Source organism: Pyrus communis, chromosome 5 (genome assembly GCF_963583255.1).
Source record: "Pyrus communis chromosome 5, drPyrComm1.1, whole genome shotgun sequence".
NCBI classification, from domain to species: domain Eukaryota; kingdom Viridiplantae; phylum Streptophyta; class Magnoliopsida; order Rosales; family Rosaceae; genus Pyrus; species Pyrus communis.
Genome location: NC_084807.1, coordinates 21,109,478 through 21,181,063, shown reverse-complemented (window position 1 = coordinate 21,181,063; position 71,586 = coordinate 21,109,478). Strand labels below are relative to the sequence as shown.

The following is a 71,586-nucleotide window of genomic DNA, read 5'->3' as shown; positions in this document are numbered from 1 at the left end:
ATTTTTTTGCCTTTATCATTTTTTTAATTTTGTTTACAAATATTGAAAACCAAAATATATTATCTTAATATTATTAAATTTCTTACTTTATTTTATTATTTTTCATATTCGTAAGTCAATTTTGATCTTGAGGACATATCCCCTAAGGCCATGGCCTACTTAGAATAGACCTTAGCAACTCGGTACAAACATTAGAAGAACAATCTTCACATGCATTTTAAGCTATGGGATGATCCGGAGTTTGCTCGCCTACATGGTTGCCTAACCGAGTTGCAGGATCGACCGGAGGATTGGGAGTGGCTCTACAAACATTTTACGGACCCAAAATTTGTGGTATGTACATAATATTTTAATAATAATTTATTATTTTTTTAGTTATTTTTTTAAGCTTCCTTTATTAATTTATTTCAAATAGTCACACTAAGATGTATATTGTGTGTTTAACAGAAGAAATCTATTGCTGGCCAAAAAGCTCGGGAGTCAAAGACACTTCTCCACCATTCCTGTTCGAAGCCCTTTTCGTACAGGCTTAAGGCACGATGTCAGGTAAAAGTATATTAATTTTTACAATTTGAAAATGTATACAATTTATTTATTATTATTGATTAATAAAATTTTCTTCCTTTTCGTACAGGCTTAAGGCACGATGTCAGGTAAAAGTATATTAATTTTTACAATTTGAAAATGTATACAATTTATTTATTATTATTGATTAATAAAATTTTCTTAATGTTTTTTTCTTCAGGAGGGTTCTAAGTTCCCAGAGATCGACATGTTCATGGATGTTTACGTTCGACCTAGTGATGAGACCGCTAAGCAGCTTCATGTAAGTATATGTAATTGTTATTATTCATATATGTATGAATCGTTCAAATATTATTTATATTATGTTATTAAACATTATATGTTTTTTTTTTCTTTATTATTACAGGCTGTTATGGTGGAATAGCGCACTACTGTTCTCCAAGAAGCAACATCGCAGCTTCCCCCGGAGACCCGATCGAGGATGTCACAGTACCTAAGGATGCAGGTTTTCAGCTCTTGACTAATGTCATGGGTAAGAACTTCGATCGTCGTCATGGCAAGGTTGTTTGGTGTATGGGGAAAGCACGAGTTCGTGAGATGGGTGCCTCTTCTTCCAAATCGAACACAGCAGAGGTCAGTGCATTGAAAAGTGACAACCCGAAAGGGTCAGCTTATGGTCCAGAGCGAGTAGATGAGGGCCTAGGATGAGCAGATGAGGGCCTAGGACGAGCAGATTAGGGCCAAGGGCGAGCAGATTAGAACCCAGGGCGAGGAGATGAAGGCCTATGTCGGGCACGTAAGAGACCTTGTACGAGCCATACAGATGTCCGACCTCCAAATCTTGCTACTAGTACCTGATCTTGCTACACCTTCAACCTCCGAGCCACATCGCCATGCCGATACCCAATAGGTTGATGTATCAAACCTAGAATACTACTTGTAGTTTTTTCTTTTTTTGTTCGGGCATCTTGTATGTACATTTTCATATATTTTATAATTAAATATTTTACCTTGGTTAATTAATTATTGTTTAGAATTTAATTACAATATTTATTAAAAATTTAAAAAATAATATTTTTGACCAAAACAAAAAAAAAAAGGGTTCGCATGACGAAGATTCTACCTACGTCGCGCAAAGGCACATAAGCCATTTTGCGAGACGCATGTCCCTACGTCGCGTAAAGAGGCTTTGTGCGATGCAGTCTGTGTCTCGCAAAAAGGCTTTGCGCAATGCAACCTACATCGCACAAAGCCTCTTTAAGCAACCTAGCCACACGCGTCGTGCAAAGTGGTTTTGCACGACGTAGGCTACGTCGCCCAAAGCCTCTTTGCGCGACGCATTTCTTCTTCGTCGCGCAAACCCTTCTGTCATTGCCTTGCCGCGACGGTTAGCGTGTGACGAAGGTGCGTTGGTCTAAGTTTTGCGCGACGTTTTTTGACTTTGCGCGACGAAGGACATGCGTCGCGCAAAGTGTTTTTTTGTACGAATGATAGAACTGTACATGAGATTTTCCATCTTGTACAAGAGCTTATAAAAAAGAAAATAACGATGTTATCTTCTAAAATATGTCACATGAGTATAAGTCACCTGATTTAATTTGACTGAATGAAATAGAAAATCATACAGTAGCGATAAAGAGCCATTTTTAAGGACTTGTATTTCCAAAATAAAACTATCGCCCATATTCTCTATCTCTCCTCATGTGATCCAAAACCTAATTTTTTTCTTCTCCAAGCATCCGGCCCCCTTGCTACTTCTTAGGAACGGCGACAACCCTTTTTCCTTCTTCCTCTACGCCCTCTTCTTCAACCTTCACTCACTGCCTTGCACCTCCCCCTTCCTCGTCTCTTTACCCTTTTTAGTGAGCAACCCTCCATGGGTTTGGTTGGTATTATGGTTGTGGTGGGTCAAAATTGCCTTTCTGCTGCTGGTTTCCATGGTGGTTATACGCTTCTTGACTGTTCCAATGGTTGAGCTGCCTTCCATAACCAAATTCACAATCAATCCACCTTGCCTTGGGCTACGATTGATGTAAATCCAACTTGATTTACCTACCAACAGTTCGTGCGTGTGTGGTTAGATTCTAGGAACATATGCTTTTGACAACCATTTTGTAAGGTCTACTTCATAATATGTATTTCAAAAATTTAAACTGTTTATATTTTAATACATCATTCATAGAGCATCCTTATAAAAAAAACATATATAGATTTATGTAAATTCTACGCTAAGTGTATCATTGCCAATCCTATATATTTTTCACAGGTGTTATTGAATTCTTAATTGAAAAGTGAGGGTTTTTAGTTATAGTTGTAGGGCATATATTTCACCATAAGGCCTCGTTTGATAAGGAGGACTAACTTGGATCAGACTATTCATTACATTGAAAGCATTTTGAAGGAAGAGATTAATGAAATTTCATATTTTGTCGAATTTGAAAGTTACTCGGGAAGAAAATATATACTTACTAGTCTCCACAAAAATAGTAAAATTAAAACGAACAACTTTTCTTCATAAGTAATCTTCAACTTAAATAAAATAAAAAAATTATCATCCATTACTTTCTTTAAAATCCCTTCAAATATCTTCAAATATAATGAATCGTCCTAGCTAAATTAATCCTCTCGTCGAGGCCTAAACGTTTGTTGACTTAGAAAAACAAGACGACTTATTTAAGTATTGAATATTTAAGAATTTGTTTGTATGTCGTATGTCGTCTGTCGTCATAGACAAATTAAAAAATTAAAAGGGGGGCCAGTGGGGTGTGGTGGGGTTGGAAAGAAGATGAAGATCTAATCTCACCAATTTGATGGCATTGGTCAGTCTTTTACGTTCTCATTGGCCTACAAATTGCTAAAAACTTATATGGGTTGGTGACAGCGCTTCAGTACCATACACAAATGTATTAAAAAAATGACATCCATCAATGGATAAGAAGTCGTGGTCTTGTCCAACCTCCCTATAAGATCCTTCGTCCACAGTTTCGTTAGGTGTCTCTCTCTCATAAGAAATTAGTTGATAAATTGGGTTTTTTTATATTTTTTTATATTTTTAAAGTGAACGTTTCTTTAATTTTTTTTTGCTTACCACTCTTTTTTTGTAAGGAAAACAACTGGTGATGAGTCACGGTTATCCACTCATTTCAAGTCCGGAGAGGTTATAGGGAATTTTACCCTATCCATAGCTATAATCAAGCAGACCCACCAGCTTAAAGCATCGAACCTGAAACCTTTCACATTTTTTTGTTTATTGGAGAGCAGCAGTCCGCACCCTTACTACTTGGCCACTTACTTACCACTTGTTGAAATGCTTTCATTTTTTTGATGATGTTGTTTTAGTTCATCCCCAAGTGGCAACCTTGGATGTTTCATTTTACAATTAAGGAAATGTTTTGGTTAATTAGATCATCACAAAATCATAGTACTTTAGAATGAAGTCATGAATTTTGATGGTGTTAACTTCAATCAGATTGCCACAATTAGCTAATCATCGGTCTAATTTGAGTTGGATAATTTTTAGGGAAAGATTAATAAAATTGCAGTGCTTGGAATATTCGTAAAATAAATTTTTTTTTTTTTTTTTTTTGTCAAACGATAGATTGTTAGATTAGATGTTAGATTAGGGAGCTGACGTGATTTGAACCCACGTCGTGGTATAAAAGCAATACTCTTCTCCATCACTGTAATAGAGGATCACTTGTGTAAAATAATTAATTCAAAATATGACTTCGTTAACAACAGTCATTCGCGCAGGTTGTTTGCCTAAAACCGGATACATGTATTTAGATGCAAATGTAAGACTCAAATTGGAGAAATTGCAGCCGCTATTATCAATATAATAATTTGGAGTAAATACCATGCAAAGATCCAACACCCCTATGAATTTCTCGTTTTGCTTTCACCAACCCCCCTTCTCAAAAGAAGCGGTGGTTGGTAGTGGGCGCATGACTTATCCATAAATTCCCCTAAATTTTGTTTTTAATTTTTCTTGTTGCAAAGTTAATGATGCATTATCTTCACTAGACTTATGTTTAGTTTTTTCTATACTGTTGTAAGTAGGTCAAGAACCAAAAGTTTTCGGCATCGTCAGCGTCAGCTTTGCCTGGTCAATGAGAAATTTTTCAGTGTATCAAAAACACGGTCTAATGTATCATAATATAATTAGTTGTACATTTAAAAAAAAAAATCTCAACCATTTATATTATGACACTTGATGTCGAACAGTATTTCTAGTACATTGAAAATTTTCTTCTTGTCAAGGATTCAGTCTCAAAGTTCTGTTTTAAATTCTTTTGTCGAATTTGTTTAAAATCATCGAAACCTAATCATGTTATATGCCTCAATGAGAACATGCGTGTCCAATAAATAATAAATAATAAGCATTTTTGGGTATAGCAAATTACATGGATGTTCATTTTTCGACATGCATCGATATATTATCATCGATCGGATCCAAAGATCTGTTGTATGAATGATAACAAGCAATACATAAAAAAAAAAATTAAATAAATAAATAAAACATCTTTTTGGGTATATTCAATGATTCTCGACAAGAATCACGTGGATGTATAAATATGTGTGTGTGATAAGGTACGCACAGAAACTGCATGGCTAGATATTGTAATACCTTAAGGATGGGAATGCATACCTTAAGGAAGGGAAGTGGGATGAAGAGAACAATATGTACCTTTCATGGCTTCTTACTTGCATGGCATGTTCTGATTCAAAAACTAAAAAGAAAGGAAAACGAGGGGAATGAACAGAATTATATATCAATTTTTATGCTAAATCGTGCCATACTTTCAACAACTTAACATTTTATTTGGATAGTGATCTTAGAGATACCAATTCATATCTTGATATTGTGGTATTTAATTTGCTTATGTTTTCGTTCATCTTGAACATCAATTGGTATTAAAAGGTTTGTGCCTTTTGCATTTTACTACCAATAAACATGTTATGTATTACATCAGTTGGTATTAAAAACCCTATCGCATTTTGCTACCAATAAACATGTCATGACTAACATCATAAGCATAACTTCTTTTATTTAAATGTTACTGTCTGGAATTCATCTGGATATACCTTCGATCGTCTAATTTCTTTGTCAGTAACACGTTTCTTAGCTCAACACAAGATTGCTTCTTTTAGGATATATAAAAACTCTACAGCATTGGTTTTACATTTTAAAAAGATACCGATGCTAAATGCAGACGCTCAAAATCAGCCGTGATACAACTCTCAAATGCGGTTAATGACTACTTTATTTTGGTGGTTGTTTGTGCAACTCATTTGGCCAAATCCTGTCCGACTGTCCATATATAAAGGCGAAGCTGCCTCCCTAAATTCTGCCACAAGGAGGACCTTATAAATACTGTGACGCTAATACGAGGGCCATCTTGAATTTGGGTAGAAATAAAACTAGTTAAAATTTTCCCAATCCAATTATTAATGTAAGGAAATAACTAATAAGATATGGATTTGGGGGAAAGAAAAAAGACATGAGAGATCCATTGCGAATATCCTACCAATAACATCCAATCATAAAATGGGGTTGGTGAGCTTTCCACTAAAATTTGGTGCATAAAAGAAATAGGCCGGTGCACACCACCTATTTTTACCTCTCACTCGTTTTTCTTAATTTTCGATCATCAGATTAAATGAATTGAAGAAAATCAATGAACAAAAATTAACAAGAGTATATAAGACGTAAAAAGAAGTGTGTGAATAGCACTACCCAACAAATAATAGGAACGTACTAGTGCTGCAAAAATCAAACAGAAAAATAGATATGATTGTGTTGCCCACACACTCATCTTTACCTCCCACACATCCTTGTTAATTTTTTGTCATTGATCTTCTTCAATTCATTCAATACGACGATCAAAAATTGAGAGTGATATGTGAGAAGTTAAAATGAGTGTGTGGATAGCACTCAGTGGCGGATGCATTGAGGGGCAGGGGGTCAGTTGACTCTCGAACTTCGGTGAACGTCCATGGATACCTTGGGTGTTGACCCTCCGAGCTTCGGTGAATATCTATGGATACCTTGGGTGCTGCCCTTTTGAAGATTAGAGTAGGCTTCATATATGTCCTCCAACTATTTGATAAAATGTCTGAAAGAAGAGTGAATGAAATGGTGATCTCAATGAATAACAAAGCATCATCATTCTTGGACAAACATATTAATGGGATGCAATGATATCAAACATTGTTAGTGTGTTCATGATAAGTTTGTTTCTTTGTTACGCATTCATATGAGAGCAGCCTTAGAACATGTCAGTTACCCTCACAAATGAAGCATTAATAGGTGTGCAATATGCCTTTCTAAATGACTTTAGGCCTACAAAGACTCGATAAAATGACAATATGCATGCTATTTTTGGTAAAAAAAATTTGATCGATGTGCTCGCTATTCTTACTGACCCCTCTTAATATTATTTCCTGGATCCGCCACTAATAGCACTAGCCAATAAATATATCAAATGATTATTCAATAAAGGCAGCTGAAGCAAAATACCCCACAAGTAATTTGCGTGCACAAGTAACTAAAGGCACATAGTCATATAGATTTGGTTGAGATTTAGGGGCACGAAATTGTGTCAATTTCCAAAGTGATTGCGTCAAGCACCTTTGTAATAAAAAAAATACAAAAGCAAAAGAAAATATAAGTGAAGAAATCAAAACTAGCTTTAAAAATTTTATTTTATTTTTTTGAATTTTTGAATTTTAGTTTAAGATTTATTTTATTTTTCTATATAATTAACGATATATTTACACAAAAGGGTGCGAGAATGAATTAATATTGAATTTAGCATTCGCAAGATTCGAAGCTAAAACTCCTCACCTAATTCAATAAATCTTATATTTCAACAAAAAATGTAAACTAAAATAATAATTATACATCTAAAATATGAAAATTATATTAAATTAATTTATATATTTCTTTCTTTCTTCTACTTTTTTATTCAACATGCATTGCTTGTATGGAATTGCGAGTTACTTTATTAATGCAATCAATTTAAGAGAGGGATAATCGGATATAACTTTGAACGGAATTTGCAAAACCATTCCAATATTCCTAAATAGTCAAGGAATTGAATGTTCTAATTCTAACATTTCAGTCAAACAAACGAGGTCTGAGTGAAGAGTTAACTATTCGTAATTAATGAGTATAAGTCCCTCTACGATATTTTTTTTTAGGGGGTCAGAGATTAGACTAAAACACACAATAAGTCATCCATAATATAATTAGGTATCGATTTTGTATGAGTCGAATTTAAAATCTTTCACTTACAAATGCAAACAAATATGAGTATATCATAATTAATATACTAGTAGCGAATTCAATAAATTATAATAGAGGAGGAAAACAATAATTATTGAGTTAAAAATGATAGAATAATCACCTTAAAAGATGACAGAATTACCTTGTTTCAACCAATTCTATTCAACCAATTGTATTCAACCATTAGATAAGTTCATAAAAAGTTTGCAGAAAAAAATCCATCTGTTAGATAGATACCCAAATCTTATTATTTTAATGCTACTAAACCGTAAAACTTGAAAACTTGATAATTTACATTTACCTCATCATAAACTACATATGTTGTTCTAAAACACACTTGTACGGCACGTGTCATCGCATGAATGGTGTAGTTTACATAATCAAACACAAATTTACATCATCAACAATTTACATTTACATTTAAAGTTTTGCAACATTAACCTGTTACATTCGAATTTAATTTAAGACGCTCTCTTTACAGTTTGCACATTCCCTTAAACGTTCTATAAAACCGCTATCGTTTACATCGATCACAAGACAATACCACGCCACCTTTTACAAGGAATTTTACTTGTCATACGAACAATTGTTTTGGCAGAGAAATAGGGTGACGTGCTGCTTTCGTGCCCTTCCTTTCAGGGAGCCTGCTTACTCACCAACCCCCTCTCCCCTCTCTTCCCTTATCATTGACAAGTAAAAGCCTGCGTTTTGGAACCCCACCTAAACTCCACACGTTGTTCTGAAGCAGACTTATACGCCACGTGTCATCACGTGAACGGTCGTAGATCATGAAGATCCAAGGGCTACCTGGAGTTTTCAACTAACCCGTCGGCCTACCAAACCCAGCACTCGATGTGGGACGTCCTCTATATAAACAAGGCAATTACGGGTGAACCAACTCAGGAAAATAACTATAAATTTTCCTTCCACCCGAAATTTAGAGCGCCACCTCTTTCCATTCCTTTTCGCAATTCTCATTTCCTTATTCATTCTCTTCGGCCAGGCTTTTATCCCACTGAGTTTTTCCCGGCAAGGTTTTCCTTGGCTCCATTTCATTCCCATTCTTTCGTATCCCTACTTTGGTATTGCTTGTGATCGGGGAAGCAAATGGAACCGGGAAATAACCAAAACGTCAACGAAAACAGCTCCCTGGAGTCGTTTTGCGTAGGGCATGAGAAGGTACTTGCGACACATGACCCATTGAACTGGGGGATGGCAGCTGAAGCACTGAAAGGGAGCCATCTGGACGAGTTCAAACGGATGGTCAACGATTACAGGAAGCCAGTGGTGAAGCTTGGTGGGGAGAGCCTGACGGTGGCTCAGGTGGCTGCGATTGCCTACCATGACGGTGCCAAGGTGGAGCTGTCGGAGGAGAAAAGGGCTGGGGTAAAGGCCAGCAGTGATTGGGTTATGGATAGCATGGGCAAAGGCACAGACAGCTATGGTGTGACCACTGGCTTTGGTGCAACCTCTCATAGGAGAACCAAGCAAGGTGGAGCTCTTCAGAGGGAGCTAATTAGGTAATTAATTAACCTACGATTCTCTAATTAGTTAATGCTTCCATTGAAATAGAATTATATCCATCATCTTTGCTTGGGGATCCTAATACTATTAAGTTTCTTAATTTTACCTATTCAAGGCAAGTAGTTAATTAACTTTGATAGTTTTTTTTTTTTTAAACAAAATTAACTTTGATAGTTGACTCTGTCGGTTGTTCAAGAGATTTTTCAATGTGCTAAAAATATGATCATGTACACCAGGTATAGGAATACAATTGGTTGAAAACTATTCTTTTAAGTTTCTAACCAGTTATATTATAACACTTGGTATACAATGCCGTATTTTCGACACACTAAAAAATTTCTCTAGTTGTTTCTTAAATGAATTTCTTCTGTGTTAGGACTAACTCATAAACGGCACAAAATGAAAAATTTGCACACTTATGAGACCTTAAGTGGCACTAAACTCCACTTGTTTAAAGAGTCGCAACCCGACATATATGCATAAATAGCTCATAAAACGTACAAAATGAAAAGTTCTGACCTTGAGGGGTAGGTAAGAAGATATGGCTCGGATAAAGAACGAGGTGTCTACTTTGCTATATTTGGTGGAATTTACGATTAAATTGCATAATTATATGGTATGGCCGCAAAATTGGTTACCAGCATTATCTCACCTTATGTATTTGTTGATGTCGGTATAGGTGTTTGGTGATTGTATTATTTGAAATAACCTTACCAAATAAAAATGAAAAAAATGAAAAGAAAAAAAAAAAATGATGTAATCAAATTAAAATATATTCCCATTAGTAGAATTTGCGTGCCTAGCACGTGGTTGCAAGAGAGTCAACATCCAATATAATTGTGGTGCATTTATTCCATTTTGGTCCCCAAATAATCTGGTCCATATAACATAATGACAACAACACGCCTCTGTTTTTTTGGTTTTCTCCAAGTCCACCAAAATGTGCTGCCCACGTAGCTCTGTTCAGGTCATTACTAAACATAACCAAAACGCATCCTACCGCACGTAGCTCAAGCGATTAACAACACTTGTTTTGTATTAAAAAATAAAAATTCATTTTACTAATGTTTATTGTCATTTAATAGTTAATAATAATTGTGTAAAGTTCTCGTGTCGTATTCCCTTCCTTCTTCTAAAATAGTTGTGTTTTGTCTGTAGGACAAAATTTCACTTTAGTTTAAATTACGAAGAGACACATTTGACTCGGGTGCATAGGGAGCACATATGCTTTAATAATAGTTTGTATTAGTTGCTACTCAAGCTGACTTGTATCCCATTTTTGTTGAACAGATTCTTGAATGCTGGAATCTTTGGCAGCAACACAGAATCAACCCACATTCTGCCTCACACAGCAACAAGAGCAGCAATGCTGGTGAGGATCAACACCCTCCTCCAAGGCTACTCCGGAATTAGATTCGAAATCTTGGAAGCCATCACCAAGTTCCTCAACAACAATGTCACCCCTTGCCTTCCCCTTAGGGGCACAATCACTGCCTCAGGGGACTTGGTTCCGCTCTCGTACATTGCCGGGCTTTTGATAGGCAGGCCAAATTCCAAGTCCACCGGGCCTAATGGCGAAACCCTAACCGCTTCTGATACCTTCAAGCTAGCTGGAATTGATGGCGGGTTCTTTGAGTTGCAGCCAAAGGAAGGGCTTGCATTGGTCAATGGAACTGCAGTTGGGTCTGGTTTGGCTTCTATGGTTCTGTTTGAGGCCAACACACAAGCACTTTTATCAGAAGTGTTGTCGGCAATTTTCGCCGAAGTTATGCAAGGAAAGCCTGAGTTTACAGATCACTTGACTCACAAGTTAAAGCACCACCCTGGCCAAATTGAAGCTGCAGCAATAATGGAACACATTTTAGCTGGAAGTGATTATGTAAAAGCAGCTGAAAAGGTGCATGAGATGGACCCTCTTCAGAAGCCAAAGCAGGACCGGTATGCTCTTAGAACATCTCCCCAATGGTTGGGCCCACAAATTGAGGTGATCAGAGCAGCAACGAAGATGATTGAGAGGGAGATCAACTCAGTGAATGACAACCCTTTGATCGATGTCTCAAGAAACAAGGCATTACATGGAGGAAACTTTCAGGGCACCCCGATTGGTGTTGCCATGGACAACACCAGATTAGCCATTGCTGCAATTGGAAAGCTTATGTTTGCTCAGTTCTCTGAGCTTGTCAATGACTTTTACAACAATGGGTTGCCTTCAAATCTCACGGCAAGCAACAATCCCAGCTTGGATTACGGGTTCAAAGGGGCTGAAATCGCCATGGCGTCTTACTGCTCAGAGCTCCAGTTCCTTGGCAACCCTGTCACAAACCATGTCCAGAGTGCAGAGCAACACAACCAAGATGTCAACTCCTTGGGATTGATTTCTTCCCGAAAAACTGCTGAGGCTGTTGACATATTGAAGCTCATGTCATCCACTTTCCTAGTTGCATTATGCCAAGCTATTGATTTAAGGCATTTAGAGGAGAATTTGAAAAGCACAGTGAAGACCACTGTCAGTCAGGTTGCCAAGAGAGTCCTCACCGTGGGCTTGAACGGCGAGCTTCACCCCTCTCGGTTCTGCGAAAAGGACCTCCTCAAGGTCGTCGATCGTGAGTATGTTTTCGCCTACATCGATGATCCCTGCAGTGCTACATATCCTCTAATGCAAAAACTAAGGCATGTACTAGTTGAGCATGCATTGAGCAATGGTGAGAAGGAGATAAGTACAAGCACTTCCATTTTCCAAAAAATTACAGCTTTTGAGGAGGAATTGAAAACCCTTTTGCCGAAAGAGGTCGACAATGCTTGGGCTGAGTACGAGAACGGGAAAACGGCAATCCCAAACAGGATCAAGGAATGCAGGTCTTACCCATTGTACAAGTTTGTGAGGGAGGAGTTGGGGACTGATTTGTTGACTGGTGATAAAGTGAGATCACCAGGGGAGGAATGTGACAAGGTTTTCAGTGCTATGTGTGCTGGGAAGTTGATTGATCCTCTGCTGGATTGCTTAAAGGAGTGGAATGGTGCTCCTCTTCCTATTTCTTAAAAGTGTTTTTGGGGGATTTTTTTTTTTACTTGTTAAAAGTTTATGTTCTCTTTTACAAGGCTATAGGACCTTGAAACTGAAAATTCTATGTTTTTCTTTAAATAATTTTTTTCACCTTTACATTTTATTGCATGTATGTTATCTGCATTGTACTGGATCTTCTACAAATGAACAAAATGTATCATAAACAAGTCACAAAAGGTGTCTTTATTTGTTCAACAACCTCTCTCTCTCTCTCTCTCTCTCACACACACACATAAATCTTGCAAATCTTGCAAAAAGTAGTGAGAGATTGTAGTTACAGTGGTTAAGAACCAGTTCTTCAAGGGTTCATGTTTGAATCTTTCTTCTGCTGACATCGTTTGATATTGCAAAAAGAGCTTGATTTCAACTTTATTCCCAAACCAGCTAAGTTGAAACTTGAGAATCCAAACATTAATTTTCTTTGAGCAAACTAGTCGAATTCAAAGAAAATTGACATCTACAATTCACTACTTGATGCCTTTAAACGCCGCTCAATATGGTACAACATTGATTTAATCTGCGTAACTAGCTAGATCCATTATACAATGAAAATGTTGTTTGCAACTTTGTATTGATGAATTCCCGCAGGGCTTTGAAGTTGCGAATAAAGGGTGTCGCGATACTGTACAGTAACAAAACTCTGTAGCCTGCAGCAAGTGCTGCGGGCATGACTCAAGTTTTTGGGGATGAATTCCAAAAGCAATAACTCCTTTGAAATTCAAAATCATTGTTATTTTCAGCAGCTAGTGAAATTCTTGTGTGAGTGCTCCTTGGCTACTGCTGCTGTATGAAGGAGAAATTTTTTTTTTTGAAAAGTTGCAGAAAGCATATCCATCTACGAACCGTACTTCTTCATATGAGTTTTGTTCTTTAAGGCTGACTGTTGATATAAATCATTAGCTATGTTATATATCTTCTGATATTCATAAGATCCCACAAACTATCACGGAAAAATGAAATTAGGTGACTTGGTAGGTTCTTTTTAGATGCCTTGGATACATAGTAGTTTTCTGCTAAGATCAGATCGGTATATTTTATCAATATTTTAAAAGGCAAAGGCGTCGGTGAGGCATTTGATGGATAGCCTCGCCTGGGCGAAAGCCTTAAGCCGTAAGCCTCACGAGACCTAATTTTTTAATACATATTTTATATATATATATATATATATATATATATATATATAATAGTCACAAACAAGTTTAACTCACATAACCAAGTTTAATCAAGCAATCTAATTAATCAATTTAAAACATCTACTTAAGCAAGTGCCTATTTATATGAGAGTTTTGAATAATATTTAGATGGGATAGGTAGTCTTATGAAAAGAGAAATAAGAAAAAAAAATATAACGAATTTAAAAAAAAACAGAATAATATAACATTAAGAAAATAATAATCCAAATAAAAAGATGTTTTCTTTTCTACGGTCAATCATGAAAATATTCAGGAAAATAAAAAAAACAAAAACAAAACAATTCTTATCTTATATATATATATATATATATATATGTATATGTATATGTATATGAGTAAATAAATATTAGAAATTAAAAGTGAAGAGAAAAGAGATAGTGGGATAATAAATTTCTTTAAAGTGGGATTAGTTTTAAGAAAAGCAAAGATAATGAGGTAATAAATGTGGCAAAGTGGGGTCAGTTTAAGCATTAAAAAAAGAAAAAAAAATTAAAAACACCAACTCAGCCTAAAAAACCTAGCGGTCTCATTCATCTTCTTCATCTCCTTCACTGGTGTTCATGGCGTGCAACTCAAAACAGCTCTGCAACTCTAAAAAATTTCCAGAGTTTTGAAACTTTAAAAAGAAAAAGGGGCGCGCAATTGATGCCTCATGCACGCCTCAGGCGCCTAGGTGCACCCCAAGAAGCCTAGGTGTGTATTATGCCGACTCCCTTAAAACAGAGGCGAAAATGGTGCAGCCCCGCCTCCAAGGCTGCCTAGGCGCGTCCCGAGGCAAGTCTTTTAAAACATTGATTTTATCATAAAACTCACCTACATTGCATGCGTAATAGCATATGTGCACGTATAAGCAAGTAAACCAAACGATCTCAGAGTCACACTCACACATGAAGACATTATAGGCGAAAGAATGACCAGTGCGAAATTATACGTGTAGGCTTGAACTTAAGCACAATTAACCTATTGTTACTTACTATGGAAAAAGCCACAGAAAAATTATCTGCAAAAAAGGTTAAGACACACTGATATGTTTATCTATACAGATTAGTCTATCGGAGAGTCGAATTGGAAGAGCAATGATACAAAGAGTAGCATCAAAAGAAACTATTCATGCGCGCAGTTTTGGATAATCTCATAAGCGATGATTGTGAGAGCTCTTTCCGTGGGATGAATTGAGCCCGAATATAAATATTTAGATGCTTTTGTTCGTTCGAACGGACTCAGCTGGTTACATAATATCAAAGTTATTTTTATGTTGTTTTTAACTTTGTATTGATGAATTCCTGCAGGCTTCGAAGTTGCCAATGAAGAGTGCTGCGTTACCGGATCATCTGAAGTTACAAAACTTTGCAACCAGGCACACGCCCGGTCTGCTATATATAGATATGTGAAACAAGGAAATCAAACACATTTGGAATAGCAACAAGAGGTTCTAGTTAGCTTCTTTAAATTATGGACAAATATAGGTATTCAGGAATTTACATATCTAAACATATATGCAGAATTATCAATACAAAAACATGTTTAAATGCATCAATCTGTTGAGAAAATAAAACTCTAACTAGACCAAAGTTTAAGAACAATGCTACAATTTTCTCTTATAAAGTATTAAAATCCATGCATGCAGCATGCTGAAGAAATAATGGCACGTTTACGTACCCGTAATCGAAATCAATTTACGAAATTGGATTCCAATTACGGCATACACATTTGTTTACGTAATCTTGGGGAATTAAAATACATGTGGGGTCCACACACATTAAGGAATCCAACTCCTAATTTTGGAGGAATTGGACTCCCTACATAAGGGAGGTATTTCAATTCCTTGTGACTTGAGCAATCCGGCATGGATTTTATTTACCAATTATGCCCTCACTTGTTTCTAATTATCCCAACATTGCCCTTCATTTGACACTCATTGTGCCATATTTTAATAAATAAATAAAACATATTTATATATTTTTATATAGATGAATTTTATTATATAAATTTAATTCAATTAATTAGAATGAAAATAATTTATTTATGTAAGGGCAATTCAGTAATCAACTTAGTTTTCATTCTGATTGAAGTGAATTAGTAAACAATTTATATGGATTCAACATCATTCATGTCATCTTTTAATAAATAAATAAAACCTATTTATATATTTTATATAGATGAATTTTATTATATAAATTTAATTAAGAATTTAATTTAATTAGTTAGTGTGAAAATAATTTATTTATATAAGGGCAATATAGTAATCAACTGAGTTTTCATTATGATTGAAATGAATTAGTAAACAACTCATATAGACTCAACATCATTCCTACTCTGATTCCAGACAATTTTAGTAAACAACTTCAACAGAAATTCAATTTTGATTCCACCTCATTTCAATTCCTCCTCAATCTAATTCCTCCTCAATTCAATTTCTCTCAATTTGATTACGGATTAGTAAACGCGTCATAAAACTTTTAATTTTATGAGTCTGGACTAATTCTACACCTACGTACTTTTTTACTGTTCAAGTCCGATTGGAGAGTTTGTCCAGTATGATGGGTCTAAAGCACGGACTGATATTTTGTGACCGGTCCATTCTAAATTTTCGCTTATTGAAATTTTTCTATGATAAGTCAGATTAACATTTTTGAAAAGAAAATAGGTGACAATTGGAACCTTGTTCAAATAAAGTCAAATTAAATAAAGTTGGAAAATTGAAGTTTGTTTGGAAATGTCAATAGCGTTTAAAATCAAGTGGTAAATCTTCAAAACCATATGGTCATGGTTGGTGAGGTAGGTGAAGGCAATGGTTAAGCATACTGTCTCAATCAGGAATGGCTATGTATTATCAATAGTTTTTTGTTTTGAATTTTTCCTACAATTCGAAACGATTATAATAATTTAAAAAAGAAGGAGTTCGAATTCGAGATGCATAGGTAGAAGTTCAATAACCTATCCATTAAGATATTAGATGAAATGCTGTAAAAGTAGGTGACATTTGACAAAACGATTTGTTTCTTTTTGCTATATGTTCATATCATGTTTTGCTTGTAACATGCAGGAGAAATGTAAAGGGCTCTTTTTTTTATTTTATTTTTTTTTTTTGTGTAAGAGACAGTAAAATACTATTATACCCTTCGATGTCAACCAAAAACTTTATACCTAAACTACATATTAATAGCAAGTGGTCATTTAACATAGTAGTAGAAATTTGATGAGTCCTTGCATGATGACGTGAGTTCCAACCTTATTAGTAACTAATCTAACAAAATCTATTGTTTGATAAAAAAAAAATCTTTATTAATTAGTGAAATCCTCTTTATCAACCAAAAGAGGGTGAAAAGATAACTTAGTATAACTTAGTATTCTATCACAAAAAAAAAATGATGGGCAATAATGTAATCTCACAGGTTCAAATTTTACTGTTTTTTATTGAAACCTCACCTAGAGGTGATGTTAAAAATATCTCTAATATTTAAAAAAAAAAAAAAAAAAAAACAAACAAAAACCTCCCACTCCCCCTATGTTCTCTCTATCTCTCTCTCTCTCTTCTCTCTCCCTTCATTTTCTAAAAAAATATGTACATACACACAAAGTGTGTAGGTAAATGCTAGTACATATTAATAAAACTCTACTTGTCAACAAAAAACCAATGAAAATACTATTATAACTTTTAATACATAATTGGAAAAAAAAATATTAGAAACTGAAAAAATGTGAGCATCAAAATAATTTCACACAAACAAGTTTTTGCTTTTTTTTTAGGGAGTTTTAACGAAAAGTCTACGGTATTGTTCAATTTAACGAAAAACCACATTTTTACACTAAAAAGTCAATCCTGGTACTATTCACTTTACCCTTTATTTTGTCCTTATCATTAAAACTCAAAGTTTTCAAACCATTTTCATTAGTTTTCTTTTTTTTTTAACCTCACAGCCATGTCATCGTATGACTACTCTCTTTCTCCGTCTATTGAAAACAATATTTGTGAAAAATAATATTATATTTCTCACACATAAAATATGTGGCCTTTGCTAGTCTCTATTATACTCTTCATGCATAATTGAAAGAAATTATCATAAAAGAAAAATCATGAACATTAAAACAATTTCGCATAAAACTTTTTTTTCTTTCTTCCCTCACCTATATGTCATCAAAGCACGTCCCTCAAAATAATAGATAAAAACCTCCTATTCACATGTTTTCTCTCTCTATCCGCTCTCTTTCACATTTTTCTCCAACTTTTCCCGTCTTCCGTATATTTTTTTCCTTTTAAATCTTTTATATTTACACACACATACAGTGTGCGGTATTCATCTAATTCTAAAATAAATTAGTCATCAGTCATTTGAAAGAGTAGTATATCATCAAGAATTGAAATTTTAAATACTCGGTTCCCAACGGATGTGATAATGTTTTGTTAGTTGAAACTAGATAAAAGTGTAGGAGTAAAATTATGATTACATGTGGGATGAGGGAAAGAAAAACTGTCACATCTCGGCCCGGGGCGGATCACAGGGAAAGAGACAGAGGGTTAGGGAGAGTGAGAGTGTGAGTGTGTGGCCCAACACATGCCAACACCACACAAAACAACCAATAAACGTAAAAGAAGCGAACTAGGGGCAAAGTAGTCTTTTCACACGTACGTTTTTGATATTTTCGGGACGGGTTGTCACAACCTACCCACCTTATTAGAATTTCGTCCCGAAATTCAAAACAACCAAATAACCCCTAGTGGTCAAAGAACAACCGAGGGTACAAATCCCTCATCCGATCTTCTGTTTCCCACGTAGCTTCCTCGACTGAATGATTCCTCCACAAAACTTTCACTAAGTTCACCGTCTTGTACTTTGCCCCTAGTTCGCTTCTTTTACGTTTATTGGTTGTTTTGTGTGGTGTTGGCATGTGCTGGGCCACACACTCACACTCTCACTCTCCCTAACCCTTTGTCTCTTTCCCTGTGATCCGCCCCGGGCCGGGATGTGACAAACACAAGCAAAAACTTGTTTATGCGAAATTACTTCAATGCCTAAATATTTTTTTCTAATATTTTATTTCAGTGACTTATAAAAAGGGATAATAGGAACTTTAGTAATTTTTTGTTGACACATTTTCTGATCACAATATTAACTATGAGGAGAGGTTTCAAGTTTGAATCTTCCAATCTTCATTGTTACAAGTATATAAACAGATATTAGATCATATTTCTGGAATGGATGTCTATAAGAAAGTTATGAACATCCTTCCTATTGCTCCCTCACAATATTAACTGAGTTTTTATGTTTTTTTAAATAGTGCTTTAAATATATATATATATATATATATATATATATTTGTTTTTTTTTTTAATGAAGCAGGGTCAGTTACTGCAGGGAGTGGTGCCACTACACAAGACTCTCGATTATTTTGTACTTGCTTGTAAACATTTATATACTTATATGTGAAAACCAAAAATTAAAAAATACAAACACCTACAACCAATTGACATTTTGAGGCGATCAAGTTAAGTTTTAGCATAGAACCTCTAAAATTTCAAAATTGGTCCTCAAATGTAGTTACGATTTTTTGAAGTACTAACTTATGAAATCCCAATGTAGAACCTACAAATAAAAATAAACTAACCTCTTGCCACACGCATACGCGTGTGTGGCAATTGGCCTTTTTATATTTTTTTATTTAAATAATTAATTTACATATTTAAAAAAAAAATTATTTAAGAAAAAATGAAACGAAATAAAGATGTGAAACCACCCACTAATATGGGAGGTTTTGTTTTTCTATAATTTTAAATATTAAATTCATTCAAAATAAAAATATGGTTAAATACTTTAGCTTTTTTTGGTTCAATTGTAATTTATGAAATTCTTAAAGGGCAATTTATGGTATTTTGAATGTTATATCATTTTAGGGTGCTCACTTTATATATACTAGTATTTGCCTACACAATTTGTGTGTATGCACACATTTTTCTAGGAAATGAGAAGGAGAGAAGGGGAGAGAGAGAGAACGAGAGGGAGTAGGAGTTTTATTTATTTATTTATTTTAAATATTAGAGATATTTTAACATCATCTGTAGGTGAGGTTTCAATAAAAAAAAGTAAAATTTGGATATGTAAAATTACATTATTGCCTTTTTTTTTTTTTGTGATAAAATACTAAATTGTTTTTTCACTATCTTTTAGTAGATAAAGATGATTTTATTAATTAGTAGAGATATAAATATAGATAATCAATTTGTGAGTGGGTTGGTGAGTGGTAAAAAATTATTAAAATGAAATATTAATAAAATAGAAAATTGGAAAAGGGTTGGTGACAAGTGACATCTCACCTCCATAATTCCCACGTCTGGTATTAAGCGAACTCCTCTGCTATAAATACTTTCGTCCGCAATCTCACGCACTTTGTACTTAGCCGACCTCCCTCCCTCCCTCTGAAAACAACTCTCAGAACTCCTAGGAAATTTCATCAATGGCGCACGAGCAGATCCTCCTGGGGATGGGCAATCCACTTCTCGACATCTCTGCCGTCGTCGACGAAGAATTCTTGACAAAGTAAGCCCCCATATCAGCTTCTTTCATTACATTTTCCCATCTTCTCACTGTTTGGATGCTCAGAAATTGCAGGAAAACTGATGAATACGATCTGTTGTTTTTAGTTTTCGATTTCCTTTCTGCTTAGATCTGAAAGACTTAAACTTTGTGATTTATTTAAGAAACAGGGGAAAGTGATTAAGTAAATAGATCTGCAGGTTTTATTGGTTTCTGGTTTGTTTTCTGGGATTAACCCAATCCCATGGTTCATTAGTCGAATTATATTAGAAACCCAGATGAGCATTGGTTGAGTTTTTGTTGGTGAAATCATATGTGACTATTTTAGTTGGATCTGCTTTGATTTAGAAAAGGAAAATACGGTTACTTGCTTAATTTATTGAATTATCTAATTTCTTTTCCTATGATTAGGCATTTGAAAGTTTATTTACTTTTCTTTTTCTGTTGTAAGATTCATTTCCTGTTCATGTTTGGTTTCATTGTGTGATTTTAATATTGTATTTTAAGTGTTTCTGCATTTTGGTAGATTTTTTTTTCCTTCTCTTTTTCGATCTATGCATTATATCGTATGGAGAACTAAATTGAGTGGTTTTTTTACAGATATGACATCAAGCCGAACAATGCCATTCTTGCCGAGGATAAGCACCTGCCCATGTAATCCATTTTTGTTCTTATCCTTGCTTCCTTGATTTTCAATTAGTAATTACTTCACCTGGATTAGAAAAGGTGTAACTTTAAGAGTTTAAGAGGGTTTTGAGTTTTCCGATCTCTTAGTTACTTGTTTGTAAATTTTTGTGAGAATATAGTTCAAACATAAGGTCATGATTAGTTTCTGGCGTTTGCGACTCCCTGAAATATTGCATTTTCTGATTCAATCTTTTTTGGATGGTTTTTAACAGGTACGACGAAATGTCTTCCAAGTACAATGTAGAGTATATTGCTGGAGGTAATTTTGATAAGTAGTTCACTTCGTTATTTGGTGATCCCATGCTTTATGATCTTGTCTAGAAAATTTACTGATAACGATGCCTAATTTTTCTGTCCTTTGCAAACCAGTGACTAGTGTTCTATATGTTCATTGTGTTATTTTCAGGTGCTACTCAAAATTCAATCAAAGTTGCGCAGGTTTGTTTATGTTTTTAACAGAACTTTTTATCATTATTTATCTTATGAAGATCTGATTCAATTGTATTATGCTGACAAAAATTTCTCAATCTGTGTGTTGTTTTACAATAGTGGATGCTCCAAGCTCCTGGCGCAACTAGTTACATTGGATCCATTGGCAAGGACAAGTATGGTGAGGAGATGAAGAAAAATTGTAAACATGCTGGTGTTAATGTGAGTTTCTTTACATCTTTACCTACCCTGCTTATTATCCCTCAGCTATTCTGATTTTTTTGGATCAAAAAATATTCATTTACATTTGGGTTCAGGTGCAATATTATGAAGATGACAAAGCTCCAACAGGAACATGTGCTGTTTGTGTAGTTGGTGGTGAGAGGTCAGTTTTACATCTCCTTTGGAAGATGAATTTGAAATTGTCGTCTGCCGATTTATAGTTTTATAAAGCAAATTTTCCTAGGCATTTCTTCTTTTACTTCTGTCAATACCCTGCATCATGCATTTTGATTTCATTCATTGCTCCCATAGGGATCCTTGTATCTGTCATAAATTGTTGGAACAAAAGGACCCCTGCATAAAGTTGTATATTTCATTTTCTTCTGAATTAGTCTTATAGTTTATTAAAACTTTGCAGGGATTAATGTCTTATAACAAATAATTGTACAGGTCTCTAGTTGCTAACTTATCAGCTGCAAATTGTTACAAAACTGAGCATTTAAAGCAACCTGAAAATTGGGCTCTGGGTATTACTTCCCTTGCTCTCTTGTTAATTCAGATTTTATCCTTTCCTTGGTTTTGGTCACATGTCCACCTTATGCAAACTCATGCTTGAACAGTTGAAAAGGCAAAATATTACTACATTGCTGGGTTTTTCCTTACTGTGTCTCCTGAGTCCATTCAACTGGTTGCTGAACATGCTGCTGCAAACAATAAGGTATCAACCATACAGTGTTTCTTAGCATCGACAGTGTGGTTGGATTCTCTCTTTATTATCCAATTCAGTAGCTTCAGCTGCCTTCTTTTTTATCTACAGGTATTCACGATGAATCTTTCCGCTCCTTTCATTTGTGAGTTCTTCAAGGATGTACAGGAGAAAGCACTTCTGTAAGTCCCTCCTCCCAGAAAAGGAAAAGAAATGAAACTAAAATCTCTTTGTATTTCATGATCAATGTGGAGTACTGAATTGCCTTTTTGTATAGGTACATGGACTATGTTTTTGGGAATGAGACCGAAGCAAGAACCTTTTCAAGGGTTCATGGCTGGAAGGTAACATTGCTTAGTCTTTCCTCTTTCAAATTTGACTGAAGAACTTCTAACCTCTACAAGTCACTAACTATAATGCCTTTTTCAATCAGACTGAAAATGTTGAGGAGATCGCCATAAAGATTTCCCAGTTGCCCAAAGCATCGGGTACACACAAGAGGATTACTGTTATCACACAAGGTGCAGATCCTGTTGTAGTTGCTGAGGATGGGAAGGTGAAACTATTTCCTGTCATATTGTTACCGAAGGAGAAGCTGGTTGATACCAATGGAGCCGGTATGTGATATCTCACCCGTCAATGTCATTGGATTCTTTTACCTTTTTCTTCCTGCCGTTCTGGGGGAGACTTAAGTTGTTTATTTAAAAGGAAATATAAAGCATGCAATGATATAATACTTGCCAATGCCATTTAGTCAGGAGTCTAAAGTCTTGAGCATATAAACTATCGATCTAGGCTATAAACAATTATTCATGTTATATTACTGGTCAAATGCTTGAGTGAGATATCAGGATTACGAGTGAAGAATAGAAGAAATCTCGTTAGTTCTAACTTGTAACTAAAAAAAATATCATCATGTTTCTCGTGGCAGGAGATGCATTTGTTGGGGGATTTTTGTCACAGCTGGTTCAAGAGAAGCCAATTGAAAACTGCGTTAAAGCTGGTTGTTATGCAGCAAATGTTGTCATCCAAAGGTCAGGCTGCACGTTCCCAGAAAAGCCCGTTTTCCATTAGGGTCATTTCTCGGCAGTTGAGCTCCATGTACTTTCTATTCATTTCGTGGTAGAGTTGGATTTCTTGCTGATGTAACTGTGGCAGCCGGCAGTGCTTTTATCTCCTGAACCCGTTTTATCTGGTATAGGAGTTTATTTGTTCTATCTATGTTTATCTTTTGTGCGATCCTTGTCACATAAAGACGACATGGATTGCAAGTTTATTAAAAGACATTTTCATTATTAATATAAAAAAGCTTGAACTTTCATGGTCGAATTCGATTGAATTGCATTCTCTTGAAACTTGGTTGATGCCCTCAGAAATTTTCTTTTTGGGGAATATGATAGAAAATATAGGAGTGTAAAGTTAGTATCTTAACATGGATACGTCACTTTTTTCTTGTTCAAACTTTACATCTTGTAACATTGAAAAGATAAGTGTCATGCGATACTACATTACTTAAAACTGTTGCTTGATGCTGACATTACTTAAAACTGTTGCTTGATGCTGAAAATTTGAAAAGTACGGGTAGACGTAGTGTAGTATGGTAATCAACCGGATAAAGCAATGTAAAGAGTGGTGGAATTATATGTATGTCATTAACTTCAAGCAGGATTTGTGTCGTATAATTGGATTGGGAATCGCTAGCTAGGCTCCTATAAGAGCCTCTCTGCCCATGTAAAACTAGAAATTGGAGCATGCAAAAGTATATTTTCAGTTGGAATATTAGCCTAATTAATTTGCTTCACCATCACGAATATATGTAAAAGAGATCCTACAACAGCATCTAGGAGATGGTTATAATTAACAAGGCTTTTGGCGAAGAATTATAACACTAACTATGCATTACGCAGAGTAGTTTAGGCTAGCTATGGTGGAGTGGGACTTGCAATTTGAGAAAAATTGTGCTAATTCCTATTTCCCCATGAAGTTGCATCTCTGTCATGCCGATCAAATCATAGTCGGCAGCACACTGTATGACTTGGAAAACTCGAAAAGGACTTACCTGCAACTGTGACATGGAACATCTGCCTCTTTCGTCAGGTGATGAGAAAGAAACGAAAGATGTTGCATGTCACGGTTAAGGAAGTTCTCCCAGGAAAACTAAGATGTACCAAGTCTATGAATGAGGTGGATTTAACTAGCATTGTAGTCAGAAGAAAGCTTAAATTTTTTGAGAATATTGTATGGACTAGTTAGCCTGAATTGCTTGGGCAAGCGTAAGTCCCATACCAAAAAAGTTCAATAATAGTCTAAACAGTTGAAATATAGTATAGTGGACACTTGCGGAGCCTGTAAAATGACACGATTTTGATCATAAATTAGCTTTGACTTATGAGCATTGAAATTGAAAATAACACAATGTACGAGTACAACAGAAATTTAGCTGCACACTTGCTAACATATCTTATCTAAATGCTCCAAGCATATAACAAAACTTGTGAAGAAAAAGGCAACGTCATCAAATGTGATGAAGCCCTTGATCTAGTTCATAACTGATGCAATGAAGAACGTCGATGAAAATGTATTCGTTGCAAGGAATCCAGAGTTTCGTGTTGGCTGCAAACTGAAAAACTTCTTCAGCGAGATCAAGCAATTGCTGGAACAAAGGGTGGCTGAGTAATGTAACCTTGATGATAAATCTCTTGCAGTCTTCACCAACATACACCACAAGGTGGCCTCTTTGGACATTTTTGGGTACACAGTAGTCCTCTTCATGACGGCGGAACCACATCTTCGCATTGCTAATGTGACCCCGGATTGCACGCCTTAGGACTGTACCACCAAGTTTCCTGCATCTGCGAAAGAATTGTTTGATGAGGAACTTAGCGTCGAATAGCATCATATCGATGTTCGTAACTAGTAGATACTGAGAGAGAATTGAAAAATATATAAGATTATTTTTCTCCAATTTGAGAGAGAATTGAAACACTTGGTGGGGGCTAGTGAGTTAGATCGCTGTCACTTGCTATTGGTGTTATAATAGGAAGAGTAGGTTCATAACCATCATTTTCATGTTTCCTCATCAGTTAATGAAATCATAGGAAGAGGATTTCAGAAGCCAGGCAAGGCAATGTGGTTATAATCTGATGACGTATCAGTAAGTGGGTTTTGTTTTCAAACCTATGTTATATGTATAGTTTCTTTAATGGCTTAAGAATGTTTTACATCATGCCACAATCTTACTTAGAAATATTATTTGTTGATGTTGAGAGTTATGAAATTATGATGGTATGATAGTACATATTTTATCTACTCATCATGCAGGCTTAAACCGGTGTCTTTAGTACTCGTTCGGACCAGGATCAGCTTTACATGTATGTGCAACACTTTGTTCACATTAGATCCATTGTACGTGCTAACCTATACTAATTGCTTTTGTATTTAGGGGTCGTATGTGATGCCCTTGTTGCCAATTTTATGTGTTTATAGTACTCAAGCGTAGATTATTACACTCAGCCCGTTCATGTAGCTACTTTCTTTAAGATATTTGCGATTTACTCGTATCTTAAGCATAATGGCTTTTATACTATTTTGCTTTGGTTTTCATATTACAACAAGAGGTTACTATGTTACGAAAAGCAAAAGTTTTGGTAAATCCTTATTTTGGTCCATTCATAGTACCTTTTTCACCCTTCCAAGACTTAGTAGCTGGATACTATGGCAAGCGAGGAATCACTAGCGGTTTTGGCATCCGCTATAATTAATGTAGGAAATTTATTCCTGTTAATTGTATAATATCCATCCTACTTAGGATGAAGATATTCTTACCTATAATGCACTTTTATCCATAATCTAATACTGCATGCATTTGTAATAAGAGTTCACCCACACTGCACTCTCTTGCTCTTAGTTTAACTTACTTCTAGACTTTGGTTTTAATTTACTCGTACTTTTTATACATAAATTACATAATATGATTTCGTCATCTTTTAAGTGTCGGCCAATATGTCTTGATTTTGATATCTTTTTGGATATTTGATTCGGAGTGTGTCGCAATTGATCAATCATTACACCTCCTTCGGGTCGGCCGTGAAACTATCTGGTATTACCAATAGATTAATGATCAAGTGTTAAACTTCAAGAGTAACTTGTTTCTTTTATTCTATTGCATTTCACTATATAAGTTTTGTTTTGAAGTGCCACTTAATTAGTATCACGGTCTAATAGTATTTCTCTGCACTTGTAAGTAAGAGGTTTTACATTTAATTCTTGCCAAAAGTGAATTTGAATCACTTTATTGTTAGTTCATTGTAAGCTAAATATACTATATTTCCTTTAGAGTATATAATATTGTTTGTTAAAAAAAAAAGTTTTGTTTGAAGTTTTCTTGATAAATGCATGTGACCAATTGGAAGACATGTCAATTGTGAGCCATGACTCTCTTTCTCTCTCTCTCTCTCTCTCTCTATATATATATGTATATATATCTGGCACACAGATTCAACTAAGACAACTTTCCGGGTACGTAAGTTGGTATATATACGTGGAGAATGAGACCCTGAACATGACACATCATTCAACTTAACAGCCGACAGGAGATTTGCCAATTTGGCTCCACTACGCAGTATGCACCCATAGAGGGGAGAAATTTTTAGTTGTAATGAGAATACGGATGGTACATTACGTGTTTTTATACAAGTGGTGAAAAATTTTAATTTTAAAATTATTATCTTTTTAACACACATAATTCATCATTTATATAAGGATACGTGATGTACCATCTTGTGTGACGGTCACATTGAAAAATTCCGAGAGAGAGAGAGAGAGAGAGAGAGAGAGAGAGAGAGAGAGAGAGAGAGAGAGAGAGAGAGAGAGAGAGAGTTTCTGGATTCTACGTTTAGAGAAGTTGGAATGTCAAATATGACAGTTCATGGACAAAATTTGAAAATATTATAAAAGCATTATCTTTTTATCCATTGGTGGCAGCCTGTCAGCTTTTGGATATATATTTTTGCTTTGTTACAATGTCACCAATGAAAGAACATTGCCTGTTGCAGATGTTGCATCTTTTTGCCTAACCTTTTCCCTTGTTGCATGTATGTGTTTATGTTCTGAGTTTTTTTTTCATTTTTTAAGAAAAAGAGATAGTAGCGTTTTATTCAATAACTTAAGAAAGTATACAATCATGATGGAGGATGTTTCGGAGTACATCTAGTGGCTCCTCAAACCAATAGTTAAAGAACATCCAAAACTAAGGTCAACTTGGCCAGTGTATGTGTTACAGAATGGGTAGAACGGCAGACATGACAAACTCTAGATTCATTAAAGTCCCGTACACGGGTTTTAATGTCATCAATTAGCAACTCATTGGAAGTCGAACCACTGTGCAAGCAGCCCATGGCTCAAGATTGTGCAAGCTGCCTATGGCTTGAACAACCAATAAAGCATCAGACTCCCAAGATTGTGCAAGCTGCCTATGGCTTGAACAACCAATAAAGCATCAGACTCCAAGATGATACACTGCCAGTTTTTCTGGGCAGCCAGCTCGAGACCTTCAAGAGCAGCTAGGACCTCCACCGTGTGGTTAGTCACGTAAGGTATCTTGCAAATGAAACCTCCAACATAGTTACCGGCACCATTGCGAAATACCACATCGGACTCCCCCTGAGTTTGTAGACGAACAAAAGGAACCATCCACATTAATCTTCATCCAATGAACTGGAGGAGGAGACCAATGGGAAGGAGACTGTTGAAGTCGATGCAAAGGAGCAGGCTGAGCACTAAGGTAGTGAGAGAGATAGAGACCAGCTAATTGACTCACCAAGGCCGGACTTGCAGATTTGTCTTCCCAAAGAAGGGAATTTCGAGCACGCCAGATTGCATTAATAAGGACCATTCTGGAACGCGACTCTAGGGTATTCTGTGTGAACATTTGCCCGACGAAATTTTAGTTTGTCAACTTAAGGTATTTTACCCGACGATGTGTTTCGTCATGCCAAGTATGTTAAGTGTTGGGCAAACTTGGCGCGTGTTGAATTTACCGTCAATTCTCGTTATGTTACATAAGAATTAGCATTTCAGTTGGAAAACACTATATGTTGTCTTTTGTTCATGATATTGCTAATGTGAACTTTTTGACATCTCATTTGAAAATACTTTAATATTTTATATACGATTAGGCTATGGACCCCATGAGAAGATTTATTTTTGGGTTTCCAGATTTGCTTTTGAGTGAATTACATTTGTGAACTATACCAAAAGAAAAATAAAAAAATAAAAATAAAAGTACCCCTTTCAAAATTAATCACATTTTGTTGATTGAAACCCGAAAATCCAAAACCTCACATTATGTTCATAAGTTGTGAAGTATATATGACTTAATTTAGTTCTTTTTAGGGCGGCATTATAACGTTGCGTTGTCAATAAAGCCTAGCACTGTCACTTTTCGAGGCGTGACAGCATTAATTAGACCATACTCCAAATTTATTTCATTAAACTTTGTACAGTTACAAATGAATATTTAATTCATTGTTACTTATCTTTGATTTGATATCAATTTTTAATAAATGACCATTCCTGTAACTGTTCGATTTCAAATTTAAATTTTAAATTTAAGAATGAGTGATCATGCATTATTTAGTCTTCCGACTAGGATAATAAATTTGCAAATGAGTAACTAATATCTATAAGCAAACTTTTTTTGTCAAACAAAATTCTAAAAAAATAAGGATTATAACCCTTTGTATATGATTACACCCCAATAAAACAAGTTAATAAATCATGGATAAATATATATGTGAAACAACAATTAATTAAATGTTTTAAAAATACATCCTAATAAATAAGAGAATTACAAAATAAAAAATTTAAAGAAAAAAGGAGTGAACCACCAGCAGAAAGCAACCCACCCACGTCTATCTTCTATTCTCATTTTGTGATCAAACTTCCTCCTTGTTCATGATCCCACGTTCTACAAAATTTCATTCCAGCTAGAGGAAAACGGAATCACAAAACCAAAAGAAGAAGAGTAATCGAAACAAGTGGAGAAGAAAACACCATGGAAGACTAGAGGAGCACACTAGTTTTTTTGGTGGCGCTTATTTATGCTTGGGGATCTTATTTATTCTCTTTTGAATTTTAACTTCTTTTGTTGTAATTATAAAATCATAGTAAAACATAATTATTTTCCACATAGTGTGTGGCCATTTTGCTAGTTCGATTTGGAGTCAGAACCTAAACGAGGAGTGTTAATAGTATTACGCACTTGAACCTCTCGATTCTTGGCAAAAAAAAAAACTAACCATCTTTCTTTAGCCCAACCAAAAATATATGACCCTAATTTCTAACCCCAACCTCATTTTTCATCACCATGTTTTGCTCCAAACCACCTAAACCATAGGTGCATCTTTCTTTCCTAAGCATGCGCAACTTCCCACCCCTTATATAAACCAATCCCACATCCAAGTTCTTATTCGCAGACTGAATATTTCACCAAGTCGACCAATTCCCTCACAAATCATACCAAAAACCCAATAAAAACCCAGTTTTAAAAGACCAAAATGGCCAATACTAAAACCAATAAAATTCCTGCCATTGTTATCTGTTTGCTAGTTGTTATGGTGTGCAGCTACAGCATGAAGGGAAGTGAAGCGCTCTCAGACTGTGCAAAGCCATGCATGCCAGTGTGCCTGAAAGAGGAAGGCGCAAACATTCCCATCTGCGAGATTGCATGTGAGAATTACTGCAAACAGGTCTCTGGGAATGGTGGTTGGATCTGGAATAATAAGCACAACCTATGATTGATATTGTACCTTTCAACTGCAAGTACAATATACATACGTACGTACTTGCAGTTTTTAGATTCATTTACGTACTTTTAATTTTTAAGTTGGTCAATAATGTGACTACGTACATGGAATTATTTTTTGATTACCAAGAAATATAGGGTAGCTGAATATTCCGTGGTAGTTGTAATTAGCTAGAGATGCAGATCATGGATATGATCGTATTAAGTTCTAGGGTTTCTGGGATGTACATATTAACATAAATGCATCCTTTCATGTAATGAGATGTTATTAATCTTATTTCTCCGCAAATCATAGTTTTTCACTGTACAAAAATAATGTTAACGTTTTTATTGAGTTATTTTTGTATATCAGTAAAACTATGATCTGCAGGAAATAGAAAGAACTCTAAAGAAAGAAACAAACAACTTTCCTTTCTAAAAAATTGGACACATTAGCATTTAATAACATTTTTTTCTTCCACTATATTGAATTGTGATTATTTTAAATGTGAGAGATTTCATTAGTCGGAATTTTAATTGGAGAGATTTAATCTGTCACTATATATTGAATTGTGATTATTTTACATAATTATTATTGGCAATATAAAAATCTCATTCTGCACTTCTGATAATTGTATTTTCCTTTTTAAGTATAAAAAATTTTGGATTGCAAAATAAAAAATTTAGAGTGACAAGCATACAAGAATAGCATATATAAAAATTAATAAATTAAAATATAAAGTTATATTATGTGGTTTCACTAACAATTACAACAAAATTTTTGTGATAAAAGCCCGTGACTTGATGCAATTTAATAACAATTTTGTACAATTAGGAGTAATCCGCTGATTAATCTCTCTAAAATCTTGAGATCGAGCCATTTCGCAAATGGTGAATGACTTGAATTCTATGAAAACAAAAGAGAGAACAAAGTTGGTGCAAATGAATCCTTATCATTTTATTTATACTTTTTTGGGCATGATTGGACCCAACGATTGCATAATCTTGGTCCCTCACTTTCCAAATAAAGCTATATAAGTAGTACGTAGTGAAACACGTCGACTTGATATTTGAAGAAAGTACTGTCCTTGTTTATTTTTCTACATATTCCATGCATGATCTTGACGTACTTCTGTTCTGAGATAACCTTGCTGCAGATTATCATTAACGAGTCAGTTAGGATTCTCGTTGGATCCTCTTTGTAAGGATTTCAAATATCCTTAACATTTGTTTATTGTACATCGTGCGATTAGAAATTATTGTAAATTTTTTTATTTAAAATTAAATATAAATAGTAGCTGATGAAAAATGACCATACAATGTACAATGAACGAATGTGATTGGAACATCCGGCGAGGATCCTCTCTCATCGTTAACTAATTTAAGCTCCTTTGGCCCTGCCCATGCTGCCTTCCGTTAATAATCAATTGCACAACTCACGCATGCATTTTTATCTTTCACACACTATTTCAATTTCTAACTATCCAATTGAATGAATAAAAGAATATCAAAATATATAATTAAACAAGAGGTGTGTATAAAGTAAAAATAAGTTTATGGATAGTATCATTCTTACAGAAATAAGGAAGTGTAGTTGGATATGTCACCTCTCCTCCTTCATTTGGATTAGACAAAAGACTAGATAATTTATTTACTCTCTGATTGGAACTGGATTTAATCATATGGAAAATGTTGAAACAATGCTATATCAATGCCATGTAATTTGATCAAGCTAAAAATTTGGTAACTTGTTTTTATCGACGACGTGGATCATAGAAGTTTTAACTCATAACTCTTTTAACTTTTCTCTATAAACTCTAGCTCTCTCCACAATTCATAATTTCTTTTGATTATCTTCATCTCATTTTAATTTCTTATTATAAATTTTTTTAAATGTGGTGGTCACTGCTGCAAGTATTATATAAACGACAACAAAAATATGGTTTTATCTCATTAAATGGGATTAGTTATATGAATTCTAAAATGTCACTACGCTCGGTTCTGCGTCTAATTTTCTATTAGCTCTAAGTACTCCAAGTCTTTCTTAAGGTCTTTTTCTAAATCTTCCTATGTGTTTCTCTACCCTTTTTCCTTGACCATCTATCTCATAATCGCATTTTCTAACCAGAACATATGTAGGTCTTTGGTTTCACATATCCAAACCACCTTAATCGATTCCCTCTCATCTTATCTTCAATTGGGCCAACTCCTACTTTACGTCGGATATCCTCGTTCTTAATCATATCATTTCTCGTGTGCCCACACATCCTGCAAAGCATTCTCATCTCTGCTACACTCTTTTTTTGCACGTGTTGATACTTGACCGCCTAACATTTGTGCCATGAAACATCGCTGGCCTTATTGCCATCCTATAATATTTTTCCTGGAGGCACTTGTTATTTGCATGTGTTGAATATGTTCCGTTAACTCATCAATTACCAATTCAAAAAAGGTAAGGACTTAAAGTTGAGGCTTGGAGTAACCCTATATATGATTATGGGAAAGCCTTCAGTTTGTCCTTCATGAGTTCTTATTACAATCTTTGCTTCATCATACATATTCTCTATTGCTTGGATATATACTACTCATACTCCTTTCTTCACTAGAATCCAAAAAAAAAAAATTTCTCTTGGGAACCTATCATTCGCTTTTTCCAAATCTATAAAAATCATGTGCAAATACTTTGCATATCTCTATATCGTTCCATTGATCTTTGTAAAAGATAGATTGCCTCCATATAGTCGATCATGACATAAACCTGAATTGACTATTTGAGATCCCTATCCCTTGCCTTAGTCTATGCTCAACCCAAAGCTTTTTTGTATGACTCATAATAAAATACCCTATGATTCATGCAATTTTGTGTGACGTTCTTATTCTCGTAGATAGGCAATAAAGTTTTTTTTAATTATATTAACCCTATAAAAGTGTGATTACTCTATAAACTTTATGAGCTTAATAAATTGATATCATCCTCATTTTTCCAGCCTAATGTTTGGCTTTAGGACGGCTTCGTGCTAAAATGGCGCCTATGTGCAAGTCGCACCTAAACTAACCGCAACGCGACCCCATCCCAATCCGAGTCGTACGGCCAGAAAATAACAGTGACTCTTCGTGCGCTGTGTCCTAGCCGCGCAATTTAGCCGTCCCGCCTCTCCCAGACTCAGCTTCAAGAATGTTGCTCAAAACCTAGACAAGCACCACCCCCCCCCCCCCTCCCTCCTCCCTCTCTCTCCTTCCTCTCCTCCCTCTCTCTCTCCTCTCTCTCTCTCCTCTACTTTCTCTCTGTATTTGCAGTTGCAGTTGGCTGTTGCTTCTGAAGGCTAATCGTATGCGTATCAACCAGTCTCGTTGAATTTACAGGTTCTGAATTTCTACGATTCTGTCAAAATTTTGCACAAATCTTTGCACTTATAGGGTTTTGGTTATTGGGTTGGTATTGGAACTTCAAAGAACAATGCTTTTGTGATTGAAAACCAATGTGCCATTAGCTTGTATAGTAGGATATGCTGCGGATGTGAATCTTGGTTATAAATGGGTGATGTTGAAATACCCAGTTGGCTCGAAGGGTTGCCATTGGCACCCGTCTTCCGGCCGACGCATACTGAATTCGCAGACCCGATTGCTTACATATCGAAAATCGAGAAGGAAGCTAGTGGATTTGGTATTTGCAAGATTATCCCACCATTGCCAAAACCCTCAAAAAGATATGTTTTTAGCAACTTGAATAAGTCACTTTTGAAGTGTCCAGAATTGGGTAGTGATGTAAATTCTTTAGAGGGTTGTTCTCCGATGAGAACGGGTTCTGGGGATGGTGGTAATGATGGGGAGGCTAGGGCAGTCTTTACCACAAGACACCAAGAATTGGGTCAGAGTGTGAAAAAGGTGAAAGGGGCAGCAGTTCAGAATCCGCCTTCGGGTGTTGATAAGCAAGTGTGGCAAAGTGGAGAAATTTATACTTTGGAGCAGTTTGAAACCAAGTCTAGGGCTTTTGCAAGGAGCATGCTAGGTTCAATTAGGGAGGTTACCCCATTGGGTATAGAGGAAATGTTTTGGAAGGCAGCTTCTGAGAAGCCAATATATATTGAGTATGCAAATGATGTGCCCGGGTCTGCTTTTGAAGAGCCTGTGGGACAATTCCGCTCTTCTCACAGGCGGAGGCGGAAGAGGAACTCCTACCAGAGAAGAAATGAAAACTCTGATAGCAAGAAAGGTGAAATGATCAGTATCAGCGAAAGAAACTCCCATAATGAGGAAGTTAAGAATGCTACTCGTAGGAATGTTTCGGATACATGTTTAGAGGCATCCAAATTATCTACTGCTCCAGAAATATTATCAGCAGATGAAACTCCCCAATCATCTAGGCAAAAAAATCCAAATTCATGTTGTGATATGGAAGGTACTGCTGGTTGGAAGCTTTCAAACAGTCCTTGGAACTTACAAGTGATTGCACGTTCACCTGGTTCACTTACTCGTTTCATGCCCGATGATATCCCGGGTGTTACTTCTCCTATGGTTTACATTGGCATGTTGTTCAGTTGGTTTGCTTGGCACGTTGAAGATCATGAGCTTCACAGTATGAATTTTCTTCACACTGGATCTTCAAAGACTTGGTATTCTGTTCCAGGCGATTATGCATTTGATTTTGAGGAACTTATTCGCACCGAGGCGTTTGGTAGTAATCTTGACCGCCTAGGTATGTGAATTCTTATATGGTTGTTCATTCATTGTTTACTAAAAGCCTCTGAGCTTCTGAGCATTTGTTTATTGTTATTACTTCCATAGCCTTTTTGTAACTCAGGTCCAGTTTCTCTTATTACCAGCTGCTCTCTCACTATTGGGCAATAAAACAACTTTAATTTCACCTGAGGCTGTTGTTGCAGCAGGGATTCCTTGTTGCAGGTGGGTCTTTCTTTTGCCCCTTCTTGTTACTTCTACTGTTTATTTATAATGTTAACTCGGTTGAGGATTTATTATTTATACTGAATGTTCAGATTTGATCTGTGGATCTGAGTCTCTGTGGGGTTGGGTCTTTTTGATGTTCTAATTTTGTTCATTCTGGTTTCTTCTTTAGGTTAATACAGAACTCTGGTGAATTTGTTGTGACTTTTCCAAGGGCTTACCATGTAGGATTCAGCCACGGTAATTACTGTACATTGTTTATTACTTATCGGTATCGTAGTGGTGGATATGATAGTGTTTACATTTTGGCCTGAACCCTGTTTTTACTTTGTAAATGCTTACAACTTGGCATTTGTTGCAGAAAGAAATTTCATGTGCATTGGACACTAAACATAGGGTATAGAAGTTCTACAAAGAATAGGGCATATCTATCAAACCTACAAGAAAAGGGGGGTAAGTACCTAAAGGATTCAATTCCTTTGTGATAGAAGTAGCCCTTTGAGCCCGAACTTGATTTGAATAGCCATAGATGAAACAGAAATGACAAAAGGCTTCAAATAATTTATCCTCTGGTAATGTCTATTAACTTAGATTTATTGACCATAAGAGCTGATCCAGAGCCATAAGCACGTATCACTTTTACATTATAGTGAGAGTATACAGTACCTCCTCCAACTAATCTGGAAAACTTTATCCCACTTTTCTGTTGAGCTATTAGTTCAAACGTACCGAAGACAAAGTTGGAAGTTTAAGTGAGGAAGTACCTTGGATTGTTATGTCATCAGGAAGAGTGGAGGTTAGGTGCCTTGGATAAATGGACTATAGAAAGAGGTTAAATATTCCCCCGTAATGCTCTTCTTGCATTATCAGAGAATTTGGCCTTGGAAATGGCTAAACGGAATAAAGGAATCCTAGTAGCTAAACCCCAGATTGATGGAAATAACTAACGCTTTAGTTGCGTTGGTATCCTCCCAGTTTCATGTAGGCTGTAGCATATTCCTTTCGTCCTGATTTATAGATGATATACACAGGAGGTGGTCAAGGCTTAACTCTGCACAAAAACTACACCATGTTTTTATTTTCCAATTTTTGTGTTAACGTTATTCCTTTCATCGGGCTTTTTTTTGGTATTTCTCATGATTGCTAATGTGAAGGTCTTCAGTCCACATGAGTTTGATAAGGACTTGTGCCTTAGTACCTTTTCTTCCTAATTCTTTTGTGATAAAATCAAAGTCATGGACCTCTTCCATTAAAACAAATTTCTATTGCAGATATTTAAACTCAATTTCTGATAATTGCAAATTTGCAATAAAATTTTTTGTATTCAATTGTTTCAATCATAGCTTATATGGTACTAATGGCATGGTTCTTTCTGCATGCACATGATGTTTCCCATTTTCGTCTGCAAGTCCATTTTCATAAATTTTCTTGTGTTATTTGAAACAAATTTTTATTGCCTCTTCAGCATTGTTGCTCATCTTGAGTCTTTGATGGATTACTATAGGTTTTAACTGTGGGGAAGCTGCTAACTTTGGAACACCACAATGGCTTAAAGTAGCTAAAGAAGCTGCAGTACGTAGAGCTGCTATGAATTACCTTCCTATGCTCTCCCATCAACAGCTGCTATACCTCTTGACCATGTCTTTTGTTTCGAGGTCAGCTAAACATCTTATTCAAACTACATTGAGCACAAGATAGTCTCAGTATGTCATATGCTGCTTTTGGAACTTGTTCTTTGATGATGGATAATAGTGATTGTGATAAAGTTGTTCCCTTGTATTTACTCTTCTATGCCTCAATTAGATAGAACTGCATTGTGTCTTTGCTTGTCTTGATAAAGTTGTCAACTAGGCCAGCCAGTTGCAGTTGTTGCTTATGTTTGTTTTTGCGGTTTTGTTATTATTACAGGGTGCCAAGGTCCCTACTACCAGGTGTGCGAAGTTCGCGTAGGAGAGATCGGCAAAAGGAAGAAAAGGAGTTTTCAGTGAAGAAGGCTTTTATTGAAGATATAGTAAAGGAAAACAATGTGTTGTCTGTCCTTCTTGGAAAAGAATCAAGTTACCACGCAGTATTATGGAACCATGATTTACTTCCATATACAAGTAAAGATTCCGTAACACCCGGTGGTGGTGCTGCTGTTGATATGAATCCAAAGGAAGATGCTACCCATATTCAGTGTGGAAATTACGATAATGATCAGAAAGTGCTGATTGACGAGATGAGTTTGTATATGGAAAATATGAATGATTTGTATTTGGGAAGTGATGATTTATCACGGGACTTTCAAGTCGACTCAGGCACATTGGCATGTGTGGCTTGTGGTATACTTGGGTTTCCATTTATGTCTGTCGTGCAACCATCTGAGAAAGCATCAATGAAACTGCAAACTGAGAATTTTACTGCTCAAGGTTCCCCTGGCATTTCAGGACTTGAAAATTCTCATTTGTTTCCAGACTGTCATGCATCTGTCATGGGATTTGTTACAGGTATAGGAATTTCAATCCACATATTTTCATTGCTCATGTGTTTGGTTTTCACAATTAACTTCCTAGTTTTAGTTTTAGTGATTGAGAGAAAAGAAAATTCAAAGTGGATATAGCTTAACAGTTTAAAGTATCGGAGCCCTCAAAAATAGCTATTTGCCTATATAATGGTGTTCAGGTCTTTTGGGAGTCTAGTGATGTTCTGTCCGTCAGCTGTATAGGTTTTGACATTGGGGTACTAAGAACTGCCTCAAATTCTTCACACTTCCAGTTGTGAAGCTTCTGTGATTAATTTGTGGGATCTTCCTGTGCACAATGTTTACGGCCTGCTGCTTCTGTTTCTGATTTTGGACCTTGAATCAGCTAATTGTCAACTTTATTAGTCGTTCTCTGTATTGTATAGTATCATGTAAATGGGGTTCATAGCTTCTTAATGTTCTAAAGTTTTTCAATTGTGGAGTAGTAGTAGGAACTGGGGAGTTATACATTGTTTCCAGGTGTTTTTCATGAAAGCAAATTTTCAAATCTATTATTTTCTTTGCTCTGCAGAAGAGGACCTCGTTTCTGTTCCCAACTTTTTGCCACCTGCGAAAGATCCCCTAATTCCTTCTGCAGACAATCTAAAAAAGGGTTGGAATACTGTTAATAAGTTTCTGAGACCAAGGAGTTTCTGCCTTGAGCATGCTGTGGAAATTGTGGACCTGTTGCAGTGCAAAGGTGGAGCGAACATGCTTGTAATTTGCCATTCTGGTAAGATTGGTTAGAAGAATAGTATTGAATAGTATTTGATACTCTCTTAATTTGCAAAGTTGTTTTTACTTCTTGTTAGTTGATGCTTTACTATTTGAATTTCTGCAGACTATCAGAAAATAAAGGCCCCGGCTGCAGCAATTGCAGAGGAGATTGGTTGCTCTTTCAATTATAATGAGGTTTCATTGGATAATGCATCACAGGAAGATCTGAATTTGATAGAGCTTGCTGTTGATGATGAACGTGATGAATGTGGAGAAGACTGGACCTCGAAGTTGGGTATCAACCTACACTACTGTGTCAAGGTCAGAAAGAATTCGTCCTTGAAGCAAGTCCGGCATGCATTGACATTGGGTGGTTTGTTCTCCAAACAAAGTCCCAGCTCAGATTTTCTGGCCGTCAAATGGCAATCAAGAAGATCTCGCTCTAAAAAGCTTAATCAACCAGTGGATTATAAACCATGTGAGAACATTGAGGAAAAGGATGAAGTGGTGTGTGGAAGGTCAGATGGGACCTCTTTCAAGAGGGAAGAAAAAATAATTCAATATTCAAGAAGGAAGTTGAAGCTTAAAGCAGGGAGTTCTACAGGAGCGGGTAGGGTCTGTGGGCACCCTGCTACAGGTGTTGGTGGTAAAGATAGTAGAATGGCATCAGAAAGCAACATTTGCAACAATGGGAATTCCACGAGCAGTTGTGCAAGATTTGATTCCTCTGCGTCAAGCGGAATGTCTGAAATGTATCCTGTTGTCGAGATGTCTGAAGCAACCAGGGATATCAGTTTGTACTCTACTCCTTCACAAGTTGCAGATACACTTACCACTGCTACGTTAATAGCTGGTAGTGTTGAGGCACAGGTTGATAATCACAGTTTTGAAGAAAGAAACATGAACAGTGAAGGTTGTAAGTTTGCATCAAGGAATATTTCTGATGTGCAAGATGAGATGAGGATACTTGAAGAAGCCAGTCAAGGAAAGTCTGCTACTCCACCTGTCATTGCAGCTGATGAAACGGTTCCAATGCAAATAGAGGAGCAGCAAATGGAAAAAATCAGCAATACCAGTGAATATTGTAATCTAGTATCGGAAGGGCAGTCCCAAGTTATGGCTGGCGTATCTGTTCTTGCTGAGACAACAAACTTATGTGCTGCCAACTCATTTGTTACAAGTTCTGAGCCACAGATGGTGAATACAGTCCTGGAGAAATCTTGCATAAGCAATGAAGTTTGTGATTCCATGACTTCGGATGATGAAGTGCAGCAAGAAATCGAAACTACCAACAGAAGTAAAGACAAGGCGCCAGTTCCATGTAGTTCCCATAATGCTGAAGACTCGAATGATGATGTATCTTTAGTATTCGAACTGGCAGAAGAAATTAAGACTGCGAAAGGAGAAAATGAGGAACCCAGTTTAAGTCCTCGAAGACAACTAATTGAGCCCTCTCCTGCTTCGGTGGAAGGAACTTCTGGAGCTCCAAGAGAGCTCTGTGCTGCAGCGGATTTTTGCCCTGGTCCAATTTCTCGCAGTGAAGAATTTCTAACTGCAGATAGGAGTGGGGGGGGACATGTCTTGACTTCAGTGACACAAATGGAAATAATTCAACCTTGTATCTCAGTGGAAGAATCTTCTGAAGTGCCAAGGGGAGGCTCTTCTGTGGAAGGCACAGATGATGGTGCGACTTCAGACACTGTAGTGCAGCAAGAAGTCCAGACTACAAATGAAGCTATAGAGGCACCCATACTTAGTCTCATCATAGAAACAGAAATGCAGCCCACACCTCGCTTGGTTGAAGAATTTGAGGTTCCCAGAGTGACCTGTGAAACAATAAACATCAGTGGTTCTATCGCCTTGGATGAAGGGTGGAAAAATCGTACTACAAATGGTAGTGAGGAACTCATTCCTAGTCGAGATACTTCAAAATGCCAACCATCTCCTTCAATCCAAACATATTCTAGAGCTAAAAGAAAGCCTCGTGCTGCTCCAGACTTACGCAATGGTGGTAAGGTTTGCTTATCTCTACATGATAAAGAAATGGAAAACATCGGGTCCTCAAATGTGGTTGCACCAAGTCCTGAAATGGGAAGAAAAAGAAAGAGAGAACTGGAGCAAATAATAGATGATAACCTCGAATTCAATAGATTTATTAGAGGGCCGTGTGAGGGGTTGAGACCAAGGGCTGGGAAAGATGCAACGAGTACAAGTGGGGTGGACAACATCCAAGAAGAGGTGGAGGAGAAACCGGTGACAAAGAAGGTGAAGAAACCTTCAGATGTTCCTGTTCCTCCCAAGAAAGAACACGCAAGGAAGTCTCACAGGTGCGACATAGAAAGCTGCCGGATGAGGTTTGCAACAAAGGCGGAGCTAATGTTGCACAAGCGTAACCGCTGCCCACATGAAGGGTGTGGCAAGAGGTTCAGTTCCCACAAGTACGCAGTGAGTCACAGCCGTGTGCATGACGATGATAGGCCCCTCAAGTGCCCGTGGAAAGGCTGCTCCATGTCGTTCAAGTGGGCTTGGGCCCGCACTGAGCACATACGTGTGCACACCGGAGAGCGGCCATACCAGTGCAAGGTTGAGGGATGTGGCCTCTTCTTCAGGTTTGTATCAGATTATAGCCGTCACCGCCGGAAAACAGGGCATTATGTGAGCTAACCTGCCAGGAAATTTGGTGAGGTTGGCTTTTGTAACATATGTGGGCATAAGCAGAAGGGGCTTATGGGGTCAAAGAGGACTTCAGGATCTCATGTAACAATTTTCTTGTTTTCTTGGTTAAAATCTCGTGTAATCTTTGGATGTTGTGGTTAGGTGTAGGTGAGGAACGAACTAACTTTTCTGTAGATTGCAGTTCACCAAATTATTTGAATGCACTCAAATAGTTTTAGGTCATTATTTTTTATGACTCTTATTTCATTTTTCTACAAAAGGCTCTCGATGTGCAAAAGTATACGCGGACGCTCCTATTGCCTCAATGGACAAGAATTCTCAAGTTACGGGGATTCCCTCCTCACGAGATGATTCATCACGTGAGACTGATCATTCAGGCAAGAGAAACTCGCGCATATATAAGTTTCTCTCGCATGAATGAGCAAAGCACTGTTTTGCTCAAATTTGAAATTCACAAGGTATTTACTAGTAGATATGCCAACAAGATTTCTATTGATTGCAATGAAAGAATCAGCTTACAAATTACTTCAACCTTTTGGTTACAAAATCCTACCTACACAACGAAAAACGCCCCAAAATTGCACATCTAAATTCTCAACACAACAAAAGAATACAAGGTAAAATAACTCGAGATGAATTTACAGCAGAGTTTATTCTGGGTGCAAAAATTTTACCCTTCTCTGTACGGATAAATATGGAGAGAAGATATAGAACAAAATGCCAATGACCTTAGAGGCACACCGATGAGAATCCTCGTGTTTCATACTTGCACGGTAGAAATAAACGAATTCCTATGCCAAAAATAATGCTTCCAAATAATCATCAGTATACGCTAAGCACGGCCAGTGATCAGTTCGAATTCGTACTAACGTTGAAACATCAGATACTTCCATTTGGAAGAGAAGATGATACCTTGGTGGAAGAAATATCAAAATAAGAAAGCTACCCATGTTTGTTTTGCGGGTATTGACAGGACTGTCCCTTTCCTCTGCATCATCACCGTATGTAAGATGAAGTGGGCCTCTATGAAAATTGGTCTCGGAGCTAGTAATATCAAGGGACGAATCTGAGGCCTCATCCTTCCAGATTACGTCCCTAATGATTCCTCCTTCCTTTACAGTAGTAACAAGTGGTTCACCAATCACACTTACAACGAAGGGTGCCAAATAGCGCTCAGTAGCTTGAATCAAGGATGATGCAGGGACTTCAAGTAGCTTGACCGACCGAGTACCACTGATAGCAGTGACCCCTTTGCCTCCTTTCAACTGAAATGTCTCCCGTGCAGTGTTTGAAGTGCCACATGCCTCCCAAAGAGCACTGAACAAATCTAAGTAATAACCAGGTATGGAATCATTCTGGATGTCAGATGGTACAATAGCCTTGAGAAACATATCTTCTATGCCAACAGTGATTGTGTGAAGCTGTCCCCTGATTATCTGACCATTTTCAGCACTTGTTTCAATTGAAACATCAATTAGACCAGGCGTGGGTTCCCGTGGTTCCAATTCAATAGTTACATGAGCTCTATAACGTTCCTCTTCTCCACAAGCATTTTCTACAGGAACAATAGCTAATGAGACTGTCTGATCAGGTATATTAGTTTTTCTGGTAGGCTCACCTAGAAGAAAAGGTATATGATATGATGGAATGGACCCGTATGCTGCAGAGGACGAAAATTTTAGCACTGTTGCATATATAGCGGGAAGGGCATCTAATTCATTCGAACCACCAGCATGGCAATCAACTCCCCATATTCGATTGAAAGGCTCAGATTCAAACCTCAAACTACATGATAGTCTAACCTTAATTCCTGGCATATGTCTGAAGTCAGGAATGCATGAGAAATGCGTCCTCAGTATTCTTAACATCTCCGAAATCTTTGAATCCGTCACACGCAATGGCTCCGGTGGTCGATCAATTCTTCGATCTTCAGGGATAATTTGGACATTACTATTGTCATCAATTGCTTGAGCTTCTGGTGCAATCTGGACATCACTACTGTCATCAATATCACTATCCTCTACTATGGGTTCAATGTCCCTGACGCCTCCTAAGTAACCAGGATCACTACTTCCAATACCCAAAGATGATAAAGACAAGGACCAAGACTGTTTGACTAGTAGGGGGATTATGCGCTCAAGGTGGACATACGAAGAGACGGTCTTCGACTTCTTGAGACTATGAGAAAAGCGAGGAGTCTGGACATTGAAATTGGCATGTGAAGATGGTGAAATACTGAGTTGCTCCCCAAGATTCAGCAGGTCCCTGATCTTCTTTCCCGGCACGCAGATAAGAAGCCGAAGGTAGATCCTGCAGAAAGACCATAATGAACCAACATGTCATCAGCTACTCGTGGCTATTGCCAAGCTTACTAAATTGTATATAGTTCCCATACAAAAAGAAAGGGTACGATTCTCAAGGAAAAAGTCAAGAAGAGAAAAAGAAGGTTTATTAATCATACCTTGCATTGTCACGAACCTCCAAATCAGGAAAGTAAAGGCAAGTAAATGCCAAAAGGCGAGACATTCTAAGGAACAATCGAGAGCTCTTGTGATGCATCAACAAGGTTCGACAGATGCCAAGAACTCTGCTTCCCTGCGACCATGATCTTAGTCCTGTATATGGGCCATGTTTACCAACAAGGAAGGCCATGAACTTGGTGAGAAGCTCTAGCAATCCACGAGGAGGAATTGTATCACTTTCAGCAATTCTATCAAATATTGGAAAAAAAGAAACCAAACTGTAATCCAATTTCACTTTTGGAAGCAAATGCTCATCAAATGCCTGAAGCAGGCGCTCTCCTAACCAACGGTGCTTTTGACAACCCAACAAGCGATCAGTCAAAACAACTACCACAGGAACCAATCTCCGACACTCCAACATCAGGTCCACCAGCATCCCCTGGACATAGAAATTTAAAGACATTAAAAATGGCACAGACACAAGGATGAAAACGCCTTCCCACTTCCCTCTGAACTAAATACCAGTGATGCAATTGCATAATTAAGATTAAAAAGTAATAGTACCAAACAAGCAAACAATCAAAATCATCTTACACAAATAATTTTTCCTTGACCATAAAAAGCTTAACAAATGCTCGTGATCAGATTCTTGGGAAATTAAGCGACTTTAACATCCTTGCTGGTGCCAAACGGACACTAATAGTAATGATTTACCTTTTTCTCTGGCACATTGCTGTTACATTAAATGTATGTCTATTGATCTTTACTGATCACTTCATAGCATTCTAACATCTAATTGCGACCAAGACATGCATTCCACATCATGCAACCACTTAACAAGTCACAAGCAATAGTTAAGGGAAAGCTTACAACTACTTTTTATTTAACATCAAGCATAGCGAACACTTCCAAGGCGATATTGGATTTAGAGAAAAAAGAAAAACTCAATTACAGGAACATCATCCTTCATACTTTAAAAGGGGAAAAGACCATACAAAAAGTCCATCACGCTAAATCTATGAAAAACCAATATTTTTAGGAGAAACAATGTCGCTACAACTAATGTCAATATATTAGACATAAATACTATTAGTTTTAGAAGCATCAACAGTTTTCCCAAATTTTAGACACCAACTATTGAGGTAGATGACCTCAAAATTTCTTAGTTGCTAGATATAACTATTACATCAATGCATACACTATCATATCAGCAGATAACAATTATTTGGTTCTTGTAGTATTCCTAATAAATAATATATGTTCAACAAGAACTGAGACGAATCCAAACACATCAGCTAATCCGTAATCCGAGTAAAACAGCGCAAAAGTATCCTTCTAAAATTCTGATAATTCAATTCAAACTCAAAGCTAAGGGGAGGACTAATTGTTGTCCAAACCTAAAATATCCTCAACCATGAACAGAAAATTTCATATCAAATGCTTATAACTGTAGTAGGACACATAGATGGAGACTGAGGAAGAGAGAAAACTACCTGTATATTCCTGAAAATGGTGGAGTCCATGAGACTTCTAGTGGTGGAAGGATCATTGTCTGAATGAGACGAAGCTCCAATCAAGAACCTGTGCAAAGTTCGAAATGCCACCGAGGTTTCAGTACTTCCCGGAGGCAACCATTTGAATGCTGATACACAAACAAGTCCATCTTCAAACAACTTCACCACCAACTTATCATTCACCTCACCATCCTCGCCCGAAACACTCTTCTCTGGTTTCAAGATATCAACACAAACAGAGCAAAAGGCAAGAAGGTCAAGCTTCAAGGCTTTCAAAGCAAGGGGATCGAACACACTCGGATAGAATCTCGAACCCATATCAACAATGGTCTTCACGTTCTTTACTTCCCTTCTCAATACTAACTGACCAAAACCAAGCAACCAATGCACCGCCAGCAATCGAAAAACCAAGTGGTGCTGCGATTCTTTGGATAGCAGCACAAGCCTCCATGCAATGTCACCTTCCTGCCCATCAAACGCGTCCCAGAACCTAGGAAACATGTTCAAAACAACATGGCAGAGCATAGGATCAGACGAATAAACCATCCCAAAAAATTGGACCTTGAGCATCGAAGCTTGGAGCTCCAATGCCGCCGCCATTGGCATTACCAGAGCCAAGAACTCAACCATCGCACACGGCGTCAACACTTGCGGCCACTCTAGCAGAAAAGCCATTGCCCTCCTCAGCTCCTTGTAATTCAACCCACCCGAACCCTCCTTACCTGACCCGTTCTGCGGGGAACTGAACGGCACCAAAGGTGCCGTCGTATTGAGAATCGAAACGCTGAGATTTTCGACGACGATGTTGTGAACGACGGTGGTGAACAACAGAATGTAGCTCTGAGCAGCGTGAGTCCTCTCGTTCTGGCACAAGCTCCAGAGATGTCCGCCGATTTCAGAAAGCAAGGAGGGCCGAGCTTTCTCCATCTCGCGCAGGCACTCGCACGCCAGGGCACGCGCCTGACGGTCGACGCCATGATTGGGACGATTGATCACCGTTAATAGCAGCTCCACCAGCGATTCGACGGTGGAGATCGAAACGACGTCGTCGTCGAGAGAGACAACGACTGAGGTGACGGAAAGCATCATCTGCTCCTTGAGAGCGAACGTGATGTGGACCCCATCGGGCGGTGTCTGGATCAGGGCGCGTAGGGTTTCGATGAGGCGGTGGAGAACTTTGCGTCCGGAAACGGCGTCGTTAGCGATGGCAGTGGAGAATAGCGGGTCGGAGAACTCCTCGAGGAAGGTGATGACGTGGAGTTTAAGGGGGAAGTCGCGCTTGGCGATGGAGGAGAGGGCTTGGTCGAGGAGGGAGAGGAGTATCGGCTGAGCGGAGGTCCATCTGTCCTGGCGTGCGCCGCCGTGCTGGAAGTCGTCGATTAACGACTCCCAATCTTGGGGAGAGAGTTGCCTCAATGGCGGAGGTGACGGAGATGGTGCTTCTGGTGGCTTATCGGTCATGCTTCTGCTGCTGCCCTACCTGGCCGAGCTGCCGAGCTTTACATCAGACTGAGAGTCCGGGAGTGGGACTGTGATTCCGGTAAATGTGAGAGGGAAATTTGGAAATTTTTCGGTCGGAGATTGGAAGGGCGAGTGCGCCACCGGTTAGAGCAGAGGTGGCTGGGGAGGGGCGTGAGTGAGAGTGTGGCTTCCCACTCGTATAATTTTTTAATTTTAGGAATTGTAGGGTTTTAATCAATTGGGGAATAATTAGAAATTGTTTCCCATAAATTTGGGACCAAAAAAAATGCTTACATTGCATAAATTACTGCTCCAACTAGTAGTGAATTTTCTTTCTCATTTTATATTAGTGAAGAGGGTTTTGAGTGTTCATCTATTCATTTCGAGTTTGAAATTTTATCACTTGTAAATTATTATAAAAGGAAATTGTAGCAATGATTTATCAACTTTAATCAAATTGGAGCAATGATACCTCAACTAAAAATTCATTACCATTGGTCCCTCAACTCATAAAAATGTGTAGCTATGATTCTTTTTGTCAACTTCGTCAGAATTTTGTCAAAATAAGTTATGTTGGAAGTATCATTGCTACAATTGGAATCCCTCAACTCATCAAAAGGTGTAGCTATGGTCATTTTCGTAAATTTCGTCAGAATTTCGTCAAAATAAGTTATGTTGGAATGACCATTGCTACAATTGGGTTAAAGTTGAGTGACAATTTCTCCAGTTGGATTAAAGTTGAGGGACTAATGGTAATGAATTTTTAGTTTATGGACTATAGCTACACGTTTTGATGAGTTGATGGATCAATGGTAATGGATTTTAAGTTGAGGGATCAATGGTAATGGATTTTAAGTTGAGGGATCATTGCTCCAATTGAGTTAAAGTTAAGAGACCATCACTATAATTTACTCTTATTATAATTATTTCGTATTCTTTCACAGTCCCTTATAACAATAAAATTTTGGCCTTCATCAAATAAATGGTGATAAGATAATTGGAAGATAGCCTTACGGTAAAAAAAAAAAAATTAGAATTTAAATCTTCATGGTGTAGTTTGTTAGCAAATTTAATTCAAACATACTTTTTTCCGTTAAATTATCATACAATTTGGCCCTATGGATCATCCTAAATGTATTTTGGTTTATTTTCTTGGTTAGTCGTAGTCGTACAAAAATCTATATTTCATACAAGTGATACTAGTAAAACAAAAGAGTTGAAACAGAACTTAGCAAGGAGGAAAGTAGAGGTGGGTTCGACAGGGGCCACCCCGAAAAAAAAAACAAATTGAACACGGAACCAAAATCGAAGATTAAAAAAATTAAAAACCAACGTGTAAAAAGGATATGTTTTGAACTATGATTAACGGGATTCAAACCCGCGTCATCATGCAACAGCTTAACACCTTTCCACTATTGTAGTAAAAGGTCATTTTTTGTGGATTATTAAATTATCGCTTTTTAACTAAAATGGTTTTTAATATTGACATAATTTCTCACTTTTGTTCCTGAGATTTGAAATCGATAAGAGTGGTCTCTGAATTTTATTCACCATCAATCATTTTATCTTTATTTAACAGAAGTTTTCACAAAATAATCAAAATGATTAATGGTGGACAACTTAGAAAAAATGCAGATCACCATGAATTATCAATCAACAGATTACAGCCACAAGCCTCACCGCTACCTCAAGGAACCAAAAGAAAGAAAGAAATATATGCCATCCCATGTTCGAAGTACGTTTGGACTAGCTAATGATAAAGATCACAAACGAGTGATATGCCCATGAAACGATCGTCATTGTTCTCCGGCTGAGAGATATATGCTTCGTCTGCAGCAACCACATTTGGTCTAGCTAATGATGAGATGTTGAGATCATGCTCGGTTCATCATTGCCTAAACCTTAAACCGAGCCGAACTGAATGCAAATCGAACCGAAAAAATCGGAAGAAAATCCAAACTAAAACGAAGCTCACAATAATTTTGATTCGGTTTTTCGTTTTTGATAAAAATCGAACCGATGTGAACCGGACTCATCCCTAAACGAAAGTTTTCAACAAACACCAAGTCCAAGAAAGTCATAGCTCTCAATCTACCAACGAGCATAAGGAAACAATGTCATTCACCACTCACAGAAAAATATTTCCGCCACTAACTTGTAGTAAGTTAAGCTACAAACTCCTTAATAGTTATATACCAAAGAGCTTCAAAAATAAACAAACTTCCACCCGCGAATACTTTTTCATTATTTTTTCAAATTTTCTACTTTTTTTATTCAAATGTGTACAATTGGGAACTTGCGCGGAGATTTCCTATTTTTTTTCTCTAATCATCAATTCACAAAATTGCCCCTAACTTTTCGTATCCTATCCAATCATTGCAATCATCCAAACAAAATTGATTTTTGCTTTTGACAACTTTCACCGAAATTGACAGAAACTTTTTGTATCCTATCCAAATATCTACGAGAAGAGAAATGCTAATAAGACTCTAGTATGGTAATGGTATGGTAAGCTGGAACTTGAATATTGAGAAAAAAATATGTTGACAAAAGAGAAATGCTAATAAGACTCTAGTATGGTAATGGTATGGTAAGCTGGAACTTGAATATTGGGAAAAAAAATATGTTGACAAAAGTATCTAAAGAGTCATATTTTAATAGTCTTTTTAGACTTACTCTAACTTGTAAAACTCGGATTTTAGGTTCTAAATCTACCCTAATTTATTCCAAGCCTTAGGCCAAATATAGGTTTGAGTCCAAAACTCATTTTGGGGGCAAATTTAGGCCTGAATTCTCCCTGAGTTAGTGACCCGGTCACCATATATGTCTATTTTTTTTTAGATTTATATTTATAAATTCATTGAACCTAATGACTAAGATCTAATATGACCATATTCAATGGTCAAAACAGGATCTTACGGTACAAATTTAAATCCAGTGGCTAATTAAAAAATTATTTCACGTGTTTCATATTCTTTCATAGTATTTCACAATTTTTATGGTGTCGGTTTTGTGATTTTTCAATATTGATAAGAATTTAAATTTTTAGATTAAAATATTCCTAAAATTAAATTATGATAGTCTACATAATTTTTTTATTTTTTGAAAGTTACTTCAAGAAAAAAAATTATCCTAAATGCATTCTTTAATAATTTCAGACTAAAAATTTAGCTAGAAGGTTTGTAACAAAAAAAAACTATTTCTAAGTTAAAATTTTTACATTTTAACTTAAAAATTGAAGACCATCTAAGCTTTCTCTTTTACAAATGATTAGGATTGAAACCTGATCGCCAACTCAATTATAAAACTGCTCCCACTCCCCACCTCAGTCCTCACTCCTCACACACCAGTACCATTTTCCCACGCATTTCCTGGAAAACTGTAGCCAACTTTTCTCAGTTGCTAAACAAGCAAATACCCAAACCCCAACCACAAACATGGCCGCCACCGCACCGCCGCCCACCCACCTCAGCCCCAGAGGCCTTCAACGACGTACCCCAATAGGCCACTCACTCTTCTACCGAATTCGCTTAGCTTTCCCCACCGACGTCCCACACATCCACAAGCTCATCCACCAGCTGGCCGTCTTCGAGCACCTAACCGACCTCTTCGTCGCCACCGAGTCCTCCCTCTTCTCTATCCTCTTTATTGGATAAGTAAATAATATGCTAGGTCATCATTGTACATGTGCAGAACATGTGCACATATAGAGTAGTATAAATAGTTCATTTCCTCTTGTATTTTGGTTAAGTCAGTGTATAACAAAAATAGTTACAGAAATATATTGAGAAATTCTTTGGTTTTCTTCTTCTTTAAGCTTTCTTAGTCTGCATATTTCTTGATTTCTATGAAGTTCTTCCTTGCAGTTAAGATGGTATCGAGAGCCAGTCTTGCTTGCGCAATGGGTCTGGTTTATAGGTTTCGCTGCTTCGGTTGGTGATAAGGTGATATTGTTTCTGTGGCTTTCACAAATTCTCAAGAATTTTGCTTAGATCTGGATTTTTTTTTTTTTTTCGAACCTTTGTATAATTGAAGGTCAATGCCATAGTTCTATTGAATTGACGATTTATATGCTGCGTTCATGAAAGGCCGATGCCAATTTGCCATAGTTTCTGTTGAATTGACGATTTATATGCTGCGTTCATGAAAGGCCGGTGCCAATTTGTTGTGAATTTTGGGTTTTCTTGCGTTAAGTGAATTGAATGAAGGTCGATGTCGAGTGATGAAGTTTGTTTGTGATTCTTGAAATTGTATAGTGATTGGTTGCTCTTGATTCTGTGTTTGAAGTTAATTTTGTAAATTTTTCATCTGTGTTCTTTCTACCGACTTAAGTTTCACCTGGGTTTTTCTGGGTTCGTCCATTATTTTTTTTATGTTTGTTACATTTGTTGATATTACAGTGAATTTGTTCTTCCAATCATGTTTAATTAAGTGAAAATTGAAGGTTTGCTGGGTATGCTCACGATGAAACTGAATGATGATAATTTTCTTAAATGGAGTTTTTAGTTTAGCTATGTTTTGCGTGGATATAATCGTCTTGATCATTTCACGAGTGATTCTGTATGTCCTCCCAAGTTTGTTCTCACCCCTGAATTAAGAGTTATTATTGAGGTTAATGTTGCGTATAAAGACTGGGTGAAGATGGATATGGCATTGTTAAGCTTGTTGATTGCCACCTTTAGTGATGATGCAATTGAGCATGTGGTTGGCTGTAAGACGTCTCATGAGGCCTAGATTACCTTACATGATCGATATATGTCTGTTTCTAAAGCTAGTGTCAATCATCTAAAAGCTGAACTACATATTATGCAAAAAGTGGAGAGGATACTATTGATAAGTATCTGCTAAGGTTGAAAGCACTAAAAGATCAATTACAGGCTACTGGAGAGAAAATGTCAGATAATGATCTTATTATTGTTGCACTCACAGTTCTACCTTCTGATTATGATACAATTAGAACTGTTATTTTTGCCAAAGAGTCACCCATTACTCTTAAGGAATTTCGAGCTCAATTAATCGGTGCAGAGAAGAGTATTGAAGCCATAATGAATTCTTTGGTTTAGGGGATGTCTGTTATGTTTGTGAATGCTAATTCTTCTACTGATCATGTTGGGGGATCTTCAAGTTATTCGAGTAATCCTTCACCTCCTTAGTTCTCTCCAAATCTTAGCTATGGCTCATCTGGTAGTTCTTCTTCTCAGATAAGTTATCCTCCATCTGGTAATCAATTTCATTCGAATAGTTTTTCAGGCTTGAATCAGAATGGCAGAATGTTTGGTATGAATAACTATGGACCTCGAGGTAATGGAAGCTATAAACCCAAGTTCAATAATTCCAGATCTGTTCCAAATTGGCAATCATGGTCAAGCAATACTTTTAACAGGTTTGATCTTGTCCCCGAGTGTCAAATATGTTCTTGCAAAGGTCATGTTGCAGTTACTTATCTTTATAGAAATGATGGTGGACAGTCTGTACAAGAATGTCAAATTTGTGGCAAACGTGGTCATATTGCATTAAACTGCAGGCATAGAGGCAATTATGCCTATCAAGGAGCTTAACCTCCTTATTCCTTATCAGCCAACTATGCATATCAAGGTTTTCCTATGTCTTCTCAAGCTAATATGGGATTGGTATCTCCTCAATCTCAATTTGTGAATAACAATCAAACTCTTCAGTTTGTGCATAATAGTCAGTCTCCTCAGTATGTGCATAACAGTCAATCTCATCAGTTTATGCACTACAATCAGTCTCCACAATTTAGCTCTCCATCTATGTCATCTCCACCCTGTTTTCCAGCTATGAATGCACAATCTTCTGCTGCAATTGCAAATGGAGATTCCTGGATTCTTAATACTGGTGCTTTGCACCACATAACACCCGATTTGACAATCCTTGCTCAATCTACACCTTATGCAGGATCCAAGAAGATAATAGTGGGAAATGGTGAAGGTTTGAAAGTCCAAAATATTGGTCATAGCACTTCGCAAACTCCTTCTAATGCTTTACATCTTAAGAACATTTTACATGTGCTAATGTTGACACTGGATTTGTTGTCTGTTAAAAAGTTGTACAAAGACAATCATAGTTGGTTTATCTGTGATGATATTCAGTTTTTTGTGCAAGACAAGGCAACATGGGCGATCCTCCACCGTGGAAAGAGTAGCGATCATGAGCTGTTTCGAGTACCCGTGCATATTTTTCCCACTTTAATGGATCAAGGTGTAGGCTCTGCTTATTTGGGACAGTCTGTGACATCTGCCTTGTGGCATCAGCGTTGTGGTCATCCTTCGAATGACATATTGAAAACTATGCTTAGAGAATCAAATATAGCTTTTACTTCTGATGTAACTGTCAAACTTTGTTCTCATTGTCTTGATGGGAAAATGAGTAGACTTCATTTTTCTGATAGGATTGATAGAGTAGATATTCCCTTTTACAAAGTACATGTAGGAGGCCCTTCTCCAATTGTTTTAGTTGAAGGTTTTCGATATTATGTGTCTTTTATAGATGAAGCTACTCGATTTGTATGGATATTTCCTATCATGAATAAATCAGAAGTTTTTGGAACCTTTGTCAAATTCTGTGCATATATTGAGAATCAATTTCATACTAGAGTTAAAAGTGTTACAATCTGATGGTGGTGGAGAATTTCTTAGTCATGCTTACACATGGTATATTACATTTTATCTCTTGTCCTTACACAACTCAGCCAAATGGATTAGTTGAGCGGAAACATCGACATCTTATTGAAACAACTATTACATTGATATCAGTGGCCAAGTTACCTAACAAGTTTTGGTCTTATGCAATCAATCATGCTGCCTTTTTTATTAATAGGATGCCTTGTAAGGGTCTTAATATGATTTCACCTTTTGGGAAGTTGTTTGGCAAGAAACCAGACATAGCTAATCTCAAAGTTTTTGGTTTCGCCATTTATCCTTATCTTAGGCCCTACAATACTAATAAGTTGCAGCCTCGATCAACCCAATGTGTGTTCTTGGGATATTCACAAGGTTATAAAGGTGTTATCTACTACAGTATATCAACTGGGAAAGTTATTATTTCTTGTTATGTCATTCATGATGAAACTATATTTCCTTATAGACATGTTGGTTCAACTACTACAGATGCCACTTCTTCCATGTCTTCTGGTCAAAGTAGTACTGTAAGTCTTATAATTGTAAAGTTACCATCTCCAATAGATCATTCTTCTGGTATTGATTCCAGCAATGTTTCCCCACGGGTTTCAGTCACGCAATCACTTGGTTTTACATCACATCATCATGTTTCTTCGAGTTTTTTGGAAAATGCACAGGACTCTACTACACATGCTACTCTTTCCAGCCCTATGTTGCCTGTCCAAGTTGCGTTACCTCTTCTCAGTTCTTCTAGTTCTCCTAGCACAGGTAATACATCTATTTCACAGGGAATTCAAACAAGGTTAAGAACTGGTATAATAAACAGAAAAGACTACTCGGCCTTAACAGCTATATTCCCAGAAGTGCAGTCTTTGACTCTTGAGGATTATGATCACTTCTTAGGGGGTTTCACCTTTGTTGCTGACATTCTGGATGCTTCAGAACCATCAACTGTTAAACAAGCATATAATATTCCCCAGTGGCAAAGGGCAATGCAAGATAGGTTTGATGCTTTTCAAGCACAAGGTACCTGGACACTTGTTCCTAATTCTTATGATAAGAATGTCATTGGTAGCAAGTGGGTGTATAAAATAAAAAAGAATAGTGATGGTTCTGTTTCCTGATATAAAGCACGCCTGGTTGCTCAGGGGTTTAACCAAGAAAAGAGGTTGGATTATATAGAAACATTTAGTCCTGTGGTTCGACATACTATGGTTCGTTTAATCTTAGCACTAGCCGTTACACATCATTGGGATCTTCGACAACTTGATGTGAAGAACACTTTTCTTCACGAGGAATTGCATGAAGAAGTTTATATGAAGCAACCCCAAGGCTTTGTCAATCCTCAGTTCCTACACACGTCTACAAATTAGTTAAGTCTCTTTATGGTTTAAAACAAGCTCGCCGAGCTTGGAATGCCAAATTTACTAACTATTTGTAGGTTGTTGGATTTGAAGCTTCAATGTTAGATTATAGTCTATTTGTTAAAATCAAAGGAGCTCATGTGGTTATTTTACTTCTGTACGTAGATGACATCATAATTACAGGCTCTAATTCCCAATTGATACGATCTGTGATCACAGCTCTCAGTGAAGTATTTGATCTTACGAATATGGGCAAGTTAGCTTATTTCCTTGACTTACAGGTTACTTATAAGACAAATAGGGATCTGTTTATCAATCAAGCCAAATATGTGATTGATCTGATTCACAAGGCTGGCATGGATGATTGTAAGCTGTGCTCTATACTCTGTAAGCCTCATAATCAGGTTCTTTCTACTGAAGGTACCTCACTCACTAATCTTACTCTATATCGAAGTTTGGTTGGGGCTCTACAGTATTTACACGTCCAGACATTGCCTTTGCTGTGAATACTATATGTTAATATATGAATGCTCCTACGGATGTACACTTTGCTATGGTCAAAAGAATAATTCGATATTTGCAAGGGACTATTCAATGTGGCTTGACATATACTTTTGGGAGTTCTGTGTCTGTGACTGCATATAGTGATTCGGATTAGGCTGCACATTTGAACACTCGGAGATTTATCACTGGTTATGTTGTGTATCTTGGCTTTAATCCTATTTCTTGGCAATCTAAAAAGCAGTCCTCTATGTCTCAAAGTTCAACTGAGGCTGAATATCGAGCCTTAGCACATACTACAGCTGATATTACCTGGATTCGTCTCATTCTCAAAGATTTACATGAGTTTTTATCCTATCTTCCGGTGGTGTATTGTGATAATCAATCTGCAATAGCTTTGAGCTTAAATCCGGTTCAACACTCTCAAATCAAGCACTTGGAAACGAATTTTCACTTTGTCCGTGAACAAGTTCAAAAAGGTGACTTATCTGTTGAATATGTGTGTACTAGAGCTCAGATTGTCGATGTGCTCACCAAAGGTCTTCATGGTCCAGATTTTCTTTGTCACTGTTTCAATCTTAAACTTGGTTATCTAAGCTAAGATTGAGGAGGGTATTAGATAAGTAAATAATATGCCAGGTCATCATTGTACATGTGCAGAACATATGCACATATAGAGTGGTATAAATATTTCATTTCCTCTTGTATTTTGGTTAAGTCAGTGTATAACAAAAACAGTTACAGAAATATATTGAGAAATTCTTTGGTTTTCTTCTTCTTTAAGCTTTCTTAGTCTACATATTTCTTGATTTCTATGAAGTTCTTCCTTGCAGTTAAGACTATTCACCTCCCCTCCATTCCAGTCCTTCACCATTTTCGTCCTCGAGGTCTCTCAAACACCTTTCGTGGAACACCTTCACCTTAAGTGCAACAACTCGACCTACCCACCCACCATCAAAACCCTGATCTGGAACTCCCCATCGATGACCCAGAACGCGATTTGTTCAGGTCCAACGGCAGGGATGCCGTTGTTGCTGGGTTTGTGCTATTTTTCCCAAATTACTCCACCCGTCTAGGGAAGCGAGAGTTTTACATTGAAGACCTGTTTGTGAGGGACTGCTACAGGAGGAAAAGGCTCGGGAATATGCTGCTTTCGGTAGTGGCGAGGCATGCGGTGAGTGGAGGATTTGCAGGTTCACAGGTGATGCTCTCAATGCTTATGTCAATTCCTAACTTGATAATTTCCATGGCTCTTTTCCGGGATTTAAAGTTGAGGAAATTACATGAGTCGTGGGTGTAACATTTGGATTCTGGTTATATCCTATCTAGTTTCAAAATTTCTCTTGTTGTTATCTCAATGGCATTGTTGTTATGTTTGTTTAATTTTTTGCTTTTGGGTTCTTAGTTGTTTTTTTTGTGACTTGTTATCCAAGGAATGCCATTTGTGTTGCAATTTTAGACTCCGAGAATTGGACATGTGTTGAAGTAAAAAAAAATATGCCAGAAAAAAATAATTAATTAATTTTGGGCTTCCTTTCCTAAATTTCGGATTAAAAAAAAAGAAATGAATGGAAAAAAAAAAAATGCTATTCTTACTTTTCATTTCTACCATAATTTGTATAAGTGTTCTATCAAAAAATAAATAAATCATTTGTATAAGTGTAGCACATAGAAGTGGTTCCATTACTCAAGGAGTGTGGGTTCTAGAATTTTAATTTGAAAAGCAAAATCAAAGTGGTGGATGAGATAATTTTTGCTCACCATACACCTAATCATTTATCACGTGTCATTTCAACTAACTCTAGTTAACTTTTACACTAAATGTTAATTTTTCAATTTTGTTTTATTTTAAAAAAAGGTAAATTACATAAAACTACCTCAACTATTGGACAGTCACAGTTTCATACCTCGTATTTAAAAAGTTTCAATGTCATACCTCATCTTATAATTTGTTACAATTTCATACCTTCCGTCAATTTGATTGTCAATTCTTCCGTTAAATAGTCACATGGCTTAAAAAAATTAATAAAATATTTAAAAAATTAATTAAATATTAAAAAAAAAATTCATTTAATATTTTTTCTTTTTCCATGGGGGACCCACCCCCTAAACCACCCGTATCTCTTTCCTACCCCACTTCTCTCTCTCGCCGTGTGCAGAACCCCCTAACCTACCTGGGTTTTTTCATCTGCCATTCCTTTGGATCCTTTCCACCTAATCTCCGTCGTCCACTTGTCCTTTTTTTCTTTGTCCTATGGACCGGCCCCGTCTACACCCTCTCTCACCAGATCCCAGCCCTCCAGCCTCTGCACCACTAGCCTCACCTCCTACTTCTTTGTCGTCAGAGGCGGCCATGATCGCCACCTCATCATCTTCACCACCATTCTTTTGAATTAGTCCTTACCCATCGACCTACCAAAGCCAGAAAAGAAAATTTGAGGAAAGCAACCCTTAATTTGAATCAAAAAATTTCTCTGGGGGCTATTTCGTTCCAGGGAAAATAAATGTTTCTAATGGGTTATTAGGTTTGCAGTGAAGGATTTTCCGAGAAAATTTGGGATTTGATTTTATTTGATTAGTTTGGGGAGTGGGTTGGGGGAAGACGGGAACGCGTGGATCTGGGTTTGGGGTGGGATCTGGATTCGGGGCTGACGAGGCTACTGTTGCAACATGAAAGGGAGAAAGGGAGAGAGAATATGGGAGGAAAAGGGATGGTGGATGAAAAAACCTAGGTGGGTTGGGGGGGGGGGGGTTCTGGGCATGGCAAGAAAGAGAAGTGGGGAAGGAAGGAGATACAGGTCGTTTAGGGGGGTGGGTCCCCCATGGAAAAAGAAAAAAAAATATTAAATGATTTTATTTTATTTTTAATTTTTAATCTTTAATTAAATGTTTAAAGTTTTATTAAATTTTTTTAAGCTACATCACTATTTGACAGAAGAATTGATATACAAACTGACGGAAGGTATGAAATTGTAACAAATCATAAGATGAGGTATGACATTGAAACTTTTTAAAGATGAGGTATGAAATTGTGACTGACCCAATAGTTGAGGTAGTTTTATGTAATTTACCCAAAAAAAAAAAAACAAATGTTAAGTGAAATGGCACATGAAAAATGATTAGATGTATGTGACCATACACTAAGGTTTAGAATGGTTAGCAAAAATGTTTCGTGGTGTAACAAACGATATTGTTTACACGAAAGGAAATAGATGAGCTTAACCTCACAATGAACTAATAATAATGTGGTTCAAATTCTCTATTCTTCCGTTTCCTTAATGCTCCATAATGATCAGCCCCATATTGCAAAATTAATGCCAAAACAAAACACCAAGCCGTTCCTTTTTCTTTCTTGAATGATCCACCTCCAACCCTTCTTTTGTCTTCTCCTTTATTCTCCAAGAGCCTAATAATTGATAAATTAGTGCCTAGCAAAACTTCTTTTTCTTCTTGTCTTCCTTCATTTCCTTCTGTGTAACCGACGAAGCTTAGGCACCCATGTACTGTTTGAGATGCTGAATGAAATACCAATCTATCGTTGCTTGTAAAAAAAAAAAACGATGAAAGCTTAACACAAACTTATTATCTTGAGTTTACTTGCTGCAGTCATAGCATCCTTGCATCTCGCCGTCTAACTTCTAGAAAATCTGTAAGTGGTCATATTCTGCTACAATTGTGTCTGTGTCGGCTTGCTCATGAGAATAGAAGAGAAGGCAAAGCTTTCATTTTTCTTTTCTGTGGAATAAAAGGATAAAGGCCGTATTCTTCTTGAAGTGGCCATGCACCCTGCATAACATTTAAATAGCATAATGTATTTGAAACCCAAAAAGAAAGAAAAACATGTGATCTTAAATATGCCAAAAGCACACACACTCAGTTTATTTAGGCAAAATATTGAGAAATTTGACTCATTTAACTCAATTTAAAACTAATGAGATCCAATATAATTTCCATCACATTAATCTAGCTTGAGAACACAAAATCATGTAGTTCCTTTCGTTAAAATCAAATATATCGTAAGAAAATGTAGCTTTCGGGGTAAAATAAATAGTACAATAGGTTCTCAACTAATACTCCCAAACTTACGTTTTACTAGTCCTCGAGTAAAAGAAAGAAAAACATAAAAAAAAAAAATAAATAAATAAATAAAAGGCATGGAAAACGCTAGCTTCCCCCTATGACCTCAAAGAATCTCAATTAAGAGTTCATAATAATCAAGAATTTTCATAAGCACAAAGCGACTGAATCAACCATATTCCATGTGTTAGCCAAAACCTTTCTATCATCCTTGAGGTGTAGTGTGTATAATATAGCCTTGCCAATGCAATTCCAAGCTTATCAAAATCATCATATGCAAACAAATGACCTTCTCACTGGACATACACTTTTCTGGGTTAATATGTTTCACTTAAATGATCTCATTAATTAAACATGCAGCCATATGCTTGCTTATCAACCTAGCTCGGTATCAATTTCAAGTAATTTCTTGGATAAAAAAGTCTTTTGTCAGGTTGTAATGGGGCTAAAGGTGATAAGCTATTGAAAGAAAGGATATGGAATTCAAATTTTTTGAGAAAGTATACATTAGAGCAAGCCAAGGACAGTAACATCCCCTCACAATTTCAACTGGAAATATGAACTTTGCATCACAAGCTATCCCTCCAACTTATGCAATTGCACACTCAAGCTTTTTACGTATAATAACAATGAACATTAAGAATAGAAGTATGCTTGTACATAACACATTTCAAATCTTAGCACTCTACAATTTTTTTTTCTTCAATATTTACATAACTGAATGAAACCCATACTACCCACACAAAATAACGAGCTTACTGTAGATTTTTAATCATTTCTCTCTTTTTATCATGCTCGAATATATAAAGCTAGAACGCCCCTCGTTTTCACATTTCAATGTAGTACACACTCTCCATCCATTTTTCTACATAAATTAAACCCAATAGCCTAACCTCTATAATACTTTCTCAAAACAATAAAATATAGGTATATGCATAAGGGCTCAACTCCAATATTGGAGCATGGTAGGGAGATATGGCTAGCAAAGAAAAGGCTTAATTTAAGGCTCAAAGGGCTACTAATGATAAAAGGAGCATATAAGGTAGACTTGAAAGGCTCAAACGATTTAAAAATGGCCTTTATCCTTTCCAAGTTATTGCATGAATTGATGAATGAATCAAACGGTATAAATCAAGTTCTAGAGATACATGTAAGAATGAGATCATATGCATGAGAATAAATGTGATTGATGCATGATAGTTCAATCATATTAGGCTCAAAAGCTCACAATTTTCCCATTTGGTCACTACATTCACATATGAAACATTAAATCATGCTTTAGTTTCAAATCAACAAGGCTATGTGCATTCCTATTTCAAGGATGATCAAACATGTACAAAACTAGCAAGAGAAGAAAATTCACCTAAAACATGCTTACTAATTTCTCAATCACCATGTTTAGAATTCAACCAATCACATCATTGGGTCAGGAAACTAACAAAAAATGTGACAACCCGTTCCTAATTTTACGATTTTATTAATTTTAAAAGAGTGACTAAACAAAAATGCCCCTAGAGGCAAGAATTTTGACTTCTGTTGATCATTGTTTAGAGAGATGTATGACTTATTCTTTAAGCGTATTGGTGTAGTACTCGATGATACGAACGCGTGAACACAAGTGGAATCGAATTTGAAGTTACGATAGAGATTTTACGGACTTATGAACGTGAAAGGCAATTTGGTAATTTCCTGTTTGAAGATATTTTGTGGCTTGTTTTGTGAGCCATGTGGGGCCTACACCCTACTCTTTCCTTCTCTCATGTGTCTCCCAATCCATTTTTTTCAACTCTCAACTCATTTGCTGTCACCTCATCTCTCATTCCCTCATTTCACTCTCTTTCATCTATCAACTCCGTTTCGTTTTTCTCTCTTTGTAAGTGTAGAGAAACTGCACCATACTACCCTCGCCATTCCGACGAGCACCACCACCACGAACCTAGGCTAGTCACGAATCATCACCGACTGCCATGATTTCCTCTCCATCATCTTTCACCTCTCTTTCCCGCCCGTTCTCTTCATCTCTGCAGTTATGCAGACATTACCACGACGGAGCATCACCATCTTCTGTCAAAACCATCGAAATTAGACCACTAGCCTCGAAGGGAGATTACCATCGCCGTTATCTAGTTAGTTCAGTGCACCTTAGTTCGAGATGTGGTTGCACAATGGCTTTGGCCACTGTTCATCGCCTTCTCCAGTGAAACTTCATTTTTCTGACAAAGGTGAACCTCGAAAACCCCAAGTTCTTCGTAGATCATGTTTTGTAGTATGATTAGGGTAACTTTGAGGGATTTTGGTGATGTTTGGACGCAAGAAACAACGTGGGGGAAGTTTCCCAGTTTTCTAGGAGAGATCTAGCAGCTTCAAGCCATTTTTCGGCCAACTCTGGCCACAACTTAGTCCCTTTTAGGTATATTTCGCATCTTTTGCCTTCCTAGCTTTAATTTGGCTTTTAAATGGCGAATTTTGGTTCAGATTCGAAGCTAAACAGAGCATGGGAAGTTTCCTGGCCAAACTACCGATGTTCTTCTTCGTTTGTCCGACGGGTTCAACCTGCGAGACAATGGGTCGACCCAACTCGGTTAAAAAAAAAATCCAATAAACCCGGATCGGAATCCGAACCGAGGATCCAACCTAGCTCAGTTCCTAAATGGATTCCTAGAATATTTTAGAATATTCTCTAGAATATTCCTTGGATATATTCCTTGCATTGACTTTTTTGAAAGTTTTCTCGGAAACCCTCCTAGGCTAATTTTGACGCCCGAGTCCATTTTCGACATCCATTTAGTGAAATTTCAAAGTTTTAATGTAGTTGACTGCCAGGGTGGCTTGATTGACTTTTTACAATATTTACCCATGACCCCCTGCTTAGTGTATCTCAACGCTTTGATTCCAAATCCGCACTCCATTTTCCCAAATTTAATCGTTTTAGTTGAGTTTTATTAATGGTCCCAATATTATGCTTAGGTGCAATTACCATCGAAAATTCCGGCTTCTTAACTTGAACGAATGTGACATCACAAGTAACTGTGAGTGGGTCTTTTCTTTTATGTAGTGTGTGTGTGTGTATTTGTTAGTTTCCATTTATATATTTCATAAAGAATTTTCTACGATACGCCTAGATTAGCTTAACGTTTATAAGATTTAGCGTGTTAATAGAAATTATGAAATTATGCAATGTCCTACGGGATGTACAAGTATGCGTATTATTATTGATGCCTTAATTATATTTATGGCCATGAATAGTATTATGGTAATATGAATTATCGACTTACCACTATATGATTTTATTTACATTATTTGCTCATTGTTGCTGCACCGGTGTTAGTACTTGCCCAAGCCAAGGCCAGTCTTTCACATATATGTTCACATCACATCGTACGCTTACTTTGGATCCATTGTAGGTGCTAGTCCTGTCCTAGAATGTTATAGTAATTAGGACTCGTATGGAATGCGCATAGCGCCAGTCTTCACGTGATTGTAGTACTAGACCGTAAATCATTATTACACCCAATCATGTTCATTTCAGATTACCTCTGCATGAACTCATGTGTTAGTATATGTCGATGAGCACTTGATATGTTATGTTTATTTATACAAGATTATGTGATTATCGGACGTTAGGTGCTTAGTACAAATGTTGTGACGTATTGAATTCTTGAGATATTGCAGGCTATGATAAGTATTTTCATACTATACGTCATATGTATATTTTGGAAACTATATTTGTTTTACAGCGAGGGGTTATAATGTTTTCAAAAAGGTTTTTATAAAACTTTATTTTTAGGCCCACTCACCCTTATATTTCGCCCCTCCAGGTTTTAGTGCTGAGCTTTCGTGTCAACGAGGATTCTTGGCAAATCTTGGTATAGGTGGTTACCTTAGATGGCATAATTCTCATCCTACTTTACTTATGCTCTGACATCACGTGTGAAATGGGTTCATTCTCGCTCACAAGTGCACTCTTATATTTAGGCACTTTAGGTTTAAATTTATTCACATTTTCCACATTACTACACTTTATGGCTTTGTCACCTCCTGGTGTTGGCTAGCACAACTCAATTCGAATTCCAGGTGAACATTTCGGGTCGGGGTGTGTCAAAAAACAAATTCAAAACAATAATATAAAAACAAGAAAATGTTTTGAATTTTATGTCAATTTCTGATTTTTTTTTTCTTTTTAAATTTTCTAATTTTTATTGTTTTTTAAGCAGTAAGAACAAGACAACTAAAGTAATAAAATGAAAGGACTCAAAATTGACAAAGCAACATAAAGACAACGCAATTCAAATCTTGTTAAAAGGTTTGAAAATTTTCAATTTTTTCTTTGTTTTTAAACCTCACCCCCAACTTAAAATTGACATTATCCCTAATGTCTTTTAACATATGAAATAAAGAAATAAAATAAAATGAACGAGGAAAAACATTTGGACAAAGACACTTCCTTGGTTTATGCACCACATGGTGGTCATTGTGTTCCCCAACAAGAAGCAACCCACAAACTTGATTCTACAATAAACTCCAAGAGTGGACAACATCCAGTTCTCCTACAATGGAAAATAAAATAATACAGCATAACATGCAAGAAATTCAAGAAAGAAAAAAAAAAAAAAAGAAACTAAAAGGAACATAGAAATATTAGGTTGCCTCCCAACAAGCGCTAAATTTATAGTCTTTAGCCGGACTACGAATGGGTTAAGCAGGATCGGTGATAAGAGGTGAAGAATTGGTGGCGTTGAAATTGACATCCCCATTCACCTCCTTGTTTAGAACATCGACTCTAAAACATTCTGCATCACTTGAGCATTTAATAGCTTTAAAAACTTTAAACACCACATGCTCTCCTTGTATTCTCAATGTAACTAGGCCCTTTCGAACTTCAATTACAATATCTACAGTGGCCAAGAATGGCCTGCTTAGGATGACTGGGATTTCACGATCTTCTTCCATATCAAGAACCACAAAATATGCAGGGAGAATTAGCTTGTCAACCCGCATCAATACATCTTCAAAAATTCCTCGTGGGTATGTGATAGATCAATCCGTAAACAAACTAATGTTGGTTTTATCTCTCCCAAACCTAATTGTTTAAAGATAGAGAATGGCATTAGAATAATACTTTCACCCAAATCACATAAATAATTATCAAAATGAGTATTTCTAATTATGCAAGGAATAGTGAAACTCCTTGGATCTTTCAACTTAGGTGGCAATTTCTTTTGTAGCACCACACTACATTCTTCGGATACCATCACAGTCTCATGCTCAACGAATCTCCTCTTCTTGGTGCTTATGTCTTTCGAAAATTTTGTATAACTCAAAATTTGTTTCATTGCATTTGCATCAAGCAAAGGAATGTTAATGTGAACTTTTTTGAAGAAATCATAAATATCATAAAAGTGTTGATCTGTCTTAGCCTTTTGTAACCATTGAGGATATGGAATAGGTGGAGAAATTTTTTTCTCATGTACTTGCTCTTCCTCTTAAAGTTCAGTGATGCCATTTACCAACTTTTCAACCGGGTCCACTTTTCCTTCATCTTTTGTCTCTACAACTTTCCCACTCCGGAGTGTGATGGCCTTGACTTGCTCTTGATTCTTGTGATTGATCTTAGTTTGACTCGGAAACTTGTCATTCTCTCTCTCAACCATCGCATTGGCAATCTGACTAACCTGATTCTCTAACTTGCGTATGGATGCTTGCTGATTTTGTAGAAAAGTTTGAGTTGCTTGCATGAATATATTCGTGTTCTGATCGAGAATGTTGGTAGTTTGAGCAAATTGAGCCATCATATCTTTCATTGGACTCTTTTTGGCTTTATTGTTCTGGAACAGTAAAGGTAGGTTTACTTGATTCTGCTGATTGTTCTTCCAACCAAAATTTGGATGATGACGCCAAGCAGGATTATATTTATTTGAGAATGAATCAAACTGTTGGCGGTTGAAGTTGTTCACTTGATTGTCTTTCTTGAATAATCTCCAGAAAAGAATTGATTATGGGACACTCGATGCTTGAATGTATACCTACAGAAATTTCACAAACAACACCAAAAGATTTCACAGATTTGATAGTCATTAAGTTATCAAACTTTTTAATTAAACTACAAATTTGTGCAGCCATAGTTGACATGGCGTCAATCTCATGTCTTTCGGCCTTCTTTGGTATCTCTATCAGTACCCCAAGTTTGAGAATTAGCAGCCAATATATTGAATAGTTCAGAAGCTTCATCAACGGTTTTTGTCATTAGAGCACCCCCATTGGTAGCATCTATCATCCGCTTATTATTAGCGCTTAAACCTTGATAGAAATTCTAAAGTTGCAGTCATTCCAGTAGACCATGGTGTGGTCACTTTAACAACAAATCTCTAAATTACTCCTAACTCTCATAAAAGGGCTTGCCATGGAATTGAGCAAAAGTCATTATGTCATTCCTCAACTTAGCAGTCTTAGAAAGAGGGAAGAATTTTTGCAAAAATTTGCTTGCCAAGTCATTCCAAGTTGTGATTGAGTTGAGTGGAAGAGATTGAAGCCAAGTCTTCGCCTTGTCTTTCAGTGAAAAAGGAAACAAACGCAACCTTATTGCTTCATTTGTCACATTATGGATCTTGAGAGTGTCGCAAATCTCAAGAAACTCATTAATATGCAAATTAGGATCTTCATTTGACAAGCCATAAAATGATGACATCATTTGAATGAAAGATGGCTTCTACTCGATGTTGTTGGCAGCAATTTATGGATGAACGATGCATGATAGTGAGGTTGTCACAGTAAGAACAGAATATTCCATCAACGTTCGGTTCTCGTTTGGATTAGGGAGAGCCATTTCATAAATAGGTTATGGTGGCTTTATTTACTCTCTTTGTATGTGTCAGAAGGTTCTCTTAATTTCTAAATCGTTTGGTAAAAGCTCTTGACTCCGAGAACAACGACCGTGCATGAACTTCAAAAAGTACCTAAAAAGAAAAGAAAACAAAAACAAAAATTAAAATCAACACAAACAACAATAAAAATAAGCTATAAATAGAACTAATTCAATCTTCGTCGACAGTGCCAAAAACTTGTTGCCAAAATTAGATTAACCGAAATTAACCCAATAAAGTTCAAATTTTAATGCTCGCAAGTGTACATATCGTAAAGTAGTATAGTATGCAAGCACAAGATCGTTCCAACTAAGATTGATATAATTCTAATTATCTAACTTTAATTTAAATTGCACTTGAATTGGAATTGAAAGATTGATGATTTGAGAAAGAACTTTGAAGTTATAAATGTAAATAAAAATCAAATGAGATTAATACTACTAGAATTATGCTTATAGGACACCATTTTTTGCCCACCATGTGCAATTGGTAGCCATAGATATAGAGCACTCACTCTTACTATTTTTTTGGTGTCTTTAGAGTGGGATGCCATTGATATCAGTGACCTTCAAAATTGAGTCACCAATGATCGATGTCTATTAAATAACTTTATTTCTTAAAATTATTTTTCTTCTACATTTTTATTTTATTATTTATTTTGTAGGATGCCACTGATATCAGTGACCTTCAAAATTGAGTCACCAATGATCGATGTCTATTAAATAACTTTATTTCTTAAAATTACTTTTCTTCTACATTTTTATTTTATTATTTATTTTGTAGGCACCGAAGCGGTGCTGGTTATTTGTTTTTTTTTGGATACCCACCAAAATGAGTGAGAAAAGTCATGGAGTGGAGTCCATATTATAAGAATTTCTTGTGGTTTTAAAGGCGGACGAAACTAAAATGGTTATCCTCTCTTTCCCCTTTCACAAATGTCCCTCCTCTCTCTCCCCTCCACTCTCTCTCCTCCTTCCCCCTTCACTATCTCTACTTCCCGCATCCTTTCTCTCCCTTTTTCTTACAAGCAATAGACTATCAAATTATACCTCCATAATCCTCTTCCCATCCTATTTTCGATCCTCAAGTTAGGTTCTACAAATTTGTAGCCAAATTTCTTCAATTTCAGATCTAAGGAACGTATGATTTTGTTCGGATTTTGTGTGTTTTTCAGGTATGGGAGTGGCGTACTTGATGGCCAAGAGCAGATTAACATATAAGAAATGTATCTTTCATTAAATGAAACTAATTACATTTGGAGTATTTATACACAGCAGCTAATAATATTTAGTTAACAACTAATGTAACTAATTAATCTTAATCTATGAATTAGTTACAATAGAAAACTTAAAGACTAAGTAATTGATGACTTGGACTCTAGATGGCACTGTTGAGTTGACTGAGAATAATGTGTATCTTTACACCCCCTCAAGCTGAACGGAGGACAACCAAGTGAAAGCTTGGATCGGAGAAACTGAAATTGAACCTTGGACATAGGCTTAGTGTGAATATCTGCAATTTGATTGATACTAGGAACAAACTGAACTTTGAGTAGAGAGGCTAAAACCAGTTCTCGGATATAGTGGTAGTCTATTTCAACATGTTTCGTTTGAGCATGAAAAACTGGATTTGAAGCAAGAGAAATTGCAGATACATTATCACACCAAAGAATTGGAACCTGGGATAATGGAAAGCCGATGTCCCTGAAAATTTTGCAAATCCAAGTGATCTCAGCAGAAGTGTGAGCCAAAGAACGATATTCAGCTTCAGTGGAGGAGCGAGCAACCGTGTGTTGTTTCTTGGCACTCCAACTGATAAGGTTGCTACCAAGATACACACAGTAACCACTTGTAGATTGTCGATCAAACACACATCCGGCCCAATCAGCACCCGAGAAGGCAGTAAGAGTGAGATAAACTTTTTTGAACCAGATGCCGTCATCAACAGTGCCTTTAAGAAAACGTAAGACATGTTTAACAGATTGAAATTGAGTGTCTCTCAGACAATGGAGAAATTGGTAGAGTTGATTGACAACAAAAGAAAGGTCAGGTCGAGTCCAGGTCAAATACTACAATGCCCCAACAATGGACCGATATTCATAAGGATTAGAGAGAAGTGTACCCCTGTGATCTAACTTCTGAGTACCAAGAGGAGTAGTACATGGTTTACTGCCATCCATGTGTGTCTTGAGAAGAAAATCCATGGCATATTTATGTTGAGAGAGAAAAATACCATCTGAGGTGCGATGAACTTCTAACCGCAAGAAGTAATGTAACGGGCCTAAATCTTTGACAGGAAAGAGTTGACTTAGCTTGTTAATGAAATCATTGCAGGCTGGAGCACTAGGTCCAGTAACTAGTATATCATCAACATATACTAGTACAATAACAAGAGATGGCTCGAAAACAACAAACAGGGAGCAATCTAATTGAGAGTTCTGGAATCCCAGAGAAAGCAAGGTTTGAAACAATTTATCATACCATGCTCGTGGGGCTTGCTTGAGACCATACAAGGACTTGGAAAGCTTGTAGACATGAGATGGCTTTGAAGGATCAATGAACCCAGGAGGTTGTTGCATAAACACCTCCTCCTTGAGTGTCCCATGTAAGAGTGCATTGCTTATATCCAACTGGTTTAAAAACCAATCAAATTGCACTGCTAATGTCAAGAGAATTCTGATGGTGACAGGTTTGGCAACCGGGCTAAAAGTCTCCTGAAAGTCAATACCTTCTTGTTGATGAAAGCCTTTTGCTACTAAACATGCTTTGTATCTGTCCACACTACCATCAGGTTTCCTTTTGATTCAAAACACCCATTTACAACCTACAAGATTTTGATGTGGTGTAGAAGGACCAAGTGCTAGTAGATTGCAGTGCTCTGATACCATATAAGAAATGTATCTTTCATTAAATGAAACTGATTACATTTGGAGTATTTATACACAACAACTAATAATATTTAGTTAACAACTAATGTAACTAATTAATCTTAATCTATGAATTAGTTACAATAGAAAACTTAAAGACTAAGTAATTGATGACTGGGACTCTAGATGGCACTGTTGAGTTGACTAAGAATAATGTGTGTCTTTATAGCAATGGCGTCGATGAGTGTGATGGGGCCGGAGCTGGTGATGAACTCGATCATGCCGGTGGTTATGGCGGAATTGTTGGGTATTTTCGCATTTTCAAACTCGATTTTACACTGCTTTAATTTTTAGTTTTTAATGTTTGATAGTTTTGGTCCTTGAACATCACTAAAAATATGTTTCGATTCTTGGAAAGGATTTGACCTTACTCTTGTATTCATTGGCATCTTCTGACGCTGATGACTTCAAAAGCATAGAGAATAATTTACCACTAGTTGCTGAAAGCTTAGATTTCAGAGGCCTTTATTTATTCAATGATGGTTTCGCCATGTTCTATTGTTTGGTAGAGTTCTTCCACGCTTTTATTAAATGCTGCTTCACACTGAGTTGATTAGATTCAAAATGCTTGTGCTCTAAGATTATCCCCACTAACCTCTCTTTTACAAAACATTTAAACCGATTAGATGCCTCATGTGTAGAGTGATTGGGCATTATTTTACCTTGAAAAATAAAAAGAGTAACGGAGCATTATTTTGAATTCAGCCATGGGAGCATCCCCTACTCTAGAATCGAGGATTTTTGGATGATTCAGTACTTCATCATCACAGGATGGATTAACCGAAGGAGATGTAATGTAGTCATATAATCTCCAGTCGTTGTCGTCTTCATGTTAGGAAGAAAGACGCGTAAATGTTTTGTATGTGAAATATTTTTTTCTTTTTAACTTGTTAGCAGTTTCCCTGCTCTTTTGGAAAGGATTTGGCCTTATTGTTGCTAAGGGTGATGATATCCTATCTCTTCAATTGTTTCTTAATTTAAGTTTTTATTTTTTTTAAGGGGTTAAACATCTAACGATGAGAACGATGAGAATTGAATCTTTAAGTAGAGTATATGAAACATGGTCTTATAGAAAATTGTAGTAAATTCAAATTCATTATTGTTATTTTCCTTTGTTTTCACAGGTTCCTAACCTTATGATAAGCCTCTCTTCTCAGGTATTGATTTATCTTCAATTTAATAAACCGTGATGCTTTAATTAGAGATTGTTTTGGCTGAACAATTTTTGTGTGCATGCTATAAAAACTGTATCAATTAGCAGCAGTGGCATTTCAACACATCTGTCTGTATCTGATGATTGTCTGGCTGAAATGATGATTATACATTGAAATCATTGCATTGTTTTTTCTTGAATTTATAGTGTTGATTTGTTGTTTGAGTTTCAGCATGTGATTGACCTATCAAGAAGAGAAACTGTGGTGCGCCTCCTTGGTAAAGAATTTCGGCTTCGTAGAATTAAGACCTACTAAATACAAAGATATTTATTTAATTTGGTCTCGGTTGTAGTTTGGTGTTGTGAACTCTCTTTGTACATTTGCAGGTGGAATGAAGGTGGAAGCTGAAAGAGATGAGTCTTCCACATATGCTGTCATGCTTGCTTCAGATGTTCCACAGAGATGTAAGCTCTGGGTCTGTTTTCAATATATTGTTCTTAGTTCATCGTGTTTTATTTTTACCATGTTTTGTAAACGATTTATTTTTCAATTCAGAAAAAATTGTGGGACTCTCAAGAAGGGAATGTGGTTAAGTGAGCTTCATTGCATGACGAACTTAGGTCCGACCCTGCAGCCTGCGGTGGGAGAATGAAATTTTGAAGAAGGCTTAGTTGTAACTTGTAAGTTATGTAGGATTTGTTGTGAATAGCTGAAATACAGTAAGTGAAAAGTTAACTATGATCCTTTTTGTGAATTTTACTTGATGTATATACTAGAAATGCCATAGAGAAGGCATAGAACCAATTGGGTGGATTTTGTTAGTTATCAGTTTGCTGATGGTGGATGTGCATAGGTACATAGGTGTTATTAAATGTAACGTCGTCACCCTTGGGTACTTGGTTGTGTTGGACAAAATCGTTGAATGTAATATGCTTTCTTATGTCCCACAAACCTTGTTATTGATAAATCTATTGGATATAAAGTGTGGTTGGTTGGAAATGTGAATCATTTTGCAAATTTAAATTTCATGTGAATTTTATATTAAGAAGCTGAGTTTTAATATAGTACATAGCCATTACTAAAATGCATGTAATACAATTCGAACCTACTGGCCATTTGGAATGCTGTAGATTCACACCAACTTTGGTGCCTATATCTTAAAAGACACTGATCCTAATATAGACACATAGGATTGGGGTGTGTATGAGTATGAAATGCACCAATGTTAGTCTTAAATCTAGCCACTAATAAGAGGGACAATGAGATATTTTGAATTTTAGAAATAATTATAAAATATAAAAATGTTGTACTGTTCACATACACACCAATGCAATATTGGTAGTCATTGTTACAATAGAGTCCTCTACATAGGACATGTTCTCTAGTTTAGTGGCTGCTTGGTGGCCATTGAGGTTTGCCACCAATGTGAGTGTTTACACTTGACAATAGACACCAATGAAAAGGGTGGCTTTTAGCCAAATTTCTAGTAGTGTAAATAAGTGGCGAGAACAACAAAGAAATAAAATTATAAATCAACTGCGAAAAACACTAGAGCATCTGATTCACCATAACCAATCTAACTCAATTCCAACGGTTAATTATAAATGAGTAATCATTCAAATTGACGGTCTAGTTCCTCTATTTCATATAGTATTTATGGCATCTAGATTACTATGTATACTCATACGTGCTAACAGTCTATGACATCTTGAAATTGATATCAGATAGAATATTCTGTATATAAAAATTATAATCCACTAGATTGACTAGTCAAGTCCGCTAGCTTAACACCAACTTATTATCTTGAGTTTATTTGCTGCAGTCATAGCATCCTCGCATCTCGCCGTCTAACTTCTAGAAAATCTCTAAGTGGTCACATT

The 71,586-nt window shown here is 36.7% G+C and overlaps 6 protein-coding genes and 1 pseudogene across 7 annotated transcripts in view; 5 read left to right on the top strand and 2 right to left on the bottom strand.

The window, feature by feature from the left end:
* The window catches only part of LOC137735581 (uncharacterized), a 5,175-nt gene extending 3,641 nt beyond the window's left edge, over positions 1-1,534 (top strand). For both annotated transcript variants that reach the window (XM_068475012.1, XM_068475011.1), the window contains exons 5-8: positions 116-333; positions 448-546; positions 746-826; positions 932-1,534. In XM_068475012.1, the coding sequence (XP_068331113.1) occupies positions 211-333; positions 448-546; positions 746-826; positions 932-949 (321 nt within the window). In that variant the 5' untranslated portion in view covers positions 116-210 and the 3' untranslated portion in view covers positions 950-1,534. The remainder of the gene's footprint in view (positions 1-115; positions 334-447; positions 547-745; positions 827-931) is intronic.
* A 7,193-nt stretch (positions 1,535-8,727) lies between these two features.
* On the top strand, positions 8,728-12,504 carry LOC137735186 (phenylalanine ammonia-lyase 1). The gene is made up of 2 exons (XM_068474582.1): positions 8,728-9,333; positions 10,628-12,504. Exons 1-2 carry the CDS (start codon positions 8,921-8,923, stop codon positions 12,375-12,377), a joined length of 2,163 nt encoding a protein of 720 aa, XP_068330683.1. The 5' UTR covers positions 8,728-8,920; the 3' UTR covers positions 12,378-12,504.
* Positions 12,505-19,952: 7,448 nt separating this feature from the next.
* Positions 19,953-23,500, top strand: LOC137735246 (adenosine kinase 2-like). Its single transcript, XM_068474657.1, has 12 exons — positions 19,953-20,130; positions 20,728-20,781; positions 21,027-21,073; positions 21,221-21,252; positions 21,364-21,465; positions 21,561-21,628; positions 21,916-21,992; positions 22,086-22,183; positions 22,283-22,353; positions 22,449-22,515; positions 22,605-22,788; positions 23,103-23,500. Exons 1-12 carry the CDS (start codon positions 20,048-20,050, stop codon positions 23,243-23,245), a joined length of 1,026 nt encoding a protein of 341 aa, XP_068330758.1. The 5' UTR covers positions 19,953-20,047; the 3' UTR covers positions 23,246-23,500.
* Positions 23,501-24,686: 1,186 nt separating this feature from the next.
* On the bottom strand, positions 24,687-25,070 carry LOC137734398 (auxin-responsive protein SAUR50-like). Its single transcript, XM_068473673.1, has one exon. The coding sequence runs from the start codon at positions 25,068-25,070 to the stop codon at positions 24,687-24,689; it is 384 nt and encodes a 127-aa protein (XP_068329774.1).
* An 8,116-nt stretch (positions 25,071-33,186) lies between these two features.
* LOC137735074 (lysine-specific demethylase ELF6-like) lies at positions 33,187-40,971 on the top strand. The gene is made up of 7 exons (XM_068474445.1): positions 33,187-34,650; positions 34,778-34,856; positions 35,029-35,096; positions 36,361-36,511; positions 36,765-37,342; positions 37,889-38,089; positions 38,198-40,971. Exons 1-7 carry the CDS (start codon positions 33,489-33,491, stop codon positions 40,735-40,737), a joined length of 4,779 nt encoding a protein of 1,592 aa, XP_068330546.1. The 5' UTR covers positions 33,187-33,488; the 3' UTR covers positions 40,738-40,971.
* A 236-nt stretch (positions 40,972-41,207) lies between these two features.
* Positions 41,208-46,451, bottom strand: LOC137734602 (uncharacterized). Its single transcript, XM_068473841.1, has 3 exons — positions 44,705-46,451; positions 43,211-43,650; positions 41,208-43,059 (listed from the first exon to the last, which is right to left on the bottom strand). Exons 1-3 carry the CDS (start codon positions 46,184-46,186, stop codon positions 41,541-41,543), a joined length of 3,441 nt encoding a protein of 1,146 aa, XP_068329942.1. The 5' UTR covers positions 46,187-46,451; the 3' UTR covers positions 41,208-41,540.
* Positions 46,452-49,535: 3,084 nt separating this feature from the next.
* On the top strand, positions 49,536-55,989 carry LOC137734397 (GCN5-related N-acetyltransferase 8-like; annotated as a pseudogene).
* The last annotated feature ends 15,597 nt before the right edge of the window (positions 55,990-71,586 follow it).

What these genes read in the sequence shown, in the direction of transcription:
- LOC137735246 (XM_068474657.1), top strand. Translation starts at nt 20,048, where the DNA reads ATGGCGCACGAGCAGATCCTCCTGGGGATGGGCAATCCACTTCTCGAC. An exon ending in GAGGATAAGCACCTGCCCAT is followed by an intron (nt 20,782 to 21,026) that starts GTAATCCATTTT and finishes GGTTTTTAACAG; the next exon opens with GTACGACGAAATGTCTTCCA. An exon ending in ACCTGAAAATTGGGCTCTGG is followed by an intron (nt 21,993 to 22,085) that starts GTATTACTTCCC and finishes ATGCTTGAACAG; the next exon opens with TTGAAAAGGCAAAATATTAC.
- LOC137734398 (XM_068473673.1), bottom strand. Translation starts at nt 25,070, where the DNA reads ATGATGCTATTCGACGCTAAGTTCCTCATCAAACAATTCTTTCGCAGA.
- LOC137734602 (XM_068473841.1), bottom strand. Translation starts at nt 46,186, where the DNA reads ATGACCGATAAGCCACCAGAAGCACCATCTCCGTCACCTCCGCCATTG. An exon ending in CCATTTTCAGGAATATACAG is followed by an intron (nt 43,651 to 44,704) that starts GTAGTTTTCTCT and finishes TTCTATGTCCAG; the next exon opens with GGGATGCTGGTGGACCTGAT. An exon ending in GAGGTTCGTGACAATGCAAG is followed by an intron (nt 43,060 to 43,210) that starts GTATGATTAATA and finishes GTCTTTCTGCAG; the next exon opens with GATCTACCTTCGGCTTCTTA.
- LOC137735074 (XM_068474445.1), top strand. Translation starts at nt 33,489, where the DNA reads ATGGGTGATGTTGAAATACCCAGTTGGCTCGAAGGGTTGCCATTGGCA. An exon ending in ACCATGTCTTTTGTTTCGAG is followed by an intron (nt 36,512 to 36,764) that starts GTCAGCTAAACA and finishes TTATTATTACAG; the next exon opens with GGTGCCAAGGTCCCTACTAC. An exon ending in GCTTGTAATTTGCCATTCTG is followed by an intron (nt 38,090 to 38,197) that starts GTAAGATTGGTT and finishes GAATTTCTGCAG; the next exon opens with ACTATCAGAAAATAAAGGCC.
- LOC137735186 (XM_068474582.1), top strand. Translation starts at nt 8,921, where the DNA reads ATGGAACCGGGAAATAACCAAAACGTCAACGAAAACAGCTCCCTGGAG. An exon ending in CTTCAGAGGGAGCTAATTAG is followed by an intron (nt 9,334 to 10,627) that starts GTAATTAATTAA and finishes TTTGTTGAACAG; the next exon opens with ATTCTTGAATGCTGGAATCT.